This window comes from Nicotiana sylvestris, chromosome 9 (assembly GCF_000393655.2).
Source record: "Nicotiana sylvestris chromosome 9, ASM39365v2, whole genome shotgun sequence".
NCBI lineage: Eukaryota > Viridiplantae > Streptophyta > Magnoliopsida > Solanales > Solanaceae > Nicotiana > Nicotiana sylvestris.
The window spans coordinates 29,971,342-30,043,430 of record NC_091065.1 but is presented as its reverse complement, the minus strand read 5'-3'; the positions used below and the strand labels follow the sequence as shown (position 1 = coordinate 30,043,430).

General features: G+C 40.1%; 2 protein-coding genes and 1 pseudogene across 2 annotated transcripts; 2 read left to right on the top strand and 1 right to left on the bottom strand.

Moving 5' to 3' along the window:
* Nucleotides 1-25,033: 25,033 nt before the first annotated feature.
* On the bottom strand, nt 25,034-25,993 carry LOC138877383 (uncharacterized). Its single transcript, XM_070156991.1, has one exon. It carries the CDS (start codon nt 25,991-25,993, stop codon nt 25,034-25,036), a length of 960 nt encoding a protein of 319 aa, XP_070013092.1.
* Nucleotides 25,994-29,428: 3,435 nt separating this feature from the next.
* Nucleotides 29,429-29,532, top strand: LOC138878777 (5S ribosomal RNA; annotated as a pseudogene).
* Nucleotides 29,533-52,446: 22,914 nt separating this feature from the next.
* On the top strand, nt 52,447-59,272 carry LOC138877382 (uncharacterized). The gene is made up of 2 exons (XM_070156990.1): nt 52,447-52,617; nt 58,592-59,272. Exons 1-2 carry the CDS (start codon nt 52,447-52,449, stop codon nt 59,270-59,272), a joined length of 852 nt encoding a protein of 283 aa, XP_070013091.1.
* The last annotated feature ends 12,817 nt before the right edge of the window (nt 59,273-72,089 follow it).

The window sequence follows — 72,089 nt, the reverse complement described above, 5'->3', positions numbered from 1 at the left end:
TTATACTGGTGGGCGACCTAGGACATGAAATGAAAAACAGAAATGCATACCCTCATTATACTGGTGGGCGACCTAGGACATGAAATGAAAAACAGAAATGCATACCCTCATTATACTGGTGGGCGACCTAGGACATGAAATGAAAAACAGAAATGCATACCCTCATTATACTGGTGGGCGACCTAGGACATGAAATGAAAAACAGAAATGCATACCCTCATTATACTGGTGGGCGACCTAGGACATGAAATGAAAAACAGAAATGCATACCCTCATTATACTGGTGGGCGACCTAGGACATGAAATGAAAAACAGAAATGCATACCCTCATTATACTGGTGGGCGACCTAGGACATGAAATGAAAAACAGAAATGCATACCCTCATTATACTGGTGGGCGACCTAGGACATGAAATGAAAAACAGAAATGCATACCCTCATTATACTGGTGGGCGACCTAGGACATGAAATGAAAAACAGAAATGCATACCCTCATTATACTGGTGGGCGACCTAGGACATGAAATGAAAAACAGAAATGCATACCCTCATTATACTGGTGGGCGACCTAGGACATGAAATGAAAAACAGAAATGCATACCCTCATTATACTGGTGGGCGACCTAGGACATGAAATGAAAAACAGAAATGCATACCCTCATTATACTGGTGGGCGACCTAGGACATGAAATGAAAAACAGAAATGCATACCCTCATTATACTGGTGGGCGACCTAGGACATGAAATGAAAAACAGAAATGCATACCCTCATTATACTGGTGGGCGACCTAGGACATGAAATGAAAAACAGAAATGCATACCCTCATTATACTGGTGGGCGACCTAGGACATGAAATGAAAAACAGAAATGCATACCCTCATTATACTGGTGGGCGACCTAGGACATGAAATGAAAAACAGAAATGCATACCCTCATTATACTGGTGGGCGACCTAGGACATGAAATGAAAAACAGAAATGCATACCCTCATTATACTGGTGGGCGACCTAGGACATGAAATGAAAAACAGAAATGCATACCCTCATTATACTGGTGGGCGACCTAGGACATGAAATGAAAAACAGAAATGCATACCCTCATTATACTGGTGGGCGACCTAGGACATGAAATGAAAAACAGAAATGCATACCCTCATTATACTGGTGGGCGACCTAGGACATGAAATGAAAAACAGAAATGCATACCCTCATTATACTGGTGGGCGACCTAGGACATGAAATGAAAAACAGAAATGCATACCCTCATTATACTGGTGGGCGACCTAGGACATGAAATGAAAAACAGAAATGCATACCCTCATTATACTGGTGGGCGACCTAGGACATGAAATGAAAAACAGAAATGCATACCCTCATTATACTGGTGGGCGACCTAGGACATGAAATGAAAAACAGAAATGCATACCCTCATTATACTGGTGGGCGACCTAGGACATGAAATGAAAAACAGAAATGCATACCCTCATTATACTGGTGGGCGACCTAGGACATGAAATGAAAAACAGAAATGCATACCCTCATCATGTCGTGCATTACGGATTACCCGACCCAGTCTATTTGTATCAATCAATCTTCCTGATGGCCTTATTTGCTGGAGATAAATAAGTGCCCACCTCTTCGCAAATGCGGATCCTTTTGCCAATCTATCTTGTCGCCTTATAGTGTCCTTCGAGGGGTTTTCACTAATAAGACTCTCTCTTTTCTCTCAGCTCCCATCGCCTTACGGTGCCTGTGAAGGTTTTCACCGATAAGACTCTCTCATTTTATCTATCAACGGGGGATTTGAGTGCTGCCGATATGACTCTCTCTTTCGGAGATTCTTTTCGGCTATCAATTCATTTCCAGTTTAAGCTCCCCTTCCTTGCTGGGGTTCAGCGTATTATTCTCGACTTTCATTTGCCTGACTTGGCACCTCTCGGATATTGATCGGGAGGTCTTTTTGGACATCGATATTGGTTTTGTGTGGGTTTAAAGAAAGGCTATCAAGAAATTCAAAAATAACTTTGACGGGTGAAACATTACAACTCTTGGAATCAACCCATTTTTGAAACTTCAAAAACATAACTCCTGCCCCAGTTCTTTTTTTGCTTGGGGATTTTTATATTTACGCTGTGTGGAGCTATGCACATTACGCATACTATGCACACTATGGTGCACTATGGTGCCTTATGACCGAGCCGTGAGGCGCCTACGTATCCTCTTTGAGGAATCAGGTCAAACGTAGTTCCTACGGTTTTCTTATGATCTTTATCTTGTTTTCATTTTTCTTTTCTTTTCTTTTTTTTTCATATATTTTTCCCGTTAGTGATTCCAAAAGAGGGGTATGAAAGAATAAATAAGGCTCAACGGGGGGAAACAAAGGTTAAAAGTGTTTGGATAGAAGAAAGAATTGCCTCCGTCATTTCATTATCCGATAAGTACCAAGTACAAACAAACGAACCAATAACTATCATAATCAAAGAAATTATGCATAATATCTTTTGACTGCATCAGAATTGATAGCCATGTTGACACATCTTCCTTCGATATCTGTTAGACATAAAGCGCCGTTGGACAACACTCTGGTCACGACATAAGGCCCTTGCCAATTTGGGGCGAACTTGCCTTTTACTTCAATCTGATGTGGGAGGATCCGTTTCAATACTTGCTGCCCTACTTCGAATTTTCTGGGGCGCACCTTCTTATTGTATGCCCTTGCCATTCTCTTCTGATACAACTAGCCATGACACACTGCTGCCAACCTTTTTTCATCTATTAAGTTCAACTGCTCCAGTCGAGCTTTGACCCATTCATCGTCGTCAATCCCGGCTTCAGCGACAATCCGGAGGGACGGAATTTCGACCACTGCCGGTATTACTGCTTCAGTTCCGTACACCAACAAATAAGGAGTTGCACCTATGGAAGTCCGGACTGTAGTGCGATAACCCAACAAGGCAAAGGGTAATTTCTCATGCCATTGTCTAGATCCTTCTACCATCTTCCTCAGTATCTTCTTGATGTTCTTATTGGCTGCTTCAACTGCTCCATTCGCCTTGGGACGATATGGGGTGGAATTGCGGTGTGTAATCTTAAACCGTTGGCATACCTCTCTCATCAAATTGCTGTTAAGATTTGCACCATTATCCGTGATGATCACTTTTGGGACCCCAAATCTGCAGATGATATGGGAGTGAACAAAATCCACCACTGCCTTCTTGGTTACCGATTTGAAAGTTTTAGCTTCAACCCACTTGGTAAAGTAGTCGATGGTCACCAGAATGAACCTATGGCCGTTGGTCGCTGCCGGCTCAATAGGCCCAATGACATCCATGCCCCATGCAACAAATGGCCATGGCGCTGACATTGTATGCAATTCCATTGGCAGAGAATGAATCAGATCTTCGTGTATCTGACATTGATGGCATTTCCTCACGAAATTGATGCAATCATGCTCCATAGTGAGCCAATAGTACCCTGCTCGAAGAATCTTCTTTCCCAATACATATCCGCTCATATGTGGCCCATAGACTCCCGCATGCACCTCTACCATAACTGTCGTGGCTTGACCGGCGTCTATACATTTTAGCAATCCCAAGTTTGGGGTTCTTCTGTACAACACTCCTCCACTGAGGAAGAAACCATTTGACAAACGTCGGATGGCTCTTTTTGGTCTCCGGTGGCCTGCTCCGGATATATCCCCATCTTGAGGTACTCCTTTATGTCATAAAACCATGGCTCGCCATCCACTTCCTCTTCTACCATGCTGCAATAAGCGTGCTGATCACGAACCTGAATGTGCAAGGGGTCAACATACATTTTGTCGGGGTGGTGTAACATTGATGCTAAGGTGGCCAATGCATTGACAACCTCATTATGAATTCTTGGGATATGTCTGAATTCCACTGATCGAAATCGCTTGCTCTGATCGTACAAACATTGTCGATATGGTATGAGTTTCAAATCCCGTGTTTTCCACTCACCTGAATCTGATGTACCAGGAGGTCCGAGTCTCCCAAGACCAAAACGTCCTGGACATCCATGTCTGCATCTAGTCGCAGACCCAAAATACATACTTCATACTCGGCCATGTTGTTGGTATAATAGAAACGTAGCTGAGCTGTAATAGGATAGTGACGCCCTGTTTCCGAAATGAGTACCGCTCCTATTCCAATCCCCTTCGCGTTTGCGGCTCCATCAAAGAAAAGCTTCCAGCTTGGTCCTCGGGTAATTCCAGCTCACCTGTATGCATTACTTCCTCGTCCGGAAAATACGTCCTCAAAGGCTTGTATTCTTCATCAACGGGATTCTCAGCCAAGTGGTCGGCCAGCGCTTGGTCTTTCATGGCCGTCTTCGTCACATAGACGATATCAAACTCTGTGAGCAAAATTTGCCATTTTGCTAACCTCCCTGTAGGCATAGGTTTCTGGAAAATGTACTTTAATAGATCCAAACGGGAAATGAGATAAGTAGTATACGAGGACAAGTAGTGCTTCAACTTCTGAGCCACCCAAGTTAGGGGACAACATGTCCTCTCGAGTTGAGTGTACTTGACCTCATATACTGTAAACTTCTTGCTAAGATAATAAATGGCCTGCTCCTTCCTTCCAGTAATGTCGTATTGCCCCAACACGCAGCCAAACGAATTCTCCAGGACCGTCAGATAAAGAATTAATGGTCTCCCCGGCTCAGGTGGGACCAACACATGTGGATTTGACAAATACCCTTTGATCTGGTCGAAAGCCTCTTGATATTCCGCCGTCCAGTCTACCGCATCATCTTTCTTCAGCAGCCGAAATATGGGTTCACAAGTCGCTGTGAGTTGAGCGATGAACCTGTTGATATAATTTAGTCTTCCTAATAGACTCATTACCTCCGTTTTGTTCTTTGGCGGTGGAAAATCTTGGATGGATTTGATCTTGGATGGGTCCAACTCAATACCCCGTCGACTGATGATGAATCCTAACAGCTTTCCTGAAGGAACCCCGAAGGCACACTTGGCCGGGTTGAGCTTGATATCATACCTTCGAAGTCTTTGAAAGAACCTCCTCAGGTCTGCTACATGATCTTCCTGACGCCAAGACTTTATGATCACATCATCTATGTACACTTCAATTTCTTTGTGTATCATGTCGTGAAACACAGTAGTCATTGCTCGCATGTACGTTGCCCCAGCATTCTTCAGTCCGAATGGCATTACCCGGTAGTAGTAAGTTCCCCATGGTGTAATAAAAGCTGTCTTTTCCGCATCTTCTTCGTCCATTAAGATCTGATGATATCCTGCATAGCAGTCCACAAAGGATCCGATCTCGCGCCCGGCGCAATTATCGATCAGGATATGGATGTTGGGCAATGGAAAATTATCCTTAGGACTGGCTTTATTGAGATTGCGGTAGTCGACACATACCCTGATTTTTCCATCCTTCTTCGGCACTGGTACCACATTGGCCAACCAATCGGGATATCGAGTGACCCGAATAACCTTTGCCTACAGCTGCTTAGTCACCTCTTCTTTGATCTTCACACTCATGTCTGTTTTAAACTTCCTCAGTTTTTGCTTGAACGGAGGGTATGCCGGGTCAGTGGGTAATTTGTGAACCACTAGATCGGTGCTTAATCCCGGCATATCATCATATGACCATGCAAAAATATCTTGAACTCAATGAGGGTTTTGATTAATTCCTCCCTGATGTTTGGCTCAATGTGGATGCTGATTTTGGTTTCTCTGACAATATCTGCATCCCCTAGATTTACAGCCTCGGTGTCATTCAGATTAGGCTTGGGTTTCTCTTCAAATTGGCACAGTTCTCGGTTTATTTCTTCGAAGGCTTCACCCTCATCATATTCAGACTCATTATCACAATCGATCTCTTGTATCATTAAGTCAGAGTTAGATTGATTTATTAGACTAGGTGGAAGATCCGCTGTGCATGCCATGTCATTAGAACTAGTAAAAAGAGAAATGTTCAGAAAGAAAAAGAACAAAATAAAATTAAAATGAGACAAGAGAAGAGAATTTTATTAAAAATGCGGGATAAAAGGGTTCAAACTTTTACAAAAATAAAATGAGATTTGGATTACACCCTGGAATAATCCGAAAACAAGAAAGAAAAAATCAAAGCCTACTACCAGGACTCCCCCCGGATAGGAAGATGAGTAACCGTCCAATTGCTGGTTTTGGCCTCAGGCCCCACAAACTGTATGTCTGCTCCGCTGGAACCCTCTCCAAATTTTACCATATTGACGTCAGCGAACAGTCTTTCAAAGCTCTGATTCAAATCCCCATCCATCCCAATCAATGGCCCGAGAATTTTCGGGACCGGTGACCCCTTAGCACTTGCTTTAATAAAGGATCTTGAGAGACGCAATATTGGTTTGGGAAGAAACCAAACTCTCTTCTTCATTTTCCGTGCTCGCTTTACATCTGCCGCAGTCGGTTTGAACCCCAATCCAAAGGTCTCCAAATTCTTGGGCAAGGAGACAGGTTGGACAATCCCCTGAAGCTCAGCCCCAGGCCTTTTCCTGGCACAAACCCATTACCCAGCATCTCTGAAACCATCATGACAGTTGCGGAAGCTACCCTGGGGTGTGGAATGCTTTCACCCTCGAGAATCTTGTCTACTGACACTGCGTCGAAAATCTAATAAACCCAGGGACCTTTGTCACTGTTGGTTTCTATGAAGGGCACAATGGCGCCTCCCATGGTGCATGCAGTGTCTTCGCTGTGCAGCACGACATCTTGTCTATCCCATTCGAACTTGACCATTTGATGTAAGGTGGATGGCACCGCTTTAGCCGCGTGGATCCATGGTCGTCCCAACAGAAGGTTATAAGATACCGCGACATCTAATACTTGGAACTCCATGTAAACTAGACCGGGCCGATGGTCAACTCGAGTATAATATCCCCCACGGTGTCTGTTCCACTTCCATCAAATCCTCAGACGCAAATGATGTTCTTGCGGATTCTACCATGGTCAATCTTCAACTGTTTCAGGGTGGATAATGGACAAATATTGGCACTTGAGCCGTTATCCACCAATGCCCGAGTAACTGCCAAATCTTCACATTTGACAGTCAAGTAGAGAGCTTTATTATGTTCCGTGCCTTCTACTGGCAGATCATCATTAGAGAATGTTACCCTATTCACCTCAAAAATCTCAAAATTTTTGTTGGCAATCGTTTCAAGGTAGTTTACTGAAATTTCATTGGGCACATGAGCTTTATTCAGTATCTTCATCAGGGCCCGATGATGTTCATCCGAATGGATCAGTAATGATAACAACGAGATCTGGGCCGGTGTTTTCTTCAACTGTTCGACAACAGAATAATCCTTCACTTTCATCTTTTTCAAGAATTCCTCCGCCTCTTCTTCTGACACAGGTTTCTTTGTTATAGCTGGGTTGGATCTTCTCAATTCTACTGGAGAAAAACACCGTCCTGATCGAGTCAGTCCCTGCGCCTCACAACTATCCTCCTCCACTTGCTTTCCTTTGTACATTACCACTGCCTTTTCATATTTCCAAGGCACAACCTTGCTATCAATCACTGGTAATTGGACTACCAACTTTATGGTGACCAGTTCCCTGCAGACCCCTTTCAATACAACTACGGGTGTGGATGAGGTCCCTGATACTACCAATTTGGGTGGCTTTGATTTCTTTGTTGTGGTGGACGGATTCTTCCCTAGTATCACCACTGGCTTGACATCTTCCCTCTTCAACTGCACCCCTGCTTCCCCACCGGTTGATTCTTCTTTCGGAGTGGCCTGGATCATCATCACTGCCTGTGAGGGTTTCCTCGGCTCTACTCCCTTATACACCAACTCGATCATGTGAGCTTCGTGGTATGCTGGCAATGGGTTCTGGTTGATTTTGGGTGCCTCCGGCGCCTGGACCTCGATCTTGTTGGTATCAATAAGATCTTGTATGGCCTGCCTCAATCTCCAACATTTTTCAGTATCATGCCCTAGCATTCCTGAGCAGTACACGCAGCTTATTGATCGGTCCAAATTTTTGGGTGGGGGGTTTGGCTCTCTAGGCTCGACAGGACTCACCAAACCTAGCCACCTCAATTTGTGGAACATGGCGGTATAGGTCTCTCCTAACTCAGTAAAAGCTCTCTGTCTCTGTAGCCTGTCATTCCTAGCAGCGTGATTTCGTCGAAAGCCCGCCCCTAGAGGGTTCCTGTATGCTCTTGGTGGAGGATAGGCGTTTTGTGGTGGAGGGTATGTGTTTTGTGGTGGTGCATATATGTTTTGGGGAGCCAGCGCGCGCCATTGCGGGCAAACCGGAGGCTGAGTGTATGTTTGGGCTTGGTGTATGGAGAAGTGTGGTTCCGGAGGTGGATAGTAGTGTTGTGGCGGGCTGTGTGGATAATTTGGCCTGTGGGGTCTGGGTTGGTTGTAGTATGGTTTGCCGGACCTGGACCAACTGCCTGCCTCAACCGTGGCGACTTCTTCTTTCTTCTTCCTTCCCAGCGCACCTCCCGTGCCGCTCTGAATAGCCTGGGTCCTTGCTTTGAGCGCTGAGTAATTCAGGATTTTATCAGATCTCAGTCCTTCCTCTATCATGACCCCTATCTTTACTACTTCATTGAAGGATTTTCCAACCGTCGTCACCAAGTGACCAAAGTAAGTTGGATCCAGCGTTTGCAGGAAGTAGTCCACCATTTCTCCCTCTCTCATGGGAGGATCAACCCTGGCTGCCTGTTCTCTCCAGCGGAAACCAAACTCTCGAAAGCTTTCCCCAGGCTTCTTTCCGGTCCTCAGTAATGTGAGACGGTCAGGGACTATCTCGAGATTGTATTGAAAGTGACCCGCGAAAGCCTGCGCTAGATCATCCCAAGTGTACCATCTGCTGGGATCTTGCCTAGTATACCATTCCAATGCCGATCCACTCAAGCTTTGACCAAAATAAGCTATCAGTAGCTCATCTTTGCCGCCTGCGCCTCTCATTTTGCTGCAAAAACCCCGTAAATGTGCCATAGGATCACCATGCCCTTCATATAAGTCAAACTTAGGCATCTTGAACCCAGCCGAGAGTTGGACGTCCGGAAAAGGGCATAGATCCTTGTAGGCCATGCTGACCTGGTTACCCAATCTATGCATGCTCCTGAAGGATTGCTCCAAGATTTTGAACTTCCTCATTACCTCATCTTGCTCTGGGACCTTAACCGGCTTTTCAATCTCTGCCGGTACCTCCAAGTGTGGATTATAGGTATGGGGTTCTAATGCATTGAATGTGGGTTCAAGGGGATAGTACTGCGCATCGTGAGCCTCAAACAAGGGCTCACTAGTTGATCTTTGCAGTGTGGTTGGTGGGGGTCCCATAAAGGTGGGAACATTTGGTGGTGGGAAAGGTTGATGGAGTGGTGGAGCTTGGCAATCATGGGGACTTCTCTCCTGATAATAGCGGTGATTCGGGAGGCTTGTTGAAGGGCCAGAGTGAGGGTATTCCGGCATATGCCCTGATGGTTCAGGGCTCTTTTGTACTTTAGCCAAGGCTAACTGCATCGTATTCATCTCCAATCCCATTCTTTCTATCTTCTCCATCGCTTCTTTCAACAACTGGCTTACTGTCCTTTCTTCCTCGGCACTATTTTCTGAAGTAGTCATGCTTGTCGGTACCGATCCTTTGGATCTGGTTTGATAAGGATGTGTTGCCAGAACGTTTTAACAACTAACTGTATGGTATTTGTGGAAAACAACAAATTTGTTAGTGTTAGAGTTTAACAGATTTTGATAATAGCACATTGGGGATGCAATGCTCCTAGGCAGTTAACCATTTCTAACATGTTTTGCTCCAAACGCATGCGTCATCCCGACTTGCTTTATTTGTGCCTTTAAAGTGTTTTGGGAACCCCCATTTTTCTCTCTATTATTCTTTCTTTCTTCCTTCTCTTTTTTTTCTTTTTCTTTTTTTTTCTTTTCTTTTAGTGGTGGTCGAATCTTATGTGGATTGCCTACGTATCACGTCCTCGCGTGAATCAGACTGGGCGTAGTTCTGCCACAAAGTAAAGACGCAAAATTCTTTTGGAATCATTCAATTTATCACCAAAATTTGCTATTACAAACTACTTATTTTAAACAAAGAACAACAATAGTACAAATTCCAAAATTCTTAACCTGACTCGATAAAAGAAACAAAAAACAACATAGGGGAAGATAACAGACCCATAAAGTCAACAAACAAGACTCGAACTAGGGATACATTAAGGATTTCAACTTAGGTGCTCGCGAGGCATCGTTCGGCCTTTCCGCGGGCTTTGGTTTGAGACCTCTTTGTAAGCTTTTCAACTTATTCAGGATCCGGTGAACATAGCCCATGACAAAGGCGAGTAGGGTATCACGAGGCATCTGCTCACACGCCAAGCATCTCCTGTAAATGTAGTGCCCAATTTCGTCAATCCTACCTCGAATGTTGTCCCTTTCCCTGAATAAGTGCTCTATTCGCCGGATTTTCAGTCCCAGTGCTTGAGCATTGTCGGCAAGTCGATCCTGGAACCTTTCCATTTGTTTTTCCATTCTGGTCATCACATCATAACAAAGCCTTCTGTCAGCTTGGGCATCTCGGGCTTGTTTGAAGATTTGCTCCTGAAGAGTGGAGTTCATTTTCCTTAATAGCCCGATGCTCATTTAAGAATCCCTTATGACTTGTTGCAGATGCTTTCTCCGGGCCATTGTACCTTTTTCCCATCTGACCCTCATTCTTGCTACGCAAGCTTTAGATCTCTCCAAGTCCTCTCGGCTTTTGCTGACCTGACTCCTTAGCTCTGCTATCAACCTCTCATTGGACTGATTTTTCTGTTGGTCACCGGCATTCTTTCTGTCTTGGCGGAGTCGGGCTCTCAGGGCCTTGTTTTCTTGGGCCAACTTATTCTTTTCCCCTTTGTCGGCAGCAATTTGCACATCATTTTCAAATTCCAGGTCCCTAATCTGTTGCTTTAGCTTGCCTATTTCTGCCCTGTAGTTTTCTTCTTTTGCAAGCCAGCCCCATTGTTCTTGCGATGACTCAACAAAATCTTGGAGGTGAGGTCTTTTGGTTGGCCATTCCGGTTCGTCTCTCGCAGTGCTCTTCTTCCTATGCCAAGCTAGATAGGCAGGTGAGACTTCACCTCTGGATAGGTCACTCACTCGAGTATTCGCCGGCAAATACTGGCATTCGCTCCATATATAACGAACTGTCTCTTCATGAAATTGGCCGTCGTTGCTGACCTCGACTGCGTAAATACTGAGATCTTCGTCTGGATGTACCACCTGACATCTTCCCATTTGTCTCATCACCCGGTAAGGAGCATAAGGCTGAACACCTCTGAGTCCCATTAACAGGAAGTAAGGACCAGTGGCAGGCATGTACACAATTTCTTCAACAGGAAGCCAACCCAATGTCCAATCTATTTGAACTGCGGTGATGGCACGGAGATAGGATACCAGTCTTCAAACCCTTCCAGTAATCTGAGCCCTGAAACCCTCAGGTTATATCCTTCGATGCAGCCTTCGTTCGTAGATATATAGCGCATACACTGAGGATGATGACATAAGTGCTCGATCATCCACATCTACAATAACAAATTGCACCCTTCGAAGAAATCTGCCCCGGCTTTACAGGCTGTGAGAGCTCAGTATATCTCGGACACTATCATAGGAGAAAACATGCTTTTGTCGTTGGTAATCAGGACCTTGACGATTCCAGCCACCTTCAAGTCAATATTTCTGTCGTTCCGGGGAAACACCACAATGCCCAAGAATGCTACCATGAAAGCGAACCGCCTATGTTCATCCCACTTTGTCCGATTCCCTCTGCTGCAAACACCGCTTTTCGGATCATCGAACCCTCCTATATGCCCATACCTCTGATATGTGAATTGTAAGGTAGAAAAACCCCTATCCAATTCAGCGTACGGGACTCCCTTGCTTATATTCAGTAGATCCATGAATTTGTGTGAATTTACGGCTCTCGGAGCGATCGAATATTTGTGCCTTAACCCTTCAGTAACGTCCATGTAGCCTGCTACCTCTTCTAAGGTTGGGGTGAGTTCAAAATCCGAGAAGTGGAATACATTGTGGGCCGGGTTCCAAAATGTAACCAAAGCCTTTACGATGTCGCCTCTGGGCCTGACATTCAACAAACTGGTCAGACCTTCCAGATGCAGTTTGATCTTGTCTTGCTCTGACTTTTCCAAATCCTCCCACCATAAGCGCAACTCCAAAGGGATATTGCTCCTAACTGTTACCGGCAAACTTGGACCTGTGCTCAATCTGCATGTTTATTAAGGTGATTAAGCAAAAATCCAGACTCATTTGACCCAGAGACAAAATTGACACACTTTTTCTTTTCCCTTTTTTTTCGAAAATAAAATCCGGTTTTGCGAATACGGCCTTTCAACACCTCGACGACGAAGGTTTTAAGGCTGTGTTGGCTAACTGGTGAAAACCTTGAAAAATGACCATATGCAGTTGTTCTTGCAAAAACAGCCTTCCGGCGCCCTTTTAGGGACATTCGGCTATTTCTGAAAAGAATGGCATCACCCTAACTAAATAAAAGTAAAATTTTTTTTTTGGATTATTTTTGCAAAAGAAAGTTGGACCCGACGGGGGTTGCCTACGTATCTCACACCCTGCGAGAATCAAACTGGCGTAGTTCGGGCGGAGACTATAAACCAAATTTGGAAACATGACAAACAATGACCATCCTATTTTCCAACCCAAAATAAAAGACTCTTTTTCTATATTTTGTTTTGCTTTTTGAGTGAAACAAACTATATATATAAAAAAACCAAACGTTTTTTTCTCATTTTCCAAAATTTCAGCAAAATTTCGACAGTATTTGGGCATGGTTTTTCTAAAATAGGCAATTAACTCTCTATACTATTACCTCACTTTTTTTTCCCACAATTTTCCCACATTCCAGATCTTTCGAAACCGGTCAGCATGCAAGTCTGAAGCAAATAAATGCATAACGCAAACAGGATGTAGCAGGATGGTCTTTTCATTTCAGTTTGCTAGTCCTAGACGGACTCAACCCCTGTGTTGAGTCCCCTAAGTCAAATGCACATGATGCAAATAAGCGTTACTACTAGGGATCCGGCATGAATCGTTATACTAAGTTTTAAAACCTAGGTGTTTGTTCTAGACCTGGCTTACCCGAGCAGACAACTCGAGCTAAGGATGGGAGCTGTGTACCTGTAACCAAAGGGCCATCCAATTTTGCAACTCCTCCGAATCCTCGTTCTATTTTGGTATATGACACTAACAGAAAGAAGTCACGACCAGCGTGCACTCCTCGAGAGAGAGAAGAGAGGGGTTTCGGCATAGTTTATATATACAGTCCAAGTAATATCAAAGCGGTAAGAGCAACATTTTGCACATTTAGGCTAAAACATGTAATAAAAATCAGATAATAAATAAAGCCAAATAATAACAATTATTCTAAGCTCAAATTCTTAACCCTAAACCAGTGGTTCGGGGCTATTTATCCCCAGCGGAGTCGCCAGAGCTGTCACACCTCCTTTTTCCGCCCCCGCGAGGGGTGAAGGAGTTTTTCCAATTAAAGGACAATCGAAACGGGATTTATTTATTTATTTCAGAGTCACCACTTGGGAGATTTAGGGTGTCCCAAGTCACCAATTTAATCCCGAATCGAGGAAAAGAATGACTCCATATTATAGTCTGCGAACCAGAAATCCAGATAAGGAATTCTGTTAACCCGGGAGAAGGTGTTAGGCATTCCCGAATTCCGTGGTTCTAGCACGGTCGCTCAACTGTCATATTCGGCTTGATTATCTGATTTAATACATATTGAACCTATGTGCGAATTTTAATTTTCAACCGCTTTTGTCATTATTATTATTATTTTTACAGGGAATTGCAATGTTGTGAAAATGTATCTCGAATCGCGTCACAATCAATGCACCCGTGGTTGTCGACACACTTTGACTCCGTTGAAATTTGGACTTGGGTCACATAAATATGCACCCGAGTTTAAGAGAATTAAATTATTAAAGGCGCGCCTAAAGAGACTAGCGTATCATTTACTTTGGGTAGGGCCGTGAAATTTGCTAAACGGCCCGTCCCGGAATCTAAGCAATTTTAAAGCAAATATTTACTGAGGGCCCCGCAATTTTTGTATTTTTATTCGGCGAGGTTTATCTCATTCTTATTTTTAAAAAAGGGAATTTGCAACGTCATGGACACGCATCTCGAACCACGTGTCACAATCAATGTACCCGTGATTAGAGACACATTTCGACTTCAATGTACCTGGTATAGGAAAGCAAAAGAAGAAGGGGAATGATCAGTAGAGCAGTATGTAACAACACAACAACAACAGCAACAGGTACAACCCAATAATAGACCAAAACTCAACAGCAACTTAAGTGAAAACCCAGCAGAAACTTCAGAAAAACCCAACAGCAACAAACCAGTGGACTTTTAGTCCAAACAGGGAACCAAGACACTTAACTGAAACAGTTTTTAGCAAGTAAAGAACCCAGGGAAGCTAACTGAAACCCAGCAGTGTGCCCAACCAAACCAGACCAAAGCAGAGAAAGAAAACAGGTGCAGAAACACAGTGACTTCTGCTTGTTATGTTTAGAAAACCAGCACTCTTTTAACTCTCAACACTTAAAATTGTCCAGCCTCTAATTTCTGATTTTTCTCCCCTTAAACTCTGATGTGTAACCAAACAAACACCCCAGAAAGAAGAAACAGCCTCCAACTCCTTGATGTGGAGTTTCAACTTTAAACACTCTATTTCTCTCTCAAACTACTCTTTTAACTTTGGAAAATTATCTCAACTTTCAGCCTATTTCTGACTTGTGAAGGTTCAGAAAAACAGCAGCTGAAAGCTTTTCAAATTCTGAAGTCTTAGTGTTCAGCCTTAATTTCTGATTTCCTAACCTCTTAACCTCTCATCTCTAACCCTTTACTCTACCTTAAATGAGCCTATATATAGGCAAAATACAAGCAAACCCCCAGGCTGCCTCGTTTTTCCCAGCCCTCAACTCTGCCCATACCCCTTTATTTCCCATTAACATGTGTTTTGTGCCCCAATGGTATGGGCAGTTGACAGTCTTCAATTACCCCAATGCTATCAAGTTTTATTCCCCACTATTGTATTAGTTTAATGCTATTTCAGTACCCTATGTCAGCCCAACTTAAACTAACCATTTCTAATCTTTTCCCACCCCTAAACTACCCCTGTTAGCCCCTGATTATTACTGTATTACCCAACTGCAGCAGTAGGACATTTTGAACTTCTGAAAGTTCAAATTCAAGCTGCCTTAAACTGAGTTCTAGCTATTACATTGCAGCTACAATCCATTCACAGATAATGTCAAACAATCAACTAAACAACAATGATTCGATCAGTCATATGAATCTATACGAATCAGAATATTTGCACATTCAGTCCTATGAAACTAATCGACGACATTTATCTAATCGACTATACTAATCATAACATAGAACAAACAGTCGATTAAATGAACCACATGAACAGGGCATCAACTGCCTTCAACAACTTTGCATGACACAGGGAAACTATATGAATTGTCGATTCGACGATATTAATCAAATTGAAGTATATATATCACTATACGTATTCAACCATAAACGAAATAACAATCGACCAAATAAAAGGTCTTACGAAGATGAAGAATAATTGAAAGAAAAATATCAGAAATAACAAACAAACTGACTAAACACGTTATCAAATTCAAACAACACTCAAACAAAAATAGAAAAAGAACAAGGAAAACTCACTGGAAGCTCAACAACAAATGACCCAAGCCTGAACTGGATTTGCTCATTTGAAGTCGAACAAACTTTAATCGAGGTGTTTTTAATCGAGAACACTTCGATTAAGGTCTATTAGACCCCAACCCTCCGTTTAAACTAGCCGGATTCCAAAAGTTCTTGTGTTTTAGGGTTCGAACAGTTCGATTTGGGGCTTGAGGATTTGTGGGTAGATTCGGACCAAACCAAGCTTGGATTGGTCACGAGTGAGGGCAGGGTAATGGTTGGTATGAATCCGGGGTGGGTTGGTGTAGATCGGGGTTTTGCTCGAACCTTCAAATGAAGATTCAAGACGATGGGGACTGATTCGAACCCAACGGTTTGCAGATCCGTGTTCAGGGTGGTTGGGTGCATCAAGGGTGTTACTTTGGTGGCCACCGGTATCGTTGCCGCCGGGCTCACGGTGAGAGTGTATGGGGGCGGCTAAGGTTTGGAACGGGGGTTTGGGTTTGTGTTTGGGACGATAGAAGGGGGGGGGGTGTTCGGATAGGGGTGTGGGGTAAAGGTTTAAGCTTATATACGTAGTGGGCGGTTAGATCCCGACCGCTGGATGAAGTGAGATCGATGGTAAGGATCTTTCACTTAATGGGGAACGACACCGTTTGGCATTGGTTGGGGGGGTCAGTTTGAATTGGTTACCAGATCGGGTTTGGAACCGGGTTGCTGAAAGGGATCTTGGACCGTTGGATTGGACTGGATGGAGGGCTCAGATCAAATGCCCTATGCGGCATCGTTTGGGTAAGGGAATGGCCTGATCTGGACCATTCATTTGAATCAATCAATGGCTCAGGATGGGGATGCTAATACGACGTCGTTTGGGGGCATGCCTGGGAAGCCTGGGTTTGGACTAGGTTGTGGTAATTGGTTTGTGCCTGATTTTTCATTTAAATTTTAGCCCAAATCCGGTATTTTCCTTCTTTATAATTAGACAAAAATTCCTAAAAACCAAAATTAAACACACAAATATTAATTAATACCTAACAACAATTATCACATGAATTAAAACATCTAATAAAGTTACCATGACAACAAATAGAATAACAATGCATATTTTGTGATTTTCGCTTTCAAAACCAAATTATGGTTAATTAATTCGTAAATGTACCATTTTCCCTAAATGCATGCAACATGTATTTTTTTGTATTTTTTAACTATAGCAAGGCGAGCATTTACGGACAAAACAATTATCAAAAAATGTTACACAAACCCTCAAAATTGTACCCGAAGGTAACCTGTTTTATTTCTTTTCCGATTTCTTTTGGAGTAGTTTTCGTGAAGCAAAAATCATGTGCTCACAGTATTGACCTGACAATCTATATCGAGGCTGTTGGCTTCTTAGGGCTTTCCTCGAGTAGGCGAGTCGTCGCTGCTTCTCGCATATATGTGGGGCGACTTCGGCTTTTTCACAAGACTTCACTATTTTTAGATAGCCGCGTTTCTGTTTTGGCATGGGGTATTTCATTTATTTAGGCGCAAAAAGTGTTGGTGCACGCCCTTGCTTTGACCTGTTAGTTTCACCATAGTCATGGAAACCACTTCGGGGCCGATCCGGTATAGGACAGGGGTGCTGCTCTTGGTTCTTAGGAACTGAGGGAGTTCGCTCTGGAGACGGCGTCCTTGATAAGAGAGGAACACCTGGAGATGGCGAGGAGATAATGCGGGTGGAGCAAGGGGATAACACTACAGGTGCTTTCCCCAGATGAGGGCTTTGTGGACTCCACCGATGGATTCTTGAGCGTATAGGTATACCCTTTCGCATTTGCCCCCCTGATAGGGTTGTGCTTGATTTTTGCTTGAAGTATCGGGTTACCATAGGATAGATTCATTCGTCGTTTTGGAGAATGGCGTTGATGATGAGGTTCTTCGCGGAGAAGGCCGGGCTTGAATTCACGCTTGATCACCTTGTCAGGCTTTATCAGCCCTTTCATCATTGAGGCCTGCTAACACTTAGGTGTCGTTCATCCACACCCTTTGTAATTGATGAAGAGGAAAGCGAGGATCGAGAGTGGGCCAGTTGGTTTATCTGGGTTCGGACGACCGACATTATCCTTGTGGAGTTTTTGCCATTTCCTGAAGGATTGAATTATGCACGTGAGTGAGGCGTTTGGTGCTTTTTCAAATTTCGCCTATAGCGAAAATCAACTAAGTAATAATGTTGTCTCCCTTGTTGCAGCAACTTCGTGGATGCCGGGCGAAGTCCATAATCTGCCCGGCTGGGTCCGGAAGCTAGTGACCCATTCGTCCTGCGATGAGCGCAGGTGGTGAGCTGTACTTCGTACCGGATGGGGAGCGCAGTACCAAGGTATGTGTGTATGCTACCTTTGCCTTGCCTTCGTATACCCAAGGTAATATTTTCCCCATCCATTTGTGTTGGATTCGCCGTTTGCAGATATTGGGCGGTTCCTTGGGATGAGGCACCCGCAGTGTGACGGAGCCTTTAGTGGTGCCGGTCGGGCTCACATTTCCGAGGAAGGGGCAACACCCGGGTCCACTGCTCCCGGAGTGCCTAATTCCCGGCCGGCGGTTCCCTTGAGCGAATACGCCGTGCCCGAGGTCGGTTCTTCTGGGGCCGTAGTATGAAGATCAATAGGAGTGTGTTCCGAGTTCGAGAAAGTTCGTCGGCTTCACTTTGTGGTGAGTTTATGTATAGTTTCCCTGTGCCTCATGTCCTCCTCCCTCTATTGAACCTTCCTTGTGCAGGCTTGTGATAGGCTTAGGTCTGAGCTGCTCTGTCATGGGGCCAAGCTTCAGAAAATTCTGGATGAGGGCGAATCCCTTAGGCTCCTTAGCGAAGAGAAGGAAGTTGAGCTGCAACATTGGCGATATGAGGCATACTAGAGCTCAAACTATGAGAGCTATTTGGTGGAGCAGGTAACTTCCTGTAGTACGTGCTTCGCTACTTTCTAACCTTAAGGCTAAACCCTTTTGCCGTATCAGTTGCAGAGAAAGGTGGAGGACTTGGAGTACCTCAAAGGCGACGTCAACCGTGTCAGGGTTGCTTGTGGGGAGCTAAAGGCTCAAGTGCAGGCTCGAACTTTGGAGGAGATGAGTGCCTCGGCCAAGGTTCCTACCCTCGAGGTCCAAATCCGCTTGACTCGTGACAACGCCAAAGTTCAAGCGGATATGATTAGGAAACTCAAATCTAATCTCTCGAAGGTCAGAGCTGAGATAATTGATGCCCGGGTGAAAGCGGCACTAATCCAAACCAAGGCTGATCATGAGATGGCGATTCGTATGAAGGATGCTGCTGATGCCCAAGCTGAGCTAAAGCGAGCCCTCGACTGGGGGAAGAGGATCGAGGAATATATTTGTTGTAGATCCCGAAGAGTGGTACTCGAGAAGGTCAGTGCAAGGGGCTTCGTCCTCTCGGAGGAATTGGCTCGAGCAAGGGCGAACGAGCGTGACGCTCGATTATTTCTTGCTGACGTTGCGGAGGGTGAATTTGACAAGCTGTAGCCCTTTAGCGCAGAGTGTAAACTTTGCCATTTTGTCACTTTAAACTTTTCCATTTTGTCACTTTGTCTCTGATATACGTAGGGCATGCCTATAGATGGAGAATGCGTTTTTTTTCTTCGCGCATGTAATATATAAGCAGAAACTTGAAGCTTTATTTCTTTTGTTCCTTTTTTCTGTTGTTGCTTTCGATCGGGCAGGCTGGTTTTGGTGTTTGGCAAGGTCCTCATAGGTCTAGAACGGATCGGACAGACCCGGGGGCTCTTAAGTGCGATCCTTGGCGTGACCAGGTGCTGGGGCCTCTGTGCTTAGCCCGACTGTTTAGGCTTAGTCTCTGAGTCGGGCTCCGGCTCGAGCCTTCTTGTCCTCGAATTTTTTGTGCCCGTGCGAGCAGGTAATAATTGTTTTTATCTCTTTCCCTTGGGCATTTTCCGTTCAAACTGTTTTGGGTCCAGTCTTCGAGTCGCATTGTGACTCGAGCTTCAATTGACCCTCAAGCTCTTTCCTGCCTGCATGGGCGGATGATGATGGCCCTTTGTGCTCTGGGTCGAAGTAACCTTACGGGTGCGTGGCTCGGAGTTTTACTCGGCTGTCGATAGCGACACTTATGGCATGCCCTTAGGCGTATTGCAGTTTTCGGGTCCAGTGGTTTAATTGATTGGCTACAACATGTAAAAGATTGTTTGTGTAGTTATTTTGAACAATTATTTTGTTTAAATCTTTATTTATTGGTTCTTTATCGAGGTGAATGCTTTCTCTTTTGAAGGGGGAAGATGTTATGACCTCACTTTGAACTGGTATTATTATTTTATCCAAAGGCGGAATAGTGGTTTCTATTGTACCTTTATTTTTAGTATACCATTTGTTAATAATCATTTGTAAAGATTCCTTTTGATTTGGAATCTGCCCCGTTAATTAGAACCATCTAAAGAATTCTATATCACATCTAAGTCTTTTTAGATCTTTAATCCATTTATTTCTGAAAGACTTTCTTTGATCTAAAGAATAGGCATTTACATACCATTTTCTTTTAATGTTGTTATCAGGGTGTTCCCACTGAGCATTTAGACTTTTCCAATCTATTTCGAAGTTACTTTCTTCTTTAAGAGTTCCAAGTCTATCTATTGTTTCTGCGGATGAACTTTTATGAATAGAAGGACCCTTTTGATAGATTACTTTAGGAACAGTTTTATTAAAATCTACTCCTTTTATTTTCCTATCAAGTTCTTCGATTAGTTCTTCATCGCTTTTATCGCTTATATTGCTTTTATACTTTTCCTCCGGGGGTTTAGAAGAAGAAGGTCCACTGAAGGACATTCTTTTACTGGAAGAAGCATCGCTTATTGAGTTAGATCTTAAAAATTTTAAGTCTACTGCACCTGTTGGGTGTTGAATTACTTGTTCGATGTGTGAACTTTCTTGTTCATATTTAGTTTGAGTTATGGATTCAAAACGCCATTCATCTTTGGATAATATTTCATCCCATCGAATCATTCTAGGGACGAAGAGTACCCACTACTGAAAAATCCTCAGCCATGACGGTTCTTGGGTCTATCCCAACAGGAGCTGGCCCATTTCAACAGGCTTCCTCAAAAGCCTCTACCAGCCAGACAGGAAAAGCACTAACAAGTGTAGACTATGATTCAGACAGTAACAGCTCAATAGAAGACAATTGTAACTGTACTGGAGCAATTTGCGTGTGTAGTCAAAACTCACTTAGAGTAATATCGGAAGATTCCAAGGAAGTCTTATTCGACATCATCGAACATATTGATAACAATGACTTAACGAAAAAATATCTAATTGAATTAAAAAACATTATGGTTAAACAAAAGGGAAATCGACCACAGATAGAACCTTTTGATATGAAGAAAGTAATGGATAGATTTTCTGTTAAAACAGAAGAACCCACTACCGTCCAACATCTTCAGATTGAACTTAAATCAGTAAAAGAAGAATTAAAAGATATTAAGCTCAGACTTAATAAAATCGAAATGGAAAATATTACTGAGAAAATATTATCCCAAGTGAATAAAGGGAAAACGATTAATCAAGAATTCTTCAACGAAGAAGAAGAAGATGGTAATAATTCTGACAACACTTCAAAATTAAACGATTCAATTGTAGAAGAATCAAAAGACGATTCAGCAGCCTTAGTTAAACTTACTAAAGTAAAGGCTAAAAGCTATCATCTACCCATAACTTTAAAGGTTCAAAATATGACCTTTAATAAATTAGCATTATTAGATTCAGGTACAGATAAGAACTGCATAATGGAAGGAATAATACCTCTTAAATATTTAGAAAAGAGTACGCAAAAATTATACTCCGCCACAGGAGAACTATTGAATATAAATTATAAATTATCTAAAGCACATATCTGTAATGATAGAATATGCTTTATTAATGATTTCATAATAACAAGAGATATAAATGAAGAAATAATTTTGGGAATTCCTTTCCTGACTCAAATAAAGCCACATTACGATGACTTAAGTGCCCTCTGCACTAATGTATTAGGAAAAGAAATACGATTTCCTTACTTAAATCCAATCTCTAAAGAAGAAAGTGATTACATTAAATCACAAACAACTTTTAAAATAAACCGATTATCTCAACAGGTTAATTACTTAAAAAATGATATAAAAGTTCACAAAATTGAACAAACTTTAAAAACCCCGGAAGTAGAAGATAAGATTAAACTATTTCAGCAAAAACTCGAACTAGAAGTTTTTTCCGATTTACCTACAGCCTTTTGGGAACGAAAACGGCACCTAGTCTACCTACCTTATATAAAGGAATTTAATGAACAAAATATACCTACTAAGGCAAGGCCTATTCAAATGAATCATGACTTAATGGAAGTCTGTAAAAAGGAAATAAGTGATCTTCTCCAGAAGAAGATAATTAGGCCTTCCAAATCCCCTTGGAGCTGTGCAGCTTTCTACGTTAACAACAACACAGAAAAGGAAAGAGGAGCCCCTAGGTTAGTAATTAACTATAAACCTTTAAATAAGGTATTACAATGGATTAGGTACCCAATACCTAATAAAATAGATTTATTAAAAAGAACTTATAAGGCTAATATTTATAGCAAATTCGATGTGAAATCAGGTTTTTGGCAAATTCAAATTGCTGAAGAAGATAAATATAAAACTGCCTTTAATGTCCCCTTTGGATAATATGAATGAAACGTAATGCCTTTTGGGTTAAAAAATGCCCCATCTGAATTTCAAAATGTAATGAATAATATATTTAACCCTTATAGTAACATGTCAATAGTTTACATTGACGACGTATTAATATTCTCAGAGGATATAGATTCTCACTTTAAACACCTTAATATTTTTTTAAAATAATAAAACACAATGGTTTAGTAGTCAGTGCTAAGAAGATTAAGTTATTCCAAACAACCATTAGATTCTTAGGACACGACTTATATCAAGGTACTTATAAACCAATTTGTAGAGCCATTGAGTTCTCATCTAAGTTTCCCGATGAAATCATAGACAAAACACAACTTCAAAGATTATTAGGAAGCCTCAACTATGTAGCAGACTTTATTCCTAATATCAGGAAAATCTGTGAACCCCTCTATCAACGTCTTAGGAAGAATCCGGTCCCTTGGAGTCTAGAGCAAACCGACACAGTAAAGAAAGTCAAGTCCATTGTTCAAAAACTCCCGTGTCTAGGGATTCCAAATCCTGAAGCATTTATGATAGTCGAAACCGACGCTTCTGATGAAGGGTACAGTGGTATTCTAAAACAACGAATTTCTTCAGAGTCTCCCGAACAGTTAGTTTGTTTCACTTCTGGTATCTGGAATCCGGCTCAAAAGAATTATAGTACAGTCAAAAAAGAGATTTTGTCTATAGTACTATGTATTAAAAAGTTTCAAGATGATTTAATAAACAAAGAATTTTTATTAAGAGTTGATTGTAAGTCAGCTAAAGAGATTTTACAAAAGGATGTTAAAAACCTTATTTCAAAACAAATTTTTGCTAGATGGCAAGCTTTATTGTCTAGTTTTGATTTTGAAATTGAATTTATAAAAGGGGAACAAAACTCTTTGCCTGATTTTCTAACCAGAGAATTCTTACAGGGAAAAAATGAGACCACAAAAGGGTCCTTTCAGGGCCTCTCCGAAAAGGGAAAATAGGTATTCTGCTCTAGCAGAATTCCCACAATTACTACCACCAGTGAGACCACCCGTGGGATCACTACTAGAAATAATGGTTACCCCTCCGAGAGTACCCACTACTGAAAAATCCTCAGCCATGACGGTTCTTGGGTCTATCCCAACAGGAGCTGGCCCATTTCAATAGGCTTCCTCAAAAGCCTCTACCAGCCAGACAGGAAAAGCACTAACAAGTGTAGACTATGCAATGAAGGTTCCAAAAACCTTCGCTCAAGCGGTAAATCCGCACACTCCGTCAAAAGTTAAAGATAAAAGACCAGCTTCTTCGGAAAAGGAAACTTTTGAGCTCCTTACAAAAGAACCAATAAAGATTTTAGCCCTAGACAAAGGCTATGAAAACTTTGAACTGGCAGATTTAATCTGACCTTGATACACAGACAGGAATTACGTCGATACCAGTGACCCTCTAAAAACAAGAAGGTACTACGAATTAATACTGACGGACTCCGGATCTGTTACCTTTGAACATACACTTTACAATAAAAGAGATCCTACTAGCATTAGGATTTCAAAATTTACTATTAACAAAGTTTTAAGCCCATTTGAATGGAGTATGGATCATCTACACACTCCCATAGTGTTATCAGTCCAGTATAGGCCCCAAACCTATAACTTTAAGGACTACGTAGATGCATGGTTTAACTTCTTATACTTACGACCAAAAACCCATACATGGTTCGTTAAGTATAGTGAACAAGCCCAAAGACAAATCCTACCCAGATGGTTTTACAATTGGTGGAAATTATTCGGAGGAACAGAGCAAACCATGCCTCGAAGCTTCCATACTTACTATAAGAGATTCCAAATTGAAAACGAAATCTCCTCTCTTCCGGACCACATAAAATTATGCAAATATTACTTTGCAAAAAGAATATCTTTTATTATTAATTGGTCATTTGATATAGAACTAATTGATAAAATCAAATATTTAGTTAAAACACCTAAAATCAAAGGTTGGATTCCTGAAATCAAAGAAACCAAGAAATCCAGACCAATTAAGACAGAATCAAACACCTCTCCGAAAGAGTTAAAGAAAAAACTGCTTGGTATGATAGCCAATATTGAGTCAGCAGATCCGACACAAATACAGGCCATGTTAGAAGCAGTTTCAAGTTCATCCTCTGCAGAAAGCGGAAAAAACGGAGATATGGAAGATCTAGACGGAATAGCCCAAGCATATGCCCAGTCTAGCAGATGATCAATTACCTCTTCAAAGAAAAGACAAAGGCACTAACTCTTCAGAAAAGAAGATAATGACCTCTACCTCTTCAAAAAAGAAGACAACGACCTTTGACTCTTCAGCAAAAAGAAGAGACAGTTGCCCTTTCAAAAGGGTAAGGGGCGACCCTTCTAAAAAGCAAAAGACAAGAAGATCTGACCGCTCGTTATGAACGATCAGGATTAATTTAGAAGTCTATATAAGACTCTTAAATTGTAATATTCAGGGCAGACCGAAAATCACCCTTCTCTTTTCATATATGTTTTTCCTTCCCTTTCTGTAAAATTTCCGTGTATTTCAGTTCCTCATGTTCTAAATAAAAGTAAGTTTCTTAATTATATCTTTATTTACTTTAATTTCCGTATATTTTATCTATACTTTGGATCCTTCAACTTGGTATCTAGGTCCCTTCATATGTTCATAGACTGAACTGTTATCATTATCTTCTAGAATAGCGTAAAGTTTTTCTTTAGTATTTTCGTCAATTTCTAAAGAATTAACTTTATTCCTTTTCTTTTTCGTGACCTTACAGTCACTGGCTCTATGCCCTGTTTTTCCACATGACCAACATTTATCACCATAATTTTTCTTTCTTTTAAACCTTTTCTTTTTAGAAGTTTCGCCTTCTTTCTTTTCTTTACGCCTATGGCGTCTTCTAGGTTTATCAGAAAATTTATGTTTGTTTTTCTTTGATGCTCTTTTTGAAGGAGCTGCAATTGTTTTGTAACCGAAGTCTTGGTAGAAACTACCAAGTTCAGCTTTGGATTGTAGCCTGTCCTTTTTAATAAGACTTTTTAGTTTAAGGTCTGTACATAGGTCTAAACCTGTAACATTAATGAAGCTTATTAAATCTCCATACGTTAGATTATCATATGGAATTGAACCATTAAATCTATCTTTAATTTTATTTCTTACCTTTTCGGCAAATAACCTGGGTAATCCACTAATGAATCTTTCTTTCCAGAAAGGTCTATTACAGTTTTCTCTGATCATCACCTTTTCTATAAACATATCTTTATACCTCCTAAAATCTGTTAATTTTGGCCAGCTAAGATTATTAAGAAGTTTGAGACTTCTATCTTGGAATAGTTTTGGTTCACCAATAAAATGTTTGGCTATACAGTAGATTAAAGTTGTTGTATCATCTTCTTTAGCTACTTGTTCGGTTGTCTGAGCATTATTTTCAGTTTTTACTACAGTTTTTATGGTCGTAGCATTAAGAATGTGATTCCTGTTATCTTCGAAGAGGTAATTATCCCACCAAATTTTTAATGTACCGGTAAAACCTAATATTACTAAGGTTGCAACGTGTTTATCTGACGCATTTTTCATTTTATAGGCTGTTACCGCAATTCCTATTTCGTGGAGTTTTTAGTAGATTTGGCCTTCTGATAGGCCATCAATATTCCATTCATAAATTCCAGTTCCGTCATGACTGGAGTAGGATAGATAGACGTCTTCTTCAAATTGAACATCTGGGAATGTTGGTTTTCCATAATAATTTTTCTTATTAGGATGCCGAGGATTTCCCATTATTCTACTTACTTCAGAAGTATTAGCAGAGATAGTTTTTAATGTTACTAGAGGTTTTATCTTATTAATAGAGTCTGAGCATTCGTTAGAAGCTTTCTCTATTATTATTAATTTAGCTTCTCTGTCCGGGATGGTTTCATTCTTTAGTATTATTTCATATGTTTTATTTAATGAAGTTAACTGTTTTTGTAATTTATGAAGTCCTATAGTCTTGTCTATACTATTACTAGTTTGTTATGTATGGATTTTTGATACACTTAGTTTGGTTTTAAGTTGTTCTTCTATTTTTTCTAGAAGCTCATTTGTAAAATCAAATTTATCTTTTAATTGCGGGAACTTTTCTTTTGAAAATTTAGGGATTTTGATAGTAGGATGTGTTTCTATGGTAGGTGCTACTGTTGATTTTGTTGGGATCCCTAATCTGTTAGTGTCCTTTAATTGATTGGCTACAACATGTAAAAGATTGTTTCTGTAGTTATTTTGAACAATTATTTTGTTTAAATCTTTATTTATTGGTTCTTTATCGAGGTGAATGCTTTCTCTTTTGAAGAGGGAAGCTGTTATGACCTCACTTTGAACTGGTATTATTATTTCATCCAAAGGCGGAATAGTGGTTTCTATTGTACCTTTATTTTTAGTATACCATTTGTTAATAATCATTTGTAAAGATTCCTTTTGATTTGGAATCTGCCCCGTTAATTCGAACCATCTAAAGAATTCTATATCACATCTAAGTCTTTTTAGATCTTTAATCCATTTATTTCTGAAAGACTTTCTTTGATCTAAAGAATATGCATTTACATACCATTTTCTTTTAATGCTGTTATCAAGGTGGGAAGCGATGAAGAACTAATTGAAGAACTTGATAGGAAAATAAAAGGAGTAGATTTTAATAAACTGTTCCTAAAGTAATCTATCAAAAGGGTCCTTCTATTCATAAAAGTTCATCCGTAGAAACAATAGATAGACTTGGAACTCTTAAAGAAGAAAGTAACTTCGAAATAGATTGGAAAAGTCTAAATGCTCAGTGGGAACACCCTGATAACAACATTAAAAGAAAATGGTATGTAAATGCCTATTCTTTAGATCAAAGAAAGTCTTTCAGAAATAAATGGATTAAATATCTAAAAAGACTTAGATGTGATATAGAATTCTTTAGATGGTTCTAATTAACGGGGCAGATTCCAAATCAAAAGGAATCCTTACAAATGATTATTAACAAATGGTATACTAAAAATAAAGGTACAATAGAAACCACTATTCCGCCTTTGGATGAAATAATAATACCAGTTCAAAGTGAGGTCATAACAGCTTCCCCCTTCAAAAGAGAAAACATTCACCTCGATAAAGAACCAATAAATAAAGATTTAAACAAAATAATTGTTCAAAATAACTACACAAACAATCTTTTACATGTTGTAGCCAATCAATTAAAGGACACTAACAGATTAGGGATCCCAACAAAATCAACAGTAGCACCTACCATAGAAACACATCCTACTATCAAAATCCCTGAATTTTCAAAAGAAAAGTTCCCGCAATTAAAAGATAAATTTGATTTTACAAATGAGCTTCTAGAAAAAATAGAAGAACAACTTAAAACCAAACTAAGTGTATCAAAAATCCATACATAACAAACTAGTAATAGTATAGACAAGACTATAGAACTTCATAAATTACAAAAACAGTTAACTTCATTAAATAAAACATATGAAACAATACTAAAGGATGAAACCATCCCGGACAGAGAAGCAAAATTAATAATAATAGAGAAAGCGTCTAACGAATGCTCAGACTCTATTAATAAGATAAAACCTCTAGTAACATTAAAAACTATCTCTGCTAATACTCCTGAAGTAAGTAGAATAATGGGAAATCCTCGGCATCCTAATAAGAAAAATTATTATGGAAGACCAACATTCCCAGATGTTCAATTTGAAGAAGACGTCTATCTATCCTACTCCAGTCATGACGGAACTGGAATTTCTGAATGGAATATTGATGGCCTAGCAGAAGGCCAAATCTACAAAAAACTCCACGAAATAGGAATTGCGGTAACAACCTATAAAATAAAAAATGCGTCAGATAAACATGCTGCAACCTTAGTAATATCAGGTTTTACCGGTACATTAAAAAATTGGTGGGATAATTACCTCTCCGAAGACAACAGGAATCACATTCTTAATGCTACGACCATAACAACTATAGTAAAAACTGAAAATAATGCTCAGACAATCGAACAAGTAGCTAAAGAAGATGCTACAACAACCTTAATCTACTGTATAACCAAACATTTTATTGGAGAACCAAAACTATTCCAAGATAGAAGTCTCGAACTTCTTAATAATCTTAGCTGCCCAAAATTAATAGATTTTAGGTGGTATAAAGATATGTTTATAGAAAAGGTGATGGTCAGAGAAGACTGTAATAGACCTTTAATCCATTTATTTCTGAAAATCCAGTGCGTTAGTGCTGGTATGATCGCATCCGACATTCCTTGCACTCTAAATTTTCTTATTACCCTTCCTCCTTCCGCTCTAGGTGCGAAAGTGTGAAGCCTTAAAACGACATAACTTTACGCTCATTTATCCATTTTACGCGATTCCTCTTTTGATTTTATGTATTTTTACGGATGCCGCCTTCGAGGCCAAGGCGTAGTGACATGTAAAGTGCATCGGTGCTAAGCCCGTAAGGTCGTGGTACATAATCGTAATTTTTAAACATTTTCTTTATTTTTATTATCAAATCGTTTTACCTACAGCCTTTTGGGAACGAAAACGGCACCTAGTCTACCTACCTTATATAAAGGAATTTAATGAACAAAATATACCTACTAAGGCAAGACCTATTCAAATGAGTCATGACTTAATGGAAGTCTGTAAAAAGGAAATAAGTGATCTTCTCCAGAAGAAGATAATTAGGCCTTCCAAATCCCCTTGGAGCTGTGCAGCTTTCTGCGTTAACAACAACGCAGAAAAGGAAAGAGGAGCCCCTAGGTTAGTAATTAACTATAAACCTTTAAATAAGGTATTACAATGGATTAGGAGCCCCTAGGTTAGTAATTAACTACGCCTTGGCCTCGAAGGCGGCATCCGTAAAAATACATAAAATCAAAAGAGGAATTGCGTAAAACGGATAAATGAGCGTAAAGTTATGTCGTTTTAAGGCTTCACACTTTTGCACCTAGAGCGGAAGGAGGAAGAGTAATAAGAAAATTTAGAGTGCAAGGAATGTCGATGCGATCATACCAGCACTAACGCACCGGATCCCATTAGAACTCCGAAGTTAAGCGTGCTTGGGCGAGAATAGTACTAGGATGGGTCTCCGAGTCACATTGCGATTCGAGCTATAATCGACCCGCAAATTTCCTCGATTTGATGGCCGGTGACAGTGGTTCTTATGCCGTGCCCTTAGGCATATTGCTGTTTTCGGGTCTAGTCAATAGTCTCATTGCGATTCGAGCTGTAATCGACCCTTAAATTTCCTCAATTTCCTAGCCGGCGACAGTGGCACTTTATGCCATTTGGTCATTGAGATCTTTCAGTATGTGGCCTGGAGGCTTGTATAGTTAACTATTTTGGATCCTGTCTACGAATCGGGTTACGATTAGAGCTCATTTTAATCCTCAAGTTGTCAAAATTTTTTTAGCTGCCGTCAATGGCTCTTACGCTGTTTGGTCGTAGAGACCTTTCAATATGAGGCCCGTAGGCTTGCTTAGCTGGCGATAATGACTCTTACTCTATTTTTGCCCGTGGGCTTTTTGTAGGCTTTGTTTTCGCTCGTTAATATCTTTTAGAGTATTTTTGCTTGACCCGTCGTCAGTTCCAGAGGAACCTCAATTTCAAGTCGTTGTCGGTGATGTTTCGAGCACCCCGTAAGGTTCATAGCTCATAGGTTGAGTAGATCGACGCTCTTGCGGTTTGGAGCCGACATGGTCGGATCTCGTTTTTGCCTATTGAGGGAAGCCTGTTTTAACCGGTTCTTTCCAAAATATATTCAGAGTAATGGCCTGTGATTTTTAGCGACAGTCGGGCGTTCTCGAGTCGCGCTATTTTAGCTGTATCAGTCGTTTTGGCCGTAGTCATATGCATTTGGCCGTAGCCATTTTTGATTCCGAGTGATAGTTTAGGCGTCTACATCGAGGGTATGCCCTTTAGGGATTCTTACAAATGCGACATATAGCCTAAACTTCAGGATTTTCATGTCTATTGAGGTCTTACAGTTCGCCATGCCTGTTGAGGTCTTACAGTTTATCATGCCTATTGAGGTCTTCCAGTTTGTCATGCCTGTTGAGATCTTACAATTTGTGTAATGTAGAGTAGATCTGGTTACGCCGAGGCTGTCAGCTAGGGGTCTTACAGTTTTGGGTTTTCTAGCGTATGGAGATTAACAGTAGTCTCTGAGTCATCGAGTTTGTTTAAGCTTGAAGACCGCTTCTCGTGAGCTCGGAGTTGCCTTATAGGGGCTTGATGAGCCCGGAGTTCCAACCCTAGGGTTACGCAGGTGTTAAATTGCTGATGCTAAGTCCCCGAGTATATCGGGATGCATTCGATGGAGAAGCATTTGCTGCGAGTATGTTGAAATCGCCCTTTCTGAAGTAGAAATGTCGAAAAGGTATTCTTTATTGCTTGGCGTAAATATACGCTGTAAATACATGTTGTCTCATTGCTGTGAGCTTGGCCTGCATGGGTATGGATCCTTTGATCATCTGATCGGTTTACATGATTCCATTTTGAAACTTAGCCTTCCATTTATTGGCCCTTCCGAGGGGATGGTTTCCTTAAGAGAAGGTCATCACACGTCGTCTAATTGTTGAGGAAAGGCCCGCGATTTCGTCGGATCCTCTTCTGGGGAGTATGCTGCTCTGCTAATAATCTTGCTGGAGAGACCCTCTTTAGGTTGGAAGTCCGGTCGAGGGAATAGAGAACGGCGGATCTCCGAGTGGAGTTAGAACTTATGAATGCCTCGGCGGACTGCCTGCATATAGGTTAGCAAAAGAAAAGAAACAACAAGGGAGCGGAGTAGTTCTTCCCTAAACCCTTTGATGTGTAGGCGACGTTTCGAGGTCTGCTATGTTCCTGCCATTTCGAGGTGCGAGCCCTAATACAGCCTTCTGCTATGTTCAACCAGGCTTAGCCAAAGATGTGGTTCTGCTTACCCTTTGATCCCTTCGAGGACGGAGGCATTGATGCCGGCGATGGGTCAAATGATGAGGGATTTCCTCTCGTCGCGTGTAGCTCCTTGTCGAATACTTTAGTCCCACCTCTGTCGGGGAGTTTCATCCCTTTGGCGGAGTGGGGTCAAAGTCGCCTCCGGGCGGTGTGCCTGTTGTCATTTGAATGAAATGTCTGTGTTTCGCGGGTTAGATGTTCCAGCTCGAGCTCAGGCAGGCTGTATAGAGGGAGCGACCTTCCTGATTGTTGTGGTGATCGGCCTCTGGAGTCCATCAAAGATTCGAGGTGTGGGAGTGATTTGGTTCATTAGTCTGAACTGCCCCATTGGCTTTGGCCTGACATCATCGGTATAATTGGTCGAACCACCTATACTCATGAACACATGTTTTATTTGAAATAGGTCAAATGAGGGAGGGGTTACCAACGCGTTAATATGAGGCCGAGGCAAAGTCTCGGCGTTCCTTTCCTTGGATTCAAGGGTGTCCTTTGGGTATATTCCCCGGACCCATCTTTTCCCGGTGATGAGCACTTTCACTCTACATTTTATGGAACTTTGAAGGGTGCCGTCGCACCTTTACTATCATGGCAATATGTCGTGGCTTGTCAGCTTCATTTTTCCCGATCTCCTTCCTCCCTTGGAGCTGGATTCAAGCGTGACCGCTCGAAGATACTTGGTGGAGATCTCTATTGAATAACATAGTTGTCATTCTTTTGAGCCGATGATAGCGCACGCCCTATGGTTCCTGCGCTGGGCCATGGTTCTCTTGAAGGGGTCTTGGTCGAATAGGTCTGATCCGCCTGGCGTTCCCGATTTCACTTATGGTGATCACAAAGTTTGGTATAGCAATGTTGAAATCATACTCGGCTGGGCGGGGTTTCTCTGCCAGCTGTGCCTTGTTAAGTCTGGTTCTATTGGAGGTTCCTCGTGGGTGTTGTCCTCGGGCTATTTCCTTATTTTTGTGAGGTAGGTTGCATATCGAGTCGTTCCTTCCATTCGCAGTGCACGGATGATACCTCCATCCGTTTGGCAACAACTTCTTTTTCGGGAGTCTGCTTGGATATACCGAACCCGAGGAGGTTCTCAGATGGTTGTCCACGGCCCCAATTCGTGACTGGTGCCGGTTGTGGGCATCCAACCAGACCTTGGCTGGGTATCTGATCAGGCTTTGCTTGAAATGTCCTGGAGTCGTCGGGCATGCTTCGTTTAGGCTTCGTCCTATTAGGGAATGAGGTGCGACTTCCCGCGGTATTTAATTTCTTCTTCGTTCGGCCTCAAGTGTATCGGTCCCTCTCGATACTGCTTTGATGGTATCGGCGCGTGCTTCCGCGGAGAACAACGCTGGTATGGTAAGCGAGTCTGTGAGGTCAGGTGCCAGGCGGTGGCGCTGCGTTATGGTTTCTTTCGAGAGAGTTTCTTCAAACTTCCTTAACGGGACGAGCTCGAACTCATCATCTTGGAGGTCACTGCCTTTGAATGAGCACATGTAAGTGGGGGTGCGCCCGTAGGGATCTGAGGTCCCTTCACACCTAGGGGGTTTTGGCGTTCCGGATTTCTATGAAGCGAGTTCTGGGACCGTTTCCTCGGGAGACGGTTGCTGTAAGAGCTTCCACGAACCTGATTCGATTCGTTCGAAGAGATTACCAAGCATCCTCACTGCGGCGGAGTTGGTTACCGATCCGTCGTTACTTGATCTCTCGGGTACTAGCTCAGCATAGGGAGATGTTTCTGGCACTACTGCGTTGGGAGTCTTCGGGCGATTTTGCAGCTGAGCGATAGTCAACTGCCGTGCCTGCAACATTTCAAAAATAACATGAAGACTGACTTCCTATTGTACCCGGGCCAGGGTTTTTTGAGCTTCTTGTCGGTCAGTGCGCTGTATGCTATCATTGGTGCACGAGGTTTCGTCGACCTTCAGCGCACCTTGCAAGCCCGCGCCTGCTTGAATCGATCCAAATATGTTATCAGGGTCCTGCGGTGTCGCGCCAACCTTCGGAGCAGCCATACTATTTTCGCCGTGGTTTTCAGGGTAGTCGTTCTAGATTTTGCTTACCGAACTGGACATTAACCTGAAATCAAAAGATCTTAGGTAAGAAAAAGTGTGAAAGATAATGTGCGTTTGTGTGACAAAACTAGCAAGAAAATAGTCACTATTATTTTTAGCCCCACGGTGGGCGCCAAACTATTTACCGTAAAAATGGTAACAACAATTAAATTTGTAAATGAGATTCTAAAAATACGTGATGTATTCTCGAGCTAGTTGTTAAATCAGTTAATGCTAAGAATGCTAGGTATAAAGATAAAATGTCGGGTAAAAGAGGCAGTAACCAAACCGAAGGTGGCTTGTTGCCCGGATGCAAAGCCAGTTGACAGGGACCTCGGGGCCAAGGTTCGAGCCAAGCTCGAGCTACTGAGGGCAGTCGGGAATGGGATAACAGGCAGAGATATGATTAAGAAAGGCTCTATGTTACCAATATTGAGCAATATAGTGAGGAACAAATAGGAGAATGATAAATGCTAAAGCGGCCTCGGGCCAATGAGAATGAACAACTCAGAAGAAAAGAGAGAGAGAGACATTATGGCATTTGTGGAGAAATGGAGCAACATACCCTTTACAAGGTATGGTGAGTCCCCTTATATAAGAGGAGAGAGATGGCTACAAGTATGTGGAGATCAATTACAAAGTCCGGAGATGGGATGTCTTGACGTGATGCCTCAGTATAGGCTCTGGATAGACTGGTCCTGTCAAACGTAGCCATGTGCCTTGGGGGCTTCCCCCTATGTCATGGCTTCGGTCTTCATTTCCTCTGAGTCGGGTTTCGACGAGCCCCGAAGTCAGGAACTCGGTCACGGCCTATTACACCCCAAGTTTTCATACGTGAGAGTACCTCGTAAGTCATTTATGTAAGCTCGAAAATGAGATTATATTTGGAAGCAAATAAAGTAATTTAATCATGTTACCTTGGAGGCTACAAATATTTAAGATCATGAATAACGAGTACCAAGAGGGTTGGAAATCTTAGAAGCTAAACCAATTGAAGAAAATAAGTTTCGTCGAAAGTCAACAAGTTTCGAATGTTATAACATGTACTTTGGGGTGAGACTAGGGTTCTTAGCATGATAAGGAGGTTATTATATGAGTTATTTTAGTCGTATGATATTCATTTTCTACATTTTGAAGGCAAGCAAGTTGTGGAACAAGAGTTGGCAAAGGTCATCACAAGTTACATTCATAAATTTGCTGATTTTTAGGTCAAATGTATATGAGAATTTCTCCAAATACACTTGGAATCATGGGGTTTTCTACCTACCAAATTGAAGATCTACGGGTCTAGTTTCTAACTCATTAAACCGTTCATCAATATGACATCAGAGTAGAGAGGTATTCGTGTTTTCGCGAGACTGCGCAAGCCGCTCCCAATGGGACCCACTTAGGCGGTGGTTGACCTACTTCAATTTATAAACGATTTGGACGCCTATTTTTGCTCATTTTTCACCTAAAATTCGTCTCCAAACTTCTCCTAACCCTTATAAACATATACCACAAGGGTTTGAAGTGATTCCAAAGTGATTACACCATATTTCAACATCAAAACTTAGTTCTAGTGAAGAACAACACCTTTTTGAGGTTGTGTTGTCATTGAGGATTGTTGTGGGCTGTATTTGGATGAAATTCCAAGTTGTTGCTGCTGTCTAAGGTGATTATAACAGCCTACTAATTGTGCTTAAGCTTTCTTTTATGTTGGTTAAGTTGTTAGGATGATAAACTACAAGATAATACTTGGATTAGCTTAAGTCACTTCTATGGTGTTGTATTGCTATTGAGGGTTGTTGTAAACTGAATATCACTTGGATTTTGACTTGAAGTTACTGTAGAAGGTATGTATATTGTGATCTTGCTTGTGCCTAAGGTTATCTTCATGTTGATTAAGTTAAATGGATGGGCTAGACATGAACTAGTGAATAAAGTTGCTAATTGAGGATAGTTGAAGTTGTGGATTATTTTCGTTGTTATAAATGTATGGTATAAGTCTGGAATAATTGATTAATGAATTCATTATCATGTTAATGATACTTTTATGTTGAAGTAAGAAGTCTATAAGGATTGATAAGGGGTATACGGATTCCCAACGGAGCTTGCCGCTCGTCGTAATGTAGTTGTGACTTGTTGTTGTTATATGGTGTCTTGATATTGATAATTATGTATTGATGGATTGCTCTGGTAATTGTTGTTGGTATATGGTATTGGAGGAGGCCCTTGTTACAAGGGAGATGCTGCCCAAATTTACGTAAACGAGCTACTAGCTTAAGTTATAGACTTAGCCTTTGCTCAGCACTGATTTTGAATCTCCTTATACTATGATAGATTGAGTTGACTTGTTTGAAGAGTTGCTTGGAAGGGATTAAGGACTCAACGGGTTTAAGGTATGTTAAGGCACTTTCTTCTTTCTTTTGGCATGGTCTAAAATGAAATGAACATAAACGATACGCTATTTCATAATGACTCTACTCCTAGCAACTAAGGTTGTCCATGTTGTTCTTTCCTTATAAAATTATTCTAAACAAGTGTGTATGATCCTTAAATCCTACTAAGGTTCATATTGATGGTAGGGATGTCCATAATGTTCTTAAGTCACTCCAAAAGGTTTAGAAGATGATTCCATGAGTCTAGCATGCATTATATATAGTATCTATTTTACTCTACCGAGCCGCGCTATAGTCGGCCGGGTACGGCACCTATTGTGCAACCACTGATCAGTTGGGTTTACCGAGCTCCACGTGGCCGGGTACGATTCTACCGAACCTTATGATGGTCGGGTACGCTTTTACCGAGTCCTCTTTGAGGCCGGGTACGATATGATGATGATGATGCCCACAGAGGCGAATGTTTTAAAAAGTTTATGTATATATATGTATTATGCATTTCATATCAGTAACCCCCAGAGGCACTCTGATGTTACAGGTTGTATCTCCTCTATCTCTCTCTTTACATTACTGTTCTTGTTTATGCTTTCCTGCCTAACATACTCGGTACTTTATTCGTACTGACGTCCCTTTTGCCTGGGGACGCTGCATTTCATGCCCGCAGGTCCCGATTGATAGGTTGACAGTCCTCCTAGTAGGCTATCAGCTCAGCGAAGGTGTTGGTGCACTCCACTTGCTCCGGAGTTGCCTATTTGGTCAGTATGCTTTGGATATGTATTGATTGGTATGGCGGGGCCCTGTCCCGACCTTTATGATTTTATGTACTCTTAGAGGCTTGTAGACAGATGTCAGGTGTATGGATACTTGTATGGCCTTGTCGGCCTATGTTTCAAGTTTACTAATGGTCATGTCGGCCTTATAGGCCCGTATGTCACATATATAAGTTTGTATATCATGTTGGGTCTTTATATGTTGAGTATTCTCTTATGTTTTATTCTTATTATCTCATGACGGGTTTTCTGGCTCATTTACTCATGATAATATGATAAGAAAGATATGTTACGTTGGTACTCGGTTGAGTAAGGCACCGGGTGCCCGTCACGACCCTTTGGTTTGGGTCGTGACAGAAGTGGTATCAAAGTAGTTCTATCCTAAGGAGTCTACAAGCCGTGTCTAGTAGAGTCTTGTTTATGGGTGTGTTGTGCACCACACTTATAAGCAGGAAGCTACAGGGCATTTAGGTCTGTTACTCTTTCTTCTTACTCTAGATCGTGTAGTAGAGCTCAGTTGTAAGAATTCAAACTCCTAAATTCGACTTTTGTCGTAATATAATGATACCTACATCCATAAAGATAGTTGGTAAGAGATTGCATGTGGATGTGGAAGAGTTGAGTCAGAGGAACTCGATTTCACATCATGCTTATGATGAGTAAGTGTGAGGTCTTCAACAGATCATGTGTGTACTAAGATGTGTATGCTTCTTAATAAGGAGCCTTAAGGCAAGAATATCTATTCACGAATATGGTGAAAATCTATGAGGGATTCAGAAGCTAGATACAAGTTTCAACAAGTAAAAGAAGTAAGGTGAAGAGGGGTACGAGACACCCAGATAATGAAGATTATCAATATTTTCAAATCAGGCAGAGAAATATAAGCATTTTGGTACCTTCATCAATGACAGAGGTAAGTACAATTGGCCATACCCATCTCAGTTATGTTCTATGGAAGCTAACAAATATTATTTAAGAGAAAGATGGGATATCAGGATCCAGTTGGAGTTAGAGTAACCCAAAAATTGTGGATGGGTTGTTATCATTAACTAACGTTTCCGAAAGATGGTGCAAATGTGGTAATAGATCTCCTTCTAAGACACCCAGATGGTGAACTCTAGAGTAGTACAATCAGATACGAATACTGGAATATTCAAAAATTTCAGAAGATAGGCAGTGGGATCCTAGAAGGGACAAATATTTACCTTAGTATGACTCTAGCCCCGAGTAAAAAAAGAATGTTAAGCATTCCAAAGAGCCAGTGAGATGAAGCTAGGGGAGCTTAAAGGGAAAGAACTTTTTGTTGAAGTTTTCAGAATAAAGTGATAGACAAAAAAATATTATCAGGAGAATAAGAAGAAAATAAATGAAGCATCATGAGTAAGATATGATATATGGGTGATAACAGTAAATCAAAATATGACACGATGACAGAGTCTATAGTCAAGTGAAGGAAAATACAAGAGGTGACAAGCCTTAAGGCAATAAAAGAGTATAAGCCATAAAGTCATATTCTTATTTCGAGAAATGAGTTGGTGACTTCAACGTGATTACCAGGAGGAAAGGTTAGACCCCAGAGTAATAAAAATCAGTATGGGCTGGTGAACAAGATAAAACCGAACATGAATTAGGGACCGGAGGATTTGATAATGGTCGACATCGTGAGAATTTCAAAGATCGTGCTCCAACAATAATAGAATAGACAACAGACGAATAACCTTTAAAGGCCATTTAGGAAGTCGCTTACCTAAAGCAAGCACTCTGAGCAGAGTTAATCTTAAGGGACTAAGTGTGCCAGTTACAGTAGGTGTCACCTTTGTGCGTAAGAAATTTAGTTATCCCTGGTACAAAAGGTTACCATAAGGTGATTAAGGTTCATTGATAATGTGAAAAGACGCCAAATATGAAGAGGTAAAACAACTATAGGTAGATCGTCGTAGTAATAAATCTTAGTACTCCCCTAAAGGGGGGAATATGGTGTGATATGATATTAAGTTGGAGTTAAGCGGTTCAGTTAACTATGGAATGGTAAAGAAAGAATGTGGTAAAAAGGAGAAAGGGATGATGTTGCATTTATTCAGTTCCTGCAGATATGTTGCGACTCCAGAAAATTATACAAGCACGACACCGGAGAGAGGCAGTAAAAGTTTCCGGCCAGGATGTTATTGATAAATAAGTGTGAATGGACACTTGATACATCAGGATCTAGTGGCGAGAGATAAGTTAAGACAAAGGATATATCCCAAGAGGGATTATGCAGAATATATATATATATATATATATATATATATATATATATATATATATATATATGAGAATGGACCAACGAGTAATTAGTAGTTGATTTAGGAAGAGCCCAATTATGTCTAGACAAGAGGTCACAGATAAATCAATAGATCATGCAAGATAAATGTAGTGAACCGCAACATAGTGAATTCAGTCTTGAAGATACGAGATCGCAATCATTTGAAAACATTTCAGATAGGAGTTGAGGCAGTTAAAGGTACCATTTTTAAGGTTTATGAAAATAAGAGAGAGTGCCACTAAGGAGACAATAAAAATTTGAGCTTAGAAGTAACCCTACGAGCACAAAGGCATAAATTTATGTAACTAAGGATTATTATAGGCGAGTAAGAATAACGAAAATTACCTTCGGGTGTACGATATATCAAGCTCGCAACTTTACAAGAGCCAGAAGGTCTCCCTAAGTACTACAATGAAAGACTAGCTGAGGAAATAAGGAAGAAGGTTTCCACCTAAGCATAGTGAGCTAAAGAGTAAATGATCCTGTAACAACAGTCTCACTACAATATTGTATACATTCCATAAGAAAGTGGCACCTATCATGGCTAATGAATGGTAAAAAAAAAGCCCTCAAAGGTGATGTTTGAGATCATATGAGGTACATGAAATTATAGTATTCGTGGCCAAAAAGACAAGCCAAGTATTCATGCAACAAGTGATAGAGCGACCAGCAAAAGTAATTGCTTACATTTAAGGACAAATGAGAAGGCACGAAAGGAAATTTATGGTGCTAGCAAGTTAAAGGAAGGTTGCGACTAGTATAAATAGATCGGTGTAGGTCCTAAGGTAAAGTATTGTAGAGCAACAAGGTTTTAGGTAGATAGAAGTAAGGATATGAAAAGGTGAGTGAGAAGGTGACGAGAATATGTATGTCCTCGGGATTTAACCCATCAAAACAAGGGAGCTGATGATTTCCATATGTAATAAAAAGCTCGGTACAGCCTGAATGAACACATAGGAGTCTAAGACTAGGTGCATTTAAAAGAGATGGAATGCTGCCCTGGCAGTAGAATAAGGGTGTAATTGTGATAGATAAGAGGATGATGCTTAGGCCTTTGATTGAGTAACGATTTAACGAGAAAGGGATTTCATTAATTGCACGGGATTAGAATACCCCCATAAGATGAATCACGTTGGGATGCAATGAAATACGGTTATTGAATTATAGTATTATCCCTAGGTGGATCAGGAAAATCACTTCATATGTTCCCCGATAAGATGTGAGCCCTAGTGACAGTGTATTACGTAAGAGGTTACAAGTTATCAGTAATAGATTATAGATCAACATTAAGGTGAATAAACAATAGATGGGTACAAGTTCCAAAGTATGAGATGAGATTTGTTTGTTATTCTTAGATGAATAATAATAAGGAAGCACTAAAGGACTTAGATTTATACATATAGGATAAGCAGCGAGAGAGTAACCTGGAGTTGGGTAGCAAACCTCGGTAATAATAAAGCGAAGTAAGTTTTATGGTATAGTATAACCTACCTAGATGTAGTAAATCCATAAGGATAGATATACAAGACTATGAAACAAGACATAGAAATAGTCTTAAGTTTGATAAAGTACCAAGCGAAAGACATCAGTACACCTATAGATGCCTAGAGGGACAACTTGTCATAATTCTGTATATGTTCATAAAGTGAGGCTTAGAGATTGGCTACAAGATGGAGGATAAAGAGAATAGGAGTCACTAGGCGCTCATACAAGGACACAGTCGTACATACTACATGACATAAGGTAACAAATGTTACGGTGTTGGAAGAATTCCGACCACATGTCATGGCGTGACAAAGAGGCCTAAAAGGGGGGAATGCCCAAGCGTTTGGATTTATTCACAAAACATTGGCTTAGATAGAAAGATGAGCATTAAAGGATTCGTAAGAGCTATAGTTTATGAAACTGATAAGCGCATCAATCAACATTCGAGGACGAATGTTCCAAAGAGGGGAATGATGTTACACCCCAAGTTTTCATACGTGAGAGTACATCATAAGTCATTGATGTAAGCTCGGAAATGAGATTATATTTGGAAGAAAATAAAGTAAGTTAATCATGTTACCTTGGAGGTTACAAATATTTAAGATCATGAATAACGAGTACCAAGAGGGTTGGAAATCTTAGAAGCTAAACCAATTGAAGAAAATAAGTTTCGTCGAAAGTCGACAAGTTTCGAATGTTATAACATGTACTTTGGGGTGAGACTAGGGTTCTTAACATGATAAGGAGGTTATTCTATTAGTTATTTTATTCGTATGATATTCATTTTCTACATTTTGAAGGCAAGCAAGTTGTGGAACAAGAGTTGGCAAAGGTCATCACAAGTTACATTCATAAATTTGCTAATTTTTAGGTTAAATGTATCTGAGAATTTCTCCAAATACACTTGGAATCATGGGGTGTTATTCCTACCAAATTAAAGATCTACGAGTCTAGTTTCTAACGCATTAAACTGTTCATCAATACGACATCGGAGTATAGAGATATTTGTGTTTTTGTGAGACCGCGCAAGCCGCTCCCAATGGGACCCACTTAGGCGGTGGTTGATCTACTTCAATTTATAAACGATTTGGACGCCTATTTTTGCTCATTTTTCAACTAAAATTTGTCTCCAAACTTCTCCTAACCCTTATAAACATATACCACAATGGTTTGAAGTGATTCCAAAGTGATTACACCATATTTCAACATCAAAACTTAGTTCTAGTGAAGAACAACACCTCTTTGAGGTTGTGTTGTCATTGAGAATTGTTGTGGGCTGTATTTGGATGAAATTCCAAGTTTTTGCTGCTGTCTAAGGTGAGTATAACAGCCTACTAATTGTGCTTAAGCTTTCTTGTATGTTGGTTAAGTTGTTAGGATGATAAACTACAAGATAATACTTGGATTAGCTTAAGTCACTTCTATGGTGTTGTATTGCTATTGAGGGTTGTTGTAAACTGAATATAACTTGGATTTTGACTTGAAGTTGCTGTATAAGGTATGTATATTGTGATCTTGCTTGTGCCTAAGGTTATCTTGATGTTGATTAAGTTAAATGGATGGGCTAGACATGAACTAGTGAATAAAGTTGCTAATTGAGGATAGTTGAAGTTGTGGATTATTTTCGTTGTTATAAATATATGGTATAAGGCTGGAATCATTGATTAATGACTTCATTATCATGTTAATGATACTTTTATGTTGAAGTAAGAAGTCTATAAGGATTGATAAGGGGTATACGGATTCCAATCGGAGCTTGCCGCTCGTCGTAATGTAGTTGTGACTTGTTGTTGTTATATGGTGTCTTGATATTGATAATTATGTATTGATGGATTGCTCTGGTAATTGTTGTTGGTATATGGTATTGGAGGAGGCCCTTGTTACAAGGGAGATGCTGCCCAAATTTACGTAAACGAGCTACTAGCTTAAGTTATAGACTTAGCCTTTGCTCAGCACTGATTTTGAATCTCCTTATACTATGATAGATTGAGTTGACTTGTTTGAAGAGTTGCTTGGAAGGGATTAAGGACTCAACGGGTTTAAGGTATGTTAAGGCACTTTCTTCTTTCTTTTGGCATGGTCTAAAATGAAATGAACATAAACGATACGCTATTTCATAATGACTCTACTCCTAGCAACTAAGGTTGTCCATGTTGTTCTTTCCTTATAAAATTATTCTAAACAAGTGTGTATGATCCTTAAATCCTACTAAGGTTCATATTGATGGTAGGGATGTCCATAATGTTCTTAAGTCACTCCAAAAGGTTTAGAAGATGATTCCATGAGTCTAGCATGCATTATATATAGTATCTATTTTACTCTACCGAGCCGCGCTATAGTCGGCCGGGTACGGCACCTATTGTGCAACCACTGATCAGTTGGGTTTACCGAGCTCCACGTGGCCGGGTACGATTCTACCGAACCTTATGATGGTCGGGTACGCTTTTACCGAGTCCTCTTTGAGGCCGGGTACGATATGATGATGATGATGCCCACAGAGGCGAATGTTTTAAAAAGTTTATGTATATATATGTATTATGCATTTCATATCAGTAACCCCCAGAGGCACTCTGATGTTACAGGTTGTATCTCCTCTATCTCTCTCTTTACATTACTGTTCTTGTTTATGCTTTCCTGCCTAACATACTCGGTACTTTATTCGTACTGACGTCCCTTTTGCCTGGGGACGCTGCATTTCATGCCCGCAGGTCCCGATTGATAGGTTGACAGTCCTCCTAGTAGGCTATCAGCTCAGCGAAGGTGTTGGTGCACTCCACTTGCTCCGGAGTTGCCTATTTGGTCAGTATGCTTTGGATATGTATTGATTGATATGGCGGGGCCCTGTCCCGACCTTTATGATTTTATGTACTCTTAGAGGCTTGTAGACATATGTCAGGTGTATGGATAATTGTATGGCCTTGTCGGCCTATGTTTCGAGTTTACTAATGGTCATGTCGGCCTTATAGGCCCGTATGTCACATATATTAGTTTGTATATCATGTTGGGTCTTCATATGTTGACTATTCCCTTATGTTTTATTCTTGTTATCTCAGGACGAGTTTTCTAGCTCATTTACTCATGATAACATGATAAGAAAGATATGTTACGTTGGTACTCGGTTGAGTAAGGCACCGGGTGCCCGTCGCGGCCCTTCGGTTTGGGTCGTGACAGAAGTGGTATCAGAGCAGTTCTGTCCTAGGGAGTCTACAAGCCGTGTCTAGTAGAGTCTTGTTTATGGGTGTGTTGTGCACCACACTTATAAGCAGGAGGCTACAGGGCATTTAGGTCTGTCACTCTTTCTTCTTACTCTAGATCGTGCAGTAGAGCTCAGTTGTAAGAATTCAAACTCCTAAATTCGACTTTAGTCATAATACAACGATACCTACTTCCACAAAGATAGTTGGTAAGAGATTACATGTGGATGTGAAAGAGTTGAGTCAGAGGAACTCGATTTCACATCATACTTATGATGAGTAAATATGAGGTCTTCAACAGATCGTGTGTGTACTAAGATGTGTATGCTTCTTAATAAGGAGCCTTAAGGCAAGGATATCTATTCACGAATATGGTGAAAATCTATGAGGGATTCAGAAGCTAGATACAAGTTTCAACAAGTAAAAGAAGTAAGGTGAAGAGGGGTACAAGGCACCCAGATAATGAAGATTATCAATATTTTCAAATCAGGCAGAGAAATATAAGCATTTTGGTACCTTCATCAATGACAGAGGTAAGTACAATTGGCCACACCCATCTCAGTTATGTTCTATGGGAGCTAACAGATATTATTTAAGAGAAAGATGGGATATCAGGATCCAGTTGGAGTTAGAGTAACCCAAAAATTGTGGATAGGTTGTTATCATTAACCAATGTTTCCGAAAGATGGTACAAATGTGGTAAAAGATATCCTTCTAAGACACCCAGATGGTGAACTCTAGAGTAGTACAATCAGATACGAATACTGGAATATTCAAAAATTTCAGAATATAGGCAGTGGGATCCTAGAAGGGACAAATATTTACCTTAGTATGACTCTAGCCCCGAGTAAAAAAAAAGAATGTTAGGCATTCTAATGAGATGAAGCTAGGGGAGCTTATAGGGAAAGAACTTTTTGTTGAAGTTTTCTATAGTGTAACTTCTTCTTTCCCTTTTTATCTATTTATGTAATTCATTCATCTGGTATGCAATAATTTGTAAACGAATATTGGGGTAACTAGTGAAAATGGATGGGTAGTTACATATTTGTGGGGTAATATGGGTAAAACCATGCCTATAGGATTTTGATATTTTTGCTATGTTTGCCTTACCATGTTAGAAATCATGCCTATAAGTCTCAAGTGGTTCCAATAGTAGAAATCATGTTTATAGGTCTTAAAATCATCTTTACAAATAGAAACCATGCCTATAGGATTTTATATTTTTGCTACATTTGCCTTATCTTGTTAGAAATCATGCCTATAGGTCTCAAGTGGTTCCAATAATAGAAATCATGTTTATAGGTCTTAAAATCAACTTCAAAAATAGATACCATGCCTATAGAATATGATCTAGTTCAACTTCTGTTATAACAGATATTTATGTGTGCTTTCATTTATTATCATGCCTACAAGTTTAACATCAGCTCTTAACAATTAGATATCATGCCTATAGGGAACAACATCTGAAATTCTGCCTATTGATCTAAAACCAATTTAGATTAAATAAGTCATTCCAGTTCACAATTAGTAAACTTCGAAACTGTCTAATTAGTGGTTTGTTTTCCGTGAAATGAATTCTTTCAAATACTGCCCTAATCTATCACTAGACAGGATGCCTATATGGACTTAATAGTTAGTTTTAAAAAAATTTGCCCACTGTTTTACTATATAAAATGTAGTTATCATGCTCTTAGGACACCATTATTCCACGTGTAGGCAATCCTATAGGGCGTTTTCAAATCATGTAACACTGAAACTGTTTCTGCTACTTAATGTCTTTTTGATTTTAACAGGCTTAAAAGTCAGTAGGCAAACTGATAGGGCCATTACTCCTGAGTTTATAAACTACATATCTCATGTATTCTGATATTCACCTCGACATCATGTCTTAGGATACTGATTAACGATATTGCCCTTATTTGTGTTTGGTCATGCTATTTACATGCATTATTTGTGGAGGTGAACCTGGGCCTCTTATCTGCTACTTCACGCTTTTTATTTGCTAAAGTCCTATTTGTTCTTGCCTGTTGCCTTAGTATTTTCTCCTTTAAAACCTTAGGGGTCTGTCTAGAACTACCTATAGGTAGAGGTTCTAAATTTCCTCCAGGACCATCAAAAAGGGATGGGTAATAGCACGCAATAGAGATCGCTAACCAACACTCGCATTAATAACCACTAAGGGTGTGGGAAGGGAAGATATGGGATATGATGACTACATGCTAATGTCACGTGTAGCCCCTCATTGAGGAGTGTTTATCGGACATTGTGTGGGGTGATCTTATAGGCTAACCAACATAGGACTCCTCCTTTCCCAAAATTCTTTTTGTTTAAAACTTTGTTTTATATGTATACTACTTGTTCAAAATCTTTGCCTTATTATTTGAGTTATACAACGTCCAACTTGGCAGAATTTACTTCTATAAGCCATTCTAGGCATTTAAAATTCCCGTAATTTTGTTTTAAGTTTTACTTGTTTCAAAATGAATGCTCGATTCATCGATCCGTACTTTGTCTGGACAATTTTTCAAGTTTTAATCAAATGCATTTGCTCTTTATTATTCACTACTATCTTTACATTTTTCCTTTCTACAACATTATTATTACTTTTCCTGATGAACCAGTGACTGTGACATGTAATGAGGCAATGCAACATGAGAATAGTGATTCGGATGAAGAGGATGAGATACCCGAGGAAATTGTATGGAAGGTTGAAAATTTTGAGAATAAGCCTAAGTACAATCTGGATGAAACCGAAGTAGTAAATTTGGGGGATGTTTAGACCGTCAAGGAGATTCACATCAGCATTCACTTGTCACCAACAGAGAAGGAAGAGTACGTCCATTTCCTAAAAGAGTATGAGGACATTTTTGCATGGTCATATGATGACATGAATGATTTGAGCACGTCTATAGTGGCTAACAAGCTGCCTACTAATCCCATGTGTCCGCTAGTAAAATAGAAACTTCGAAAGTTCAAGCCAGATATGAGCTTGAAAATCAAGGAGGAAGTCACCAAGCAGATCAAAACCAAAGTTCTCAGGGTGGTTGAATATCTAACCTGGTTAGCTAACATTGTTCCAGTTCCGAAGAAGGACGGGAAGGTCAGAGTATGTGTTGACTATCACAATTTTAACAGAGCATGTCCCAAGGACGACTTCCCGCTACCGAATATACATATCCTGATCTATAACTGCGCCAAGCATGAACTCCAATCCTTTGTAGATTGCTTCACGGGTTATCACTAGATTTGGATGGATGAGAAAAATGTAGAGAAGACAGCTTTTATTATATCATGGAGTATATAAAGTTACAAGATGATGCCATTTGGTCTGAAAAATGCTGGGGCCACTTACATGAGAGTCATGACAACCATTTTCCATGATATGATACACAAAAAAAAATAGGTGTACGTGACGACGTCATTATTTGTTACACCCCATGTTTTCGTACGTGAGAGTATTTGTAAGTCAATTGATGTTAGCTCAGAAATGAGATCAACTGTGAAAGTACATAAAGTAGGTTAATAATGTTACAATGGATGTAACAAATATTTAAGATTATGAATACCAAGTACCAAAAGGGTTTGAAGGCTTCGAAGCTAAATGAATTGAAGAAAATAAGTTTCGTCGAAAGTCGACAAGTTGGAATGTTGTAACATGTACTTTTGAGTCGAGAATAGGGTGTTTAAAATTGTAAGAAAATTATGTTATGAGTTATTTTAGTCGTATGGTAGACGTGTGTTTTGATTTTAAGTCAAGAGAGTGGTGGAACAAAAGTTGGAAAAGGTTGTCACAAGTTACATTCATAAATGTGTTGAAACTTAGGTCAAATGTAACTGCAATTTTCTCCCAATATACTTATAGTTATGGGGTGTTCCACCCATCAAATTGAAGCTCTATGAGTCTAGTTTTCTAACGCATTAAACCTTTTATCAATACAACATCGGAGTAGAGAGATATATGAATATTTGCGAGACTGCACATGCTACTAGGTGACAAGTAGGTGTGTCACCTACTTGGTTAAATGAGAGCCCAAAAAGAGGCAATTTTGGGTCATCCAAAGAGCCCATTTAATGGCTTATCTTCGGAAATATAAACCTCATTATATATCAAAAATAACCAGACGTAAACCCCTGCAAACTTCTTACCAAAAATTACCCACAAACCCTAATTGATTTTCTCTCCCTTTCAAGTTCTAATTGGGGGTAAAACCTAGAGTTTGAAGAAGCAAGATAGGAGCTGAGTTATCCAACAAATAAAATTAAGGTACGAAGAGGCGAGTTCAACTTGGTGATTTGAAAGATTGTGATAAGGTATGTTAAGGCTAAACTTTTCTTTCATTTGGCATGATCCAGTAACTACATGTGTTTGACAACGAGACATAAAGAGAAGTTCATACTCCCGAATTTATTTACACTATCCTAGTCTCATACGTTAGAGTATTCTCCCTTATCGAGACTTCATATTCAGTTTAGTTTTGTCTTATGTCAGCCAATAGAGTAGAGAGTCTCTATATATACATTATTACAATATTTTTATCACCATCGAGCTATAATCGGTGGGCAGGCCCCTATTGGGCAGTACTACAGTATTTTCACCACCATCGAGATATAATTAGTGGGCAAGCCCCTATGGGGCAACCTCTGATCAGATGGTAAGTTATATACCGAGCCTTATGTGGCCGAGCGCCTATGAGTGAGCCCAGAATGGCCGAGATACAAAGCCTAGCATGACCGAGCGCCTATGAGCGAGCCTACTACCGTAGAGCAGTTGCACATACCGAGCCTTATAGGGCCGAACAACTATTTTACATACTATATGGAGAGAGTTGAGTAAGTATCATCAGGTAAGAATATCTTTAGATTATCTCTGATTCCCAGTTACATTCAATTATTATATTATCAATTCAGTTTCAGCTTTCAATTATTCTGTTGCCTTACATACTCGGTACACTATTTTGTACTGATGTCCCTTTTGTTGGGGATGCTGCATTTCATGCCTGCAGGTCCTGATAGACAACTGGATAGACACTCCCAGTGCACAGAGTCAAACTGTAAGGCCCCGTGAATTTCCTACCCAGAACCCCGAATCCCGTGGTGCCAAGTTAGGAGCATGTGTTAGGATTCATAAAAATTCTTCGCGGCGAGATTGCTCGCCGCAGTTCGGACCCCTTTGGATTGAACAGTGCATTAAAAAGTCAAGAAATAATGTTTTCCAGAGAAGTGCGATTTTGTGGTCGAGAATGCGGTCGCATATCAGGTATGCGTACCGCATAGGGGGCATAGTCACCAGCAAAGTGAGTCAGTATGTTAGTCAAATTTGAGGTTAAATATGCGGTCCATTATGCGATCGCATAACCGATATGCGGACCGCATAGTCGTCGCATGATTTCCTTGGGATTTTGTAAGGAGCAGTTCTGCAGTGCATTATGCGACCGCATAACGAGTATGCAGACCGCATTTCTGCCGCATACCCAGATAGAATGTTCAGATTTTGGGAGCACTTTTGCGGTCCATTCTACGGGCCGCATTACCACTTTGCGATCACAAATGCGATCGCAAACCTGACTTAGGGCTCCAATTTTCTAAATTTTAAACTCGACCCCTTATCGATATATTCGGTGTTATAGCTCACTTTGAGCATATTTCCTGATGCTTTTAGAGAGAGAGAGAGAGGGAAGTGCTTCCCATCAAATTACTCCATGAAACCTTGCCAAATCTTTGAAGATAATCAAGTGAGGGCACCTAAATCTTCATCCCAAGAGGTAAGACTTCATTACCTCAGCTCTTATTCCTATGCTTAGCAATAAGGGATCACTAGTGAAGTAATTCATGGGTATAAGAATGAATTTCTTGCATGCATATCACACCATAGAATATTGGGAGGTAGTGAACTAAAAAGAAAGCAATTGGGGTATAAAATGATAGAAATTTCTGTCAAAAGAGCCTAAGATCACAATGCACCTTTAGTGTTTGATAGTATGCTCAAAACAAGCTAGAATCTCAATCTCGTCTCTAATTCTTGGTTTAATTTGTAATTCTTACACAATAGATCGAAGTGCTAAAAGTTCCAAAATTTTGTAAGGAATAAGGAAAGCTTTATTGAGGTATGTATGGCTAAAACCCCGTCTTTTAGAAATTGAGCTTCATTGTTGGTTGTGTGAGTACGGTAAGGATAAATTGAATTGTTGTATTGATTGCTATTCCACTTTACTTGGTATTGCAACCTTATATGCGTGGAAACTGTCTCAAATTGATCAACGTGCTATTCTTGATAATTTGAAAAGGTGCAAGGACTATGAATCATGCATCGAAATGTTTAAACCTTAAATTGAAATTGAAGTGCGTTGTTGTGCCATTTACATGAAGTCTCATCTACGCCTACAACCTTATTTGCTCTTGTGTGCCATACTCTCTTGAATTACAAACCTAATGTTGAAAATGGGAACAATGTGAAACGTGAATTGTGGAATGTGAAAATTGTGGCCCCAAGTGTCGGTAAACTAATACATGCGTAACTAAAGATTAGAGTGAGATGAATAATGGAAAATGGTAACGCCTCGGTAAGGCGGCCTAGCTGATCAGGCCGTGATCGGACACCGTGACATATACACAGGCGGTTATGCATTGATGATTGAAACTGGAAAGTGTGAATAGAATATTGGTAACGTCTCCGGGAGACGGCCTAGCCGATTGGGTCGAGATCGGACTCCGTTCAAGATAGTGGTGGTAATGTGAACGATGTGGAATAATATGAAATGCCCAGCTAAAGGCTATGGAAACATGATGTGAAGGTTGTGTAATTCTTTCATGCTGATAATGTTGTGATCATTTAAAGCTTTGGAGTGATACCTGTGATTTCCTTATTTGTGTATGAAAGTTCTTTCTAATTTGATGGTGTTTAGTTATACATACTAGTACTATTCCATGGTACTAGCGTCCTTTTTGCCGGGGACGCTAAATTTTTTTAAATGAATGTAGATGGCTCCATAGCGGATAGTGCCGGTCGTGTGTAGCGAAGCATCCCTCTTCTCAAGATCTTGGTGAGCCCCTTTCTCCTTCAAGAGGCTATATTATATATCTTTGTATTGTGGACTTTCACTTTTGAGGTATAGCCGGGGCCTTATTGCCGGCATTGTCGAACTCATCTTTTGTATCCTAGAGGCTCCATAGACATATGTGTGGGTTATGTACGGGGGTTGGATGGGTTTACGAACCATGTTATAATTCTAAACTTATGTTGCCTATAAATTGTAACTCTATAGGGATCTTGGAAACTAACTCATCTATGGTTTAACGTGGTGTTTAAAATGAACTATCAATGTAGAATGTGCTGTCTTCCCCGTCTAAATGGATAAACAAAAGTATGGTTTCTTTATTCATATTAAGGTGGGTAGGAAGTGTATGGTAAGTCTTGCTCAGTTGGGTTCACTCGATTGAGCGCCGGTCGCGCCTCCCGAGGTTGGGGCGTGCCACAAACATCAACTTAGTTGGTAAGCTCCAGTTTCTCGGAGTTGCCAGGTCTAGAACTTAGAGTCCATTTTATATAAACAGATTTGATGGGTAGGTCGAGGCCCTGTCCCGACCATGGTACAATTCAGTTATCTCTAGAGGCTTGTAGACAAGTCCTGTATAGTTTGTATATCAATACATGTTCATGGCGGCCTCGTCAGCCTCCGCAGTTATATATATATATATATATGAGCTTTTGGGTATGTTTACCCCACATATGAGAGAGACGTTATTTTTAGACGATTCAGAATATGGCCTCATCGGCCTAATTTGCGGGTTACCCCTCCAGAGTCCACAATTACAGAATGGTACGCTTGGGCCGAGTATGGCACTGGGTGCCGACGACGCCTCTTCAAGTTTGGGGCGTGACAAACTTGGTATCAGAGCAGTTCTGTCCTAGTGAATCTACAAGCCGTGTCTAGTAGAGCCTTGTTTATAGATGTGTTGTGCACCACATTATATAAATAGGAAGCTACAAGGCATTTAGGAGTTACGCTTTTTTCAAATCCAAATCGTGCTATAGAGCTGAGTTATAAGAGTTTGAGCCAAGACTTATATTTGCTAATGAAGTAGAGATGCCTTCAATTAGAAAAAAATTATAGCTAGCCAAAGGGCAAATATAGAAACAAGTAAGGGCACTAATAGAAGAGAGTTCTTGATGACGTGGCCCTGTTTGAGGCCTATCATATCGTGCATACCAAATGTGCAAATTTCCAGCTTAAGGCCCTAAGATGGGAATATGAAATACACCCCATGAATTGCAGGCCATGGGAGTATCATAAGGTAAATAACTAAAGAAAGGTGAAGGAGGGTACGAGGTACCAGTTAGTGGAGATTATCAATATTTACAATTCAGGCAGAGAAATACAAGTACTCTGAGTTCACTTTCAAACTTAATAGAGGTATGTACAATTGGCCAGACCCATCTCAATTATGCCCTATGTGAGCTAAAATATATAGTTTAATAGGAGGATGGAATATCAGGATCCAATTTGGGTTAGAGTAACCCAAAATAGTGGATTGAGCCAGGGGAGCTAAAAGTGAAACAATGTTTTGTTGAGGTTTTTAGAATAATGTGATAGACAAAAATATTAGCAGGATAATAAGAAGAGAGTAAATGAAGCATTATGAGTAAGGTATGATAAATGAGTGATAACAGTAAATCAGAATATGACAAGATGACATAGTCTATAGTCAAATGAAGGAAAAGACAAGAGGTGACATGCCTTGAGGCAATAAAAGAGTATATGCCACAAAGTTGTATCCTTATTTTGAGAAATGAGTTGGTGACTCCAACATGATTACAAGAACTGAACATGAGTTAGGGACCATAGGATTTGATAATAGTCGACATAGTGATAATTTCAAATATTGCATTCCAGCAATAATAGAATGGACAACAAAAGAATAATCATTAAAGGTCATTCAGGAAGACACTTCCCTAAAGCGAGCACTATAAGCAAAGTTAAGCTTAAGGGACTAAGTGTTCCAGTTACACTAGGTGTGACCCTTTTGCATAAGGAATTCAATTATCCTTGGTACAGAAGAATTACCACAAGTCAAGTAAGAGTCAGTGAAGATGTGAAAAGATGCCAAAGATGAAGAGGTAACTATGAAATAGTAAAGGAAGAATGCGGTAAAAAGGCGAAAGGGACGAGATTGCATTTATTAGATCCTGCAGATATGTTATGACTCTAGAACATTATGCAAGAACGATGCCGGGAGATGCAGTAGGGTTTCCCTCCCAGGATGTTATTGATAAATAAGTACAAATGAACACTTGATACTTAATGAGTTAGTGCAAATGGTAAGTCAAGACGAAGACGAGATTGCATTTATTAGATCCTGCAGATATGTTGTGACTCTAGAACATTATGCAAGAACGATGCCGGGAGATGCAGTAGGGTTTCCCTCCCAGGATGTTATTGATAAATAAGTACAAATGAACACTTGATACTTAATGAGTTAGTGCAAATGGTAAGTCAAGACGAAGGACATAACTTGAGAGAGAGTATATGGAAGATAGATATGAGCATGGACTGGCGATCACTTAGTAGTTGATTTATGAAGAGCCTAGTTATGTCTAGACAAGAGGTCTCAGATAAATCAGCAGATCATGCAAGATAAACGTAGTGAAACCCAACACAGGAAATTTAGTCTCGCAGATATGACGTCGTAATCCTTAAGGAATATTCAGATAAGAGTTGGGGCAGATAAAAGTACCATATAAGTATTATAGAATAAAGGAGAGTGCTACTAGGGAGATAGTAAAAATTTTAGTTCAGAAGTAACCCTACGAGCATAAGGGTATAGAGGTAAGTAAGTAAGGATAATTATAGGCGAGTAAGTACATCAAAAATTCCTTCAGGTATACAATGTAATAAGCTCGTAGCTTTACAAGAGTCAGAGGGCCTTCCCTAAGAACTGCAATGAAAGACTAGCTGATGAAATAAGGAAGAAGGCTTCAATATAAGCATAGTGACCTAAAGAAGAAATGATCTAGTAACAACAGTCTTACTACAATGTTGTATGCACACCATAAGAAAGTGGCACCTATCGTGACTAAGGAATGAGAAGTAAAAATCCAAAGTAATATTCGAGATCATATGAGTTGCACAAAGTTCCAATATATGTGGGCACTAAGATAAGCCAAGTAATTCATGCAACAAGTGGTAGAACGACCAAGAAAAGTAATTGCTTACTTTTAACGAAAGCTGAGAAGGCACGAACAGAATTATTTGATCGGTGACCTGGAGTTAATTACATTATGAACATGCTTAAGATTTAAGAGTGTTATCCATGCAACATATATGTTGTTAATGATACAACATAGGATACTCCAGTATAAGTTAAAAAAAGAATTGAGTCCACATTATAGACAAAAGCTTGAATTGCTAGAAGGTTGTATCGTGGATATTCCATAGCATCCACGGGGGGCTAAAGTAATAACTAATACCCTGAGCTGCAGATCAGAAGATAAAGTAAGCCTACTTAAAGGCTGATATAGAAGAGGAAACTAAAGATTTACATCAGCTAAATGAATTAGGAGTCCGATTATTAGACCCCGATGAGTATAGAAATCGTGATTTAGAATATTGTAGAATCACTCTAAATATAAGAATTACAAAAGAGATAATACAATAGCCATATTCTATAATGGCTTTATGATAAAGCTAGGTAGGAGTGTACCGACCACATAAGAAGCCAATATGAAGCTCCCACTGGATCGTGTATGCACTAGAGGTGCAAGTATTATAGTAGAGCTTCAAGTTGTGGATGTGAATTCCAACTATGTGGAAGGGAGGTTATGAAAGAGACAGAAAATATGATGCAAGATTTAAAGATAAGTAAGGTACATATGAAGAAGGTACAATATGCCCAAGTACGGAAGGTTACGAATAATCTAGATATCAGATAGAGGGTTAGAAGTGTCGTAATTCTGTATCAAGAAATGATAATGTTGTCATCAGTGGCATATTTTCCATCATGTGGTTACCAGATATAGATAGGGCTAGTTAAGAGAAAGAAGAGTTAGAGATGATATGATGTCTCGCTTGAGGTTCCAGAATAACATAAGAAAATCTATGGTGCTAGCAAGTTAAAGGAAGATTTCGAGTATTATAAATAGATATATGTAGGTCGCAAGCTAAAGTATGGTAGATCGATAAGGTTTTAGTTAGACTGGAGTAAGGATGAGAAAAAGTGAGTGAGAAGGTGACGAGAATAGGTAAGTCATCGGGATTAAACCCATCACAACAAGAGAGCTGATGGTTTCCATAAAGTGATAAAAAACTCAGTATAGCATGAGTGAACTCAGAGGAGTTTAAGAGTAGGAGAATTTAGAAAAGATGAAATGTTTCCCTAATGGTAGAATAAGTGTGTAATTGTGATAGATAAGAGGATGACGTTTAGACCTTTGATTGGGTAATGATTCAAAGAAAAGGGATTTCATGAATTATATAGGATTAAAATACCCCTATAAGGTGAATTTGGGATGCTATGAGATACAGTGAAGTATTGTATCGTCCCTAGGTGGATCAGGCAAATAACTTTAGATGTTCCTCGATGCAACGTGAGCCCTAATGACATATATTACAAAAGAGGTTTCAAGTGATCAATGATAAATTATAGATCAACATTAAGGTGAATCAACAATAGATGGGTGCAAGTTCCAAAGTACTAGATGAGATTTGTTTGTTATTCTTAAGATTAATAGTAATAAGGAAGCACTAAAGGACTTAGATTTATACATATAGGATAAGCAACGAGAGAGTAACCTGGAGTTGGGTAGCAAACCTCGGTAATAATAAACTGAAGCAACTGTTATGGTATAGTATAACCTACCTAGATATAGTAAATCCATAAGGATAGCTATACAAGGCTATGAAACAAGATATATCAATAGTCGTAAGTTCGACAAAGTACCAAGCGAAGGACTTCAGTACACCTATAGATTCCTAGAGGGATAACTTGCCATAGTTCTGTATATATTCACAAAGGGAGGCCTAGAGATTGGCTAAAAGCCGGAGGAAGTAGGAGAGAAGAGTCGCATAGGCGCACATACATGCTGCATGAAGGTCGCAACAGCTATGAGATTTGAAGAACTACGACAACAAGTCATGGTGTGAGAATGAGACCTAAAGGGGGGAATGACCTAGCCTTCGAATTTATACACAAAATAGTTGCCTAGATGGCAAGTACAATATTAAAATATTCGTAAGAGATATGGGTTATAAGACTAATAGGCACATCAATCAACATTTGAGGACGAATGTTCCAAAGGGGGGACTGATGTTACACCCCATGTTATCGTATGTGAGAGTATTCGTAAGTCAATTGATGTTAGCACAAAAATGAGATCAACTTTGAAAGAACATAAAGTAAGTTAATCATGTCACAATGGAGGTTACAAATATTTAAGATCATGAATACCAAGTACCAAGAGGGTTTGAAGGCTTCTAAGCTAAATGAATTGAAGAAAATAAGTTTCGTCCAAAGTCGACAAGTTGGGAATGTTGTAACATGCACTTTTGGGTCGAGAATAGGGTGTTTAAAATTATAAGGAGATTATGTTATGAGTTATTTTAGTCGTATGACAGATGTGTGTTATGATTTTAAGTCAAGAGAGTGGTGGAACAAAAGTTGGAAAAGGTCATCACAAGTTACATTCATAAATGTGTTGAAACTTAGGTAAAATGTAACTGCGATTTTCTCCCTATATACTTAGAGTTATGGGATGTTCCACCCATCAAATTAAAGCTCTATGAGTCTCTTTTTTTAATGCATTAAACCTTTTATCAATACGACATCAGAGTAGAGAGATATATGAATTTTTGCAGGACTGCGCAGGCTTCTAGGTGACAAGTAGGTGTGTCACCTACTTGGTTAAATGAGAGCCCAAAAAGAGGCAATTTCGGGTCATCCAAAGAGCCCATTTAAGGACTTATCTTCTGCAATACTAACCTCATTATATATCACAAATAACCAGACCTAAACCCCTACAAACTTCCTCCCAAAAATTACCCACAAACCCTAATTGATTTTCTTTCGCTTTCAAGTTCTAATTGGGGATAAAACCTAGAGTTTGAAGAACCAAGATAGGAGCTAAGTTATCCAACAAATAAGATTAAGGTGCGAAGAGGCGAGTTCAACTTGGTGATTTGAAAGATTGTGATAAGGTATGTTAAGACTAAACTTTTCTTTCATTTGGCATGATCCAGTAACTACATGTGTTTGACAACGAGACATAAAGAGAAGTTCATACTCCCGAATTTATTTACACTATCCTAGTCTTATAAGTTACAATATTCTCCCTTATCGAGATTTCATATTTAGTTTAGTTTTGTCTTATTTCAGCCAAGAGAGTCAGAGAGTCTATATATATATACACATTATTACATTATTTTTATCAACATCGAGCTATAATCGGTGGGCAGGCACCTATGGGAAGTACTATAGTATTTACACCACCATCGAGCTATAATCGGTAGGCAGGCACCTATAGGGCAACCTTTGATTCGATGGTAAGTTATATACCGAGCCTACTGTGGCCGAGCGCCTATGAGCGAGCCCATAATGGTTGATATACAAATCCTAGTATGGCCGAGCACCTATGAGCGAGCGTACTATGGCAGAGTAGTGACACATACCGAGCCTTATAGGGCCGGACAACTATTTTACAACTATATGGACAGAGTTGAGTAAGTATCATCAGGTAAGCATATCTTCAAATTATCTCTGACTCCCAGTTACATTCAATTATTATATTATCAATTCAGTTTCAGCTTTAAATTATTCTGTTTCCTTACATACTCGGTACATTTTTTTGTACTGACGTCTCGTTTGCTGGGGACGCTGGATTTTATGCCTGCAGGTCCTGATAGACAACTGGATAGACCCTTCTAGCATATAGAGTCAAACATTAGCTTGGTTGGTAAGCTCCACTTCCTTGGAGTTGCCAGGTCTAGACCTTGGAGTCCATTTTATATATACAGATTTGATGGGTAGGTCGAGGCCTTGTCCCGACCATGGTAGAGTTCAGTTATCTCTAGAGGCTTGTAGACAAGTCTTGTATAATTTGTATATCAGTAGATGTTCATGGCGACCTCGTCAGGCTCCACAGTTTTATATATATATATATATAAGAGCTTTTGGGTATATTTACCCTATAGATGAGAGAGACATTATTTTTAGATGATTCAGAATATGGCTTCATCGGCCTAGTTTGAGGGTTACCCATCCAGAGTCCACAGTTACAAAGTGGTACGCTTGGGCCGAGTATGGAACTGGGTGTCGGCCACGCCTCTTCGAGTTTGGGGCATGACATTATCAAATCCAAGAGGGCCACAGATTATATAGCGGACCTGAGAAAGTTCTTTGGTAGTCTCTGGTGTGCATTCGGGGTTCCCACAGGAAAGTTCCTGGGATTCATCGTCAATCGTCGAGGGATCGAACTGGATCCGTCTAAAGTCAAGGCTATTCAGGAGTTACCACCACCTAAGAGCAAAAAGGATGTGATGAGCTTCTTGGGACGTCTCAACTATATCAGTCGCTTCATAGCACAGTCCACAGTCATATGTGAACCCATATTCAAGATGCTGAGGAAGGATGCCGAAACAAGCTAGACCGAGGATTGTTAGAAAGCCTTCGACAATATTAAGGAGTACCTGTCCACACCACCAGTCCTGGTCCTGCCAGAACCAGGACGACCTTTGCTACTCTATCTATCTGTATTAGATGGAGCTTTCGAATGTATTTTGGGACAACATGACGAGAAAAGAAGAAAGGAGCAAGCCATATATTACTTGAGAAAGAAGTTCACACCTTATGAAGCACATTATTCTCTGCTTGAACGCACTTACTGTGCTTTGACTTGGACAACCCAAAAATTGAGGCATTACTTCTGTGCCTACACTACATACCTCATATCCAAGATGGATTCTCTGAAGTATATATTTCAGAAACCTATGCCTACTAGAAGTTGGCTAAATGGAAGATATTATTGAGTGAATTCGATATTGTCTACATAACTCAAAAGGTAGTCAAAGGACATGCATTGGCAGATCACCTTGCTGAAAATCCGGTGGGAGGAGCATATGAACCTTTGAAAACTTATTTTCCTGATGAAGAAGTGTCATTTGTAGGGGAAGATATTACCGAAGCATACGATGGTTGGAGGATGTTCTTCGATGGAGCCACAAATTTTAAAGGAGTGGGCATCAGAGTAGTTTTGGTATTAGAAACGGGTCAACACTATCCGGTATCTGCTAAACTCAGATTTTCTTGCACCAACAACATGGCGGAATATGAAGCCTACATACTAGGGCGCAACATGGCCGTCGACATGAACGTTCCGGAGCTGCTGGTGATCGATGATTCAGATTTGCTTGTGCACCAGGTACAAGGAGAGCGGGCCACAAAGAATTCCAAGATATTGCCATATCTGCACCATGTGCAGGAATTGAGAAAGAGGTTCACGAAGATAGAATTCCAACATGTGCCCAGAATTCAAAATGAGTTTGCCAATACATTGGCCACCTTGTCATCTATGATAAAACATCCATATAAGAATTATATTGATCCCATTCCGGTGAAGATCCATAATCAGCTGACATATTGTGCTCATATTGAAGAAGAAATGGATGGAAAGGCTTGGTTCCATGACATCAAGGAATACTTATCAAAAGGAGAATACCCGGAGCATGCAAATCACACCTAGAAATGCACACTCCGGAGATTGTCAAACCACTTTTTCCATAGCGGAGGAACCTTGTACAGAAGAACTCCTGATTTGGGCTTACTAAGGTATGTTGACGCGAATGAAGCTTCTAAGCTACTTGAGGATGTACATGCCGAGACCTGTGGCCCACACATGAATGGTTTCGTCTTGGATAAGAATATACTCAAAGCCGGTTACTTTCGGATGACCATGGAGATAGATTGCATCCAGTATGTCCGCAAATGCTTTCAATGTCAAGTACATGCCGATATGATAAAAGTACCGCCAAACGAGATCAATGCAACAAGATCACCTTGGCCATTCGTCGCTTGGGGAATGGATGTTATTGGTCCAATTGAGCCCACTGCTTCAAATGGACACAGGTTCATTCTGGTAGCCATTGATTACTTCACAAAATGGGTAGAGGCTGCATCTTACAAAGCTGTAACCAAGAAGGTCATCGTGGATTTTGTCAAGGATCGTATTGTTTGCCGATTTGGAGTTCTCGAGTCCATTATTACTAATAATGCCGCCAATATCAACAGTGATCTGATGAAAAATATGTGTGAAGCTTTCAAACTCAAGCACAAGAATTCCACAGCCTACAGACCTCAGATGAATGGAGCCGTAGAAGCTGCCAACAAAAACATTAAGAAGATACTAAGGAAAATGGTAGAGAACCACAAACAATAGCATGAGTTTCCCTTTGCTCTATTAGGGTACCGCACCACGGTTCGCACATCAACCGGAGCAAGTCCCTACATTCTGGTTTATGGTACCGAGGCTGTCATCCTAGCCGAGGTAGAGATTGCTTCTTTAAGAACCATACAAGAAGCTGAACTCAGCGATGCAGTGTGGATAAGAAGCCGCTATGAACAATTGGCCCTTATAGATGGAAAGAGGATGAATGCAGTGTGTCACAGCCAACTTTATCAGAACAGAATGTCTAGAGCTTTCAACAAAAGGGTCAAACCAAGGCAAATTGCACCAGGTCAGTTGGTGCTGAAGAAAATCTTCCCACATCAAGATGAAGCCAAAGGGAAATTCTCACCCAACTGGAAAGGTCCATACATGGTTCATAGGGTGCTGATAGGAGGAGCACTCATACTTGCAGAAATGGACAGAGAAATCTAGCCAAAACCAATCATATCAGATGCAGTCAAGAGATACTATGCCTAGATTATTTCACATTTCTTTTCTGATGTAATAGAACTACGCTTGAATTGATTCCCATTTAAAAGGGGATACGTAGGCAGCCTTATAGGTTCGGTCATATCATAATAAAATTTTCATTTACCCCCAAGATCAGAAATTGGGGCAGAATTTTGAGGAGGGTCCTCAAAATTCTGGAGCAAGTCTAGCCAATGCCAATAGGTGTTAGATAGTCAACAATTGGTTAACGAAACTGGGACAGAATTTTGAGAAGGACTTCTCAAAATTCCGAAAAACACTCAGCAAGGCTTATTATCCGCAAACAATCAAAAGATCATCCACCGAATTGGGGGCAGAATTTTGAGGAGGACCCTCAAAATTCCAATATAAGAGAGCTGCAATGCCTTTGAGATGTGTTACAGTCACTAGTTCATTTAGAATTACTTGATATATCAATACGTTTCTAAAATAACTCTATTTTTATCAATGATTGCATATTTTTCGAAAACTCTATTTCCATAACAGTCAGGTGTTACCGAAGGGAACTCGAAAGGGCTTTCAGAATGGAGCAAAGCAAGGACGACAGATGATGCACGAACCAACCTCCCCTCACAAAACTTACAATTTTTCTTTGAACACAGACATATTTGACATACCAATAGCATTCGTAAACATATATACACAAAGAGATCACTAGCAATCAGGCCATCAGACACCGAATATATCTCTAGCTAAGACATATATTACTCTTATTTGCTACTTGATTTCTGCATGAGGCTGATCCCTGCCTCTCTATTTGCATGAGTCTAATCCCTAACTCCATACTTGCATGAGGCTAATCCCTCCCTCCCTATTTGCATGAGTCTAATCCCTGACTCCATACTGGCATGAGGCTAATCTCTGCCTCCCTATTTGCATGAATCTAATCCCTGACTCCATACTTGCATGAGGCAAATCCATGCCTCCCTATTTGCATGAGGCTAATCCCTGCCTCCCTATCTGCATGAGGCTAATCCTTGCCTCCCTATCTGAATGAGGCTAATCCTTAACTCCCTATCTGCATGAGGCTAATCCTTGCCTCCATATCTGCATGAGGCTAATCCTTGCCTCCATATCTGCATGAGTCTAATCCTTGCCTCCATACCTGCATGAGGTTAATCCTTGCCTCCATATCTGCATGAGGCTAAATCTTGCCTTCATACCCGCATGAGGCTAATCTTTGCCTCTATACCTGCATGAGGCTAATCCTTGCCCCCATATCTCCATGAGGCTAATCCTTGCCTCCCTACATGCATGAGGCTAATCCCTTCCTCCCTATTTGTATGAGGCTAATCCCTGCCTCCCTATTTGCATAAGTCTAATCCTTTACTCCATGAGGCTAATCCCTGCCTCCATACTTGCATGAGGCTAATCACTGCCTCCCTATTTGCATGAGCCTAATCCTTGACTCCATACTTGCATGAGGCTAATCCCTGCCTCCCTATTTGCATGATGCTAATCCCTGCCTCCCTATTTGCACGAGGCTAATCCCTGCCTCCCTATCTGCATAAGGCTTATCCTTGCTTCCATATATGCATGAGGTTAATCCTTGCCTCCATACCTGTTTGAGGCTAACCTTGCCTCCATACCTACATGCGGATAATCCTTGCCCTTATACCTGTGTGAGGCTAATCCTTGCCTCCATACCTACATGAGGCTAATCCTTGCCTCCCTACCTGCATGAGGCTAATCCTTAACTCCCTATTTGCATGAGGCTAATACCTGCCTCCACACTTGCATGAGGATAATCCTTGCCCTGCCATTCCCATGGGACTAAGCATTGTCCCTTTTCGCACAAATTTGCTCTATTTCTAGCACTATCTATTTGCTCTGTTGTCGGGCTAAGCTCTGCCCTCCATTTCACAAGACTAAGCCTTGTCTTGTTAATGGCATACTACTGTATATCATGGGTTGAAATATCGACAATTTATCTAGAGGTATCATAGTCTGAAGGCATCATCCTCATAGCCGGAATACACTATGCCATGGCCTGAGAAGCTCTCAATTTGCATGCCATTATTCAAAGGCGTCATGGCTATGAGGCACCATCTTTATGGCCCGAGAACATCATTTCATGGCCTGCAAACCCCTCACCGAACAATTCGTGGCCCAGGACATCATGGTCTGAGGATGTCATCTTTAACCGTCCGAACACAACCTTCATGGTCCAAAGGGAATTTGCATCATGTCAGATTTTCACAAATACAGGTTTATAGCATCTTTTATCTACAGTTAACTAGTAATAAACCTCTATCCTTGCAGGAACAATATCGTTCTAGTTCCCTCCAACTGTCTCAAGCCTTAAGCACTCACCGTAGCTGCTTCCGCATCGCGTGTCCATTCTTGCAGAAATTTCATCAGTATATTCCGCAGATGAATCCAAAACTACACATGGACTAATTCCTGTAAAACCATGGATATGTAGGCAACTCGAAGACTGAAGTCCGGCCTCTGTCTTTCAAAGCATCCCGCCCGATCAAAATTAGCCATCATTTCTTTACCCGAAAACTCTTTCATCTTTCCCGGGTAAAGAGGGGAAGCTATTGATACCCAATTTTTCCTTATATATTTTTAATATACATATATGATTTCAAAATGGCATACATATGCATATATAAGCATGCACAAGGTCTTTATAATTTTTTTTGTAATTTTTAAAGGTGTTAAATTGATTTACTTCTTCCCTTTTACTTATAAAATTCCAATAATTATCCTTCAATTTATTATTATTATAATTTAACCATCTAAATCCTATATTTATGCCAAAATATTGCTTAAATATTTTTTGCGCATTTTTTACAATTGCATTTGTATTTTTAAAGGCCAATTTGTATAAAATTGCAATATTAGCGTCATTAGTGTGCAATTACGTTTTATATGAATAAAATGATCTTCTATACTTTTAAAATGTTAAATACTTATTTTAAACATTTTTAGTACACGAAATTATTTTTAGAAACCATTTATCATTTATTATAAATTGTATAGGTTTAAATTGGCTATTTAAAATTTAGCCAAATCATATTTCAATTATAGCCTCAATCAAACCCTATACACAGCCCAATTTCAGGCTAAAATACCTGACCCGTACCCTAAACACACTTACCCAACTCAGAACCCATTAGATCATGGCCGTTGATCTGAAAGATCAACGACCCGTATTGATTCTTGCCTTTTTTAACTCTAAACGACCCCTAACCCTAACTCATTCTTCCAAACCCATCGCCTCTGTATTCTGTCATCTCCTCTCCTCATCCTCAAACCCTAGCCCTTCAACCGCCGACCTCACATCTCTGGTCATCTCCGCGACCTCTCATCATCTCCTAAGCCTCTAATGGCTTCCCTCATGCCATGCTTGCCTTCCCTAAGGTTTTCAAGGGCCCAGGGTCATTCCAACTTGCATCTAGGGTTCGTCACCTATCTGTTCTTGGCTACTCCAGCTGATTTTAAGCAAAATAATGCTGTATTTGCAACGATTCTTGGGTTTTCTAAGCAGGTTCTTCATCTCTATGCGGATTTCTCTCGAAACCCTAATCTCTTTTCTATACCTCCTAGATCTGTACAGATATAGGACGATTTTGAGTTTGTTTCTTCAAAGCTTTACACTGTCCTTGAGATTCTTTACAAGAATCGTTGAGTTTTAAGTGTTTTCACCTCCTTCTAATACTAGGGTTTTCGGAACTTTTTTTTTTTAAAATTTTTGTTTAACTAATTCTTTGTGTTTAAACTTCTATTTCTTGTATATTTTTGACTGATTCTATGATTTTACTATCTCTTCAACTCGTCTATGCTGAAAGCCCTAATTTTTTAGGTTTCTTCGTTTTGTTTTGTATATTAGCATGACTAATCGTTTCTTGTTTGAGTTTCTGTGACTATCTTGCCTCAAATATGTTCCTACTGAGTTTTTAGCCTAACTTATATCACCTCTATGTGCTTGTGTTCATCTTGACTATTCAAGACTTGCCTTTTTCTATTAGTGCTGTTTAACCTTCATGTTTGCTATGTCTGGTTATTCTTATCTTACTCTATTTATATGCTGAACACTTAGTCATGACTTTCTCTTTGATTGATTTTGGATTCCCTGTTTCATGGTGTGATTGGAAGACCTTTCTTTAAACCTTCGATTCTGACCCTTTCTATTCAAATTGATTGATTCGCCTACCTTATCTACATTGGTATTTCATTCCTACTAACTATTTCCTTAATTAGAGTTTTCTGAACTTAGCCCTAATTGTTTACTCTATACTTACTGAATTTGAAATCTTTCCTTATTGGTTGTATATTGATTTTTTTCCTTATTTCTTACATGTTCTTACCGTTTGAACTAATTCCCTTAAGTTAAGGAAGTAGTTGTACTGATTTTGCTCTAATTGGTTCTGAGTTCCATAATTACTATACTATTGTGATTCTTTCCTTATTTTACCTAGTTTCAAACTACTATATATACATACTCTCCCATTAACACAAGGACACGAACACTTTGGTTAAAAAAGCTCTCTCACACTCAAAAATATTCTGCTATCTCTTTGGTTATTTGCTATTATTCTGAGTTAGCCGGCTGCAAGCCAAGACTAACTATTTTGCTTTCCTATTCCTCAATTTGTATTTACCATCTCTTTACTGGTATGTTCTGATTTTAATTCAAGTCCCAAAATAATATGCTTCTCCTATTACTTCAATTTGTCATGTTTCTGATATGCTTCTATCTATGGTTTTGTTGTTCAACCTGCAATTAACATGTCTACTTCACTGTCTTCTTTACTGCATGTTGTATAACCCTTTAGGATTAGCCTACTCATGAATCCCTTTCTAGCATGCATAATGTGACCATGTTGCTCTGATTCTTGGCATGCACCCTCTTGTGTGAAGTAATTGGCTATCCTAAGCCTGTTTGATTATGTATTAACTCTAAAGTCATGTTGGACTTTAAAAGCCCTTGACCCCTTTCAAGGCTCCTCTAATTCTGAACCTATGTGCATCTATGCTTATTATGTGCCCTATGCTTACCCCAAATCCCCATTACCCCTGAGTAGATGTGTGTACCTGTTTGATTCCATGTATTGAAGTGCTGATGACCTTCTTCTAGTTCTGTATTTGGTTTGGTTGATTGTTGGTCACTTTCCCTTTTCAAATTATCTTATTCAGTAACTCCCTATGCGTTTTTTTGCAAAACTATCTCAAGCAAATATCTTTTAACACTATTTTCATGCTGAAACCTTTTTCAACTATGACAAACACTTTCACTCTACTCCTAAGTCACTAGGTTCTGCCCTCTCAAGTGTGTGTACTGCCTTGGGATCCTCTTGAGAACCCTCTGAACTCTGGACACTAAGGCTGTCCCTTCCATACTGCACTTACTCAATTTGGTTACAAAGTCTAGGTATGAGTATTGCCCGGGATCCTTGAGATCCTTAGGGAACTCTGACACACCTAGATAAGGATATTGTCTATGAAATTGGCATTTGAGGCTATTGGAGGTTTTGGGAAATCACTTGGGCCTGGTTTAGGCTCCCTATAGTGTAACTTCTTCTTTTCCTTTTTATCTATTTATGTAATTCATTCATCTGGTCTGTAATAATTTGTAAACGAATATTGGGTAACTAGTGAAAAGGGGTGGGTAGTTACATATTTGTGGGGGTAATATGGGTAGAAACCATGCCTAAAGGATTTTATATTTTTGTTTTATTTGCCTTACCATGTTAGAAATCATGCCTATAAGTCTCAAGTGGTTCCAATAGTAGAAATCATGTTTATAGGTTTTAAAATCAACTTCACAAATAGAAACCATGCCTATAGGATTTTATATTTTTGCTATGTTTGCCTTACCATGTTAGAAATCATGCCTATAAGTCTCAAGTGGTTCCAATAACAGAAATCATGTTTATAGGTCTTAAAATCAACTTAAAAAATAGATACCATGCCTATAAAATATGATCCAATTCAACTTCTGTTATAACGGATATTTATATGTGCTTTCATTTGTTATCATGCCTACAAGTTTCCAACATCAGCTCTTAATAATTAGATATCATGCCTATAGGGAACAACATCCGAAATTTTGCCTATTGTCTAAAACCAGTTTAGTTTAAATAAGTCAATCTAGTACGATTAGTTCACTTCGAAACTGTCTAATTAGTGGTTTGTTTTCCCTGAAATGAATTCTTTCAAATGCTTCCCTAATCTATCACTAGACAACATGCCTATAGGGACTTAAGAGTCAGTTTTAGAAAATCTGCCCACTATTTTACTATATAAAACGTAGTTATCATGCTCTTAGGACACCATTATTCCGCGTGTAGGCAAGCCTATAGGGCATTTTCAAATCCTGTAACTCTAAAAATATTTCTGCTACTTAATGTCGTTCTGATTTTAACAGGCTTAAAAGTCAGTAGGCAAACTGATAGGGCCATTACTCCTGAGTTTATAAACTACATATCTCATGTGTTCTGATATCCGCCTAGACATCATGTCTTAGGATACTGATTAACGATGTTGCCCTTATTTGTGTTTGAGTCGTGCTGTTTACATGTATTATTTGTGGAGGTGAACCTGAGCCTCTTATCTGCTACTTCATGCTTTTTATTTGCTAAAGTCCTATTTGTTCTTGCCTGTTGCCTTAGTATTTTCTCCTTTAAAACCGTAGGGGTATGTATAGAACTACCAATAGGTAGAGGTCCTAAAGTTCCTCCAGGACCATTAAGAAGGGACAGGTAACAGCACGCAATAGAAATCGCTAACCAACACTCGCATTAATAACCACTAAGGGTTGGGAAGGGTAGATATGGGATATGATGACTATGCGCTAATGTCACGTGTAACCCCCATTGAGGAGTGTTTACCGGACATTGTGTGGGTGTGATCCTACAGGCTAACCAACCTAGGACTCCTCCTTTCCCAAAATTCCTTTTGTTTAAAACTTTGTTTTATATGTATACAACTTGTTCAAAATCTTTGCCTTATTATTTGAATTATACAACGTCCAACGTGCTTTACTTGCAGACTATTTGATTCAACTATTTATTTGTTAATGGACTAATTCGTAAGTAGGCCGGGACCCACAGTTGTGGACCAAGAGGGGTGCCTAACACCTTCCCCTCGAGGTCATTTCGAGCCCTTACCCTAATCTCTGGTAATTCAAATCAATCCAAGAGTTAATCGCTCTAGTTTCCATAACGCACCATAACCCGTTAGGTGGCAACTCTTCAAGTACCTAATTCCCAAAAGGAAATGAGTTGTTACCCCTATGAATGTCGAAATCCGGAATTTCCCTGCAAAGGGAAAAAGGGGGAGCGACAAAAGGTAGGGAGGACTTTGAGTGTAAATGTTTGAATGAGGAAAGGCTAGGGTTTTATAGGTAGCTGGCAACGGTTCAAAACCGGTAGTGGCCGACAACAATTGAAGTATTTAATGCCTCGATACCTGAACCAATGGTATGTTTCAGTATCCACTTGTCACCGACATCATGGTCGGCTTTGTCGCTTACGTCATGACCCATTAAAATGGGATTGGAAAAGTTCATATCGCTTCTCGTCATCTTCTCTTTGAGAAACAAGGGGACTATCTGTATACAGTCAAAATCAGGCTTGCCCTTGAACATGGAAGGCTAAGGTTCGACCCCGTGTTATATCGGACCATGGTGTAAAGATAGATTGTTGAGATCGAGCAAGATCAAGGGAATCTTACCAAGACAAATAATGGAAAGCCGAAATATCCGCAATCGGACGAGGATAACGACGGAAATCTCGACACGTATCAAGAAGAGACCGATAAATTAGCTAATCATGGGATTGCTTACTATATTTAGAATTGAATGAAGGGTAGGAATCCTCTACTATATAAAGGGGAACTGTTCATTTGTAAAGGGCATTACATTTGTGCAATACAAAGCAATATACTACATTTCTCTTAAGCTCTCAATACTCCGCTACTTTGTTCATATTTTCCAATGGAATATTCATTTGATTCGAGGGTGACCTAGCTCGAGGGCCAAAGTTATACATTTTCTTTGGTTTGCTTTTATTTCTATTTACAGTTAATATCAATTTATGTATTTTCTCAGTTTGTGCCAGGTAAAATCACGTGCCCTTAAAACTACATATAAATTCAATTGTTATCCGCTTTTAGTATAACACATGGTTTTCTTCACATTCTAGCCAGCGATGAAATGCTACTTTCATAAAATTAACTCAAATTTTCAACGAGACATCATATTCCGAACTTAAAACTCCTTTAATTTTCAAGTTTCAACTTCTAAACTTCACTCGAGATGGGTTCCTCTTCACTGTTAGCTCAAATTTTTGACCCCAAATGTACTTTAAATAATTTCAAATTTGGTAATACAAATTCTCAAAACAGTTAAAAAAACCCTAGTAATCAATTTGAGCAAAGATACGAAATTAAACAACTCAGCTCATCTTTGTCACCGAGTTAGCTTCGAGATTTATTTATCAAATCTAGCTCCGAAATGACCCAAATCTTCATATTTAGTTTTGTTCGATGCTATCCAACAAGAATTTGTAACACTCTAATTATAACAAGCAATGATTTTTGAATTGGAATTCTTAGATCTAAAGAAACCTCAACTCAATTATTGATCTAGAAATCTCAAAATTGAATTTCAAACCAAACTTTAATAAATTTGTTTACCCTTAAAATTGAATAACAATTAAACTTATATGTGGTTTTACGGATATGCGATTTAATTTGGCACAAATTGAGAAATATGAGAATGTTAGAAATTAACTAAAAATCAAACAAACCAATATAATGAGCCTTCGAGCTAGATCTCCCTCGAACCAATAGAGTATGTTAAAAAAGAGTATGAACTAAACAACAGAGCTTAAGAGAGAAAATATAATGTATTGCTTTTTTATGCATGAATATGATGATTACAAAATTATTAGAACCCCCTTTTTATAGTATAATAATTCTACTTATGGTACAATTCTAAATACATAAAGAAATCTCTTGATTGGCTAAATGTCTAGTTTTGACTTGATATGTACCGAGATTTCTCACGATCCTTTCCCAATCACGGATATCTCGGCTTTTTGTTATTTGATTTAGCAGGCTTACTTCAATCTCACTCGGTATCTATCTCGCTCGGTCTCGATCACGGCCGGTCTCGGTCTTGATCGATCATCAACTCATTAGCTTGGAAATCCATCTCCATGCCATGGTTTGATGCAATATGAGGCCGAGGCTTGGTCTGCCACTCTAGTTTCGATTAGCCATACTAAATTAGGGAAGCCTGATTCTGACCGTATACAGATAGTCCCCTCATTTTTTGGAGTGTGATGACAAGAAACGAATTGAGTCTTCAAACTTCCCCTCGGTTTCCAAGCATCGTGATACAAGCGGTAGAGGTGACCGAAACATCCCGTTGGTTTAGTTCCCTAGGCATTTAATACGCATCAGTCGACGGTCGACCACCACTATTGCTGAATCGTCGTTGCGAAACCAATAAATAGCTACCTTCTTCATTCTTTCAAACTATACTTTCAATTTCCTTCATCCTAATCTTCACAGTTCTTTGCCTTCTCCAGATCTTTGTGTTTTCAGTTTCCTAGGTTTATTCACTTGTTTCTTCGCAAAATATCCAATTGTTCCTCCTCCATTTTGTTCTTCCCCATTTGCAAAAATGGCTAAGACCTCAAAAACTATCCCACACAACGAAATTGCTTCTTCATCAAAGCCTACCAGCGCCGTAGCTGCGGCAGATCCTCCCCTAGAGGACTTCATTCCGATAAAGTGCCCCACTTCTGCTGATATTAAGGTGGAGAATACACCCTCGACACTGGGTCGATGCGAACCGATGTCGAGATACATATGTATGGTTATCGAAGATCTTCTCGAGAAGGTGAAAGAGGAGTGCAACTGGGTAGGCAAAGATGTAGTGGTTCCGACACCGAGGAATCCATCACAACCCATGTAAAGGGGTATCTAAGTTTTTATACTTACCCCTTCACGATAGGTTCCGTAGACCCCATTATCGTTGCCTTTTGCAAGAGGTACGATGTCACTCTAGGCCAAATCCACCCATCATTCTGGAGGATCATAATCCTCCTCTGATTCTTTGTAAGCAAGATCGAGGGCCATCCTTTTACCCTCGATAACCTTATGCGTCTCTACAACCCCCGACTTTATCATGGAGGTTTGATCAAACTTTACTGCCGAGCAAACAAACCCCCATTCTGGAGCATAGACGAGACTCGAGACCGCGATTGGATGAGCAAATTTGTTCGAATAAAGACTTCAGACCTAATCCCTGCCGAAGATATGCCGTTTCCTAAAAAATGGAACATGAATTGTAAGTATTTCTTCCCCTTGAATATCTAACTTTACCATTTTGCTTCTTATCTCCCTTCCTCATCTAAGCTTTTGTGCTGTAGATGTGGCCATTATGCCAGAGGTGATCCCCAATCTCGAGCAATGGGTCAAGGGTCTGGTGTTGCAAAGGTCATACTCTGAGCGTGTTTGGATGGAAATATTGAAAGGACCATGAGAGGTCCGTAACCATGGTAATCTTCTCTTCTTAGAACGGTTTCCATTTGGGCCTTGCATCGAATTTATTCATCTACTAAAGAAGAGGCGCTTTCCCCTCCACCTGCCTCGAAGCAGACCAAAGAGAAGAAGAGAAAAAGGGCTCCAAGCTCTCTGGGCCAGGAAAAGAAAAGGCCGACAAGGAGGCCCCGTAAACCCAAGGTGAGCGTCATCCATCTAATTATGAAGTCAGTCAAACAGTTGAGGGATGAGGCTGAAGAGGAAGAAGAAGAAGAAAAAGACTCCGGGCTGGTGACCCATGTGTGAACTGTTACCGAAACTCAAAGAACTACTGGGCCGGCAGGAGATGAAACTGCTTTGCCTCATTTTGAAGAAGTCCCCGAGTCAGAAAAAGCTTAAGATGCTTCATCTCGAGGTGATAAGGCTACCGACGAGGCGATCGAGGCTGATGTAGAAACCGTGCTCAACACTTCTCGTGATGAAGGCGGAGCCCCAAAAAACTCACTTGGGGCAATAGAGATTGGAGATTCCCCCTCATTTTCTTTATTCTCTGATACTACGATCAAGGACGCTCATGTGATGGAGACTTGCCACGGCAAAAGGATCTATGAAGTAGAGGACCCTTTTGATGGCTATTAGCTGAAGTGGAAGATGTCACCAGTCTGGGTGACTTGGATGTACCGAGGAAGAGCTCGAGTAAGGCTTTCTCGAGCTTTAAATTGACCAACCAATTCCCGGCCCCCAGTGTCGATCCCGGACGTAAGCGGCCACTTATCATATCAGTTCCAGAGGATGCTCGAGTTTTTTTCCGCCACCGTTGGGGTGGCTAGCTATCTCCAATGCTTGGTCACTGAAGAGGAACAAGACAAGATGGATGAAGTTGAAGTTGTTTTCTTGTTCAACGAGGCCCAGCATGATCTGAATCAGGTAAGTTTGAGGGTCATTCCATTATTTCTTTATGACTTTGAATCGTAGATTTTTCAAATGTTTTCTTCCTTTCCTGTAGTCTTCGGCATTGCATCATGAGGCCATTCTTCGAATCAGAGAGGAGCTCAAGGTTGAGGTTTAGGGCCTCACTGAGAAATGCAATACCTACAAGCTTCTTAGTGAGAAGTTTCAGGAA

Coding starts and splice junctions, on each gene's coding strand:
- LOC138877383 (XM_070156991.1), bottom strand. CDS start 25,993: ATGAAAAATGCGTCAGATAAACACGTTGCAACCTTAGTAATATTAGGT.
- LOC138877382 (XM_070156990.1), top strand. CDS start 52,447: ATGGACAACAAAAGAATAATCATTAAAGGTCATTCAGGAAGACACTTC. Junction 52,618..58,591: donor GAAGAATTACCACAAGTCAA/GTAAGAGTCAGT, acceptor ATAACTCAAAAG/GTAGTCAAAGGACATGCATT.